Source organism: Limanda limanda, chromosome 10 (genome assembly GCF_963576545.1).
Source record: "Limanda limanda chromosome 10, fLimLim1.1, whole genome shotgun sequence".
Classification (NCBI taxonomy): Eukaryota; Metazoa; Chordata; class Actinopteri; order Pleuronectiformes; family Pleuronectidae; genus Limanda; species Limanda limanda.
The window spans coordinates 106191-178279 of record NC_083645.1 but is presented as its reverse complement, the minus strand read 5'-3'; the positions used below and the strand labels follow the sequence as shown (position 1 = coordinate 178279).

The following is a 72089-nucleotide window of genomic DNA, read 5'->3' as shown; positions in this document are numbered from 1 at the left end:
TAGGCCACTTTAACCCCGGGTATAGTCCGGCCGGGGGGTATACTATGGCCTGTTACACCGGCAGACGCCACTCTGGTTCCGGCGTCGGAGGTCCTCGCGGTGCCTGCTCCTGTCCTCGCTCCTGTCCCAGTCCCACGCCGGAGGGTCCCAGCAGACGCCACTCTGGTTCCGGCGTCGGAGGTCCTCGCGGTGCCTGCTCCTGTACTCGCTCCTGTCCCAGTCCCACGCCGGAGGGTCCCAGCAGACGCCACTCTGGTTCCGGCGTCTGAGGTCCTCACGGTGCCAGCTCCTATCCTCGCTCCTGTCCCAGTCCCACGCCAGAGGGTCCCGGCAGACGCCACTCTGGTTCCGGCGTCGGAGGTCCTCGCGGTGCCTGCTTCTGTCCTCGCTCCTGTCCCTGTCCCACGCCGGAGGGTCCCGGCAGACGCCACCCTGGTTCCGGCGTCGGAGGTCCTCGCGGTGCCTACTCCCGTCCTCGCTCCTGTCCCAGCTCCAGTCCCTATCCCGCGCTGGAGGGTCCCGGCAGACGCCACTCTGGTTCCGGCATCGGAGCTCTACGCGGTGCCAGCTCCAGTCCCTGCTCCTGTCCCCGCTCCAGTCCCTGCCCCACGCCGGAGGGTCTCGACGGACGTCACTCTGGTTCCGGCGTCGGAGGTCCTTGCGGTGCCAGCTCCAGTCCCTGCTCCTGTCCCCGCTCCAGTCCCTGCCCCACGCCGGAAGGTCCCGGCGGACATCACTCTGGTTCCGGCGGCAGAGGTCCTCGCGGTGCCAGCACCGGTTCCTGCTCCTTGTCCAGGGCGGAGGTCGGAGCCCTTGCCCTTTGCCCCTGACCGGTCTTCGGGCCGCCTTCTTGTGGAGCCCCAGAACTCTGTCCCTGTGCGGCCACGGTGCTGCCCCCCCGTGCCTCATAACTCTGTCCCTGAGCGGCCACTGGTCCGCCCTCCCGAGCATCAGAACTCTGTCCCTGAGCGGCCACGGCGCCGCCCTCCAGAGCCTCAGAACTCTGCCCTTAAGCGGCCACGGCGCCGCCCTCCGGAGCCTCAGAACTCTGCCTTTGAAGTTTGAAAGTGTTTTCTGTTTTAGTATATCTCTGTTGTGTTTGTTCTAGTTGGTTTCATGTTTGCACACTGTTTCTGTTTCCTGTTTTATTTTGTAGTCTCTATTCCTTGTGTGTTTCCGTCTTCACTTCCTGTCTGTGATTGTCAGCCCTGCCCTCATGTGTTTCACCTGTGTTCAATTGCCGCTGTCTTCCCTTTGTCCTCTGTCGGATTGTCTGTGTTTCCTGCGGTGTTTGTTGGTGCTGTTTTTTCTTCCTGCGTTCCTGATCTCCTGAGCCTCGTAAGCTTCCTTTTGTTTTGTTTGTTACCTGTTAGTGTTAATGTTTTGTTAGTTAAAGGAGCTTCTTTAATTAAAATACCTTTTTATTTTATAATCTCTGCATTTGGGTCCATCTCTTCATCTAAACCATAACAATGCATGCCAAATCTTCCAAGGACTTTATATAAGAAAGGATAGAACAGGCAGATTGAGTGAACTGAGGAATTTGCCAAATTGTTGCTCGCTCTCTAGATGTGGTTGCATTATGCGTACACAGAGATTTATAGTACTTTTTAAACGCTCTTTGTATTTCATCTGTTTTATACTGTATAGATTTAGAAACCAGGTCCAATATGTGTATATAGGTCTGTCCGCTTTCTGTTTTTGCAGTTTTCTCGCCAGAAGTTTTGCTGATTTTGGGCCTGACTCATATTTTTTTTTAATTTCCTTTGAGTGTAATATTTATTTTGTTTTTTTCTTTTTATCAGCACATTAGTTTTTTGTTCTCTTATGCTGTGTCTCAAGTTCTTTTAATTCTTTATTAAGGTTCATTAGTCTGTTTATTTTCATGGGCACAGTAAGATATAATTCTCCCCCTGATGACTGCTTTTAAGGCATCCCATACTATAGCTGAATCAACTTCCCCGTTATCATTTTCTTCAAGGTACGTTTTAAATTCCTCTCATTTGGATCCTAAATTGTGGGTTGTTTAGAGTACTTGTATTTAACCTCTGCAATGTTTTTCCAACTTTGTAGCTTATAAGTGCAGTGCAGGACAGAGGTGCATGATGAGATACATTTACTTCCAATAACACAGCTATATATTCTATGGCAATCTCTCTTCAACACAAAAAGTGTCTATCCTTGAGTACGTATCATGTGGGCATGAGAAGTAAGTGTAATCACGGCCAGATGGGTAAAAGTCCCTTCATAGATCTAATATACCCAAATCTGCCATTAGAGCGTTAACTCTCCTATGCAATTGAGTAGTCGGTAATTTTTTTGATGAATCTAGTTTTGGGTTGAGACGGATGTTCCAATCTCCACCACCTATGACAATTCCCGGTGCCCCCTTTCATTAAATCAAAAATATTTCTGTAGAAAACAAAATCACTTCCAGGGGGGGCATAAATGTTACATAATGTCAATGAAACGCCATCTATTTTTCCAGAGACTATTATATATCTCCCTTTGTCTGTTACCTTTGACAGATGTTCAAAGGATACTTTTTGGGATATTAAAATTACTACCCCTCTTCTTCTGCCTTATTTATAGGATGAATAATATAACCTTGAAAACCCCATTCTCATCAATTTTGTATGTTCTGATGGGCTTAGGTGTGTCTCTTGTAAGAACACAGCATGTGCCTTTTCCCTTTTCATTTTTGATAGTATTTGACTTCTCTTTGCTGGGTTTAAAATCCCTTTCACATTAAAAGAGATAACTTTTAGAACGTTCTCATTCATAGTTACCAGCTTCGATTTGGACAAAAAGACCTCCCTGATGCCACAAAAGTTGTACACTAAAGATATATCTCCCAAGGAACAAACACAATACAAACAGAAAGGGGAAACTTTTTTTAACGGAACATCACCGAAACGGTTTGTAACAGCTGTTTCCAGTATAGAGGCTGGGTTCAAATGAGCCTTAAAAGACTTTTTAAAGTCCAAGTCCCCATAAGGGAAAGATCCACTTCGTGTCAGTGGCTGGGCCCTAAATTGTGGGTTGATGGTAGCGACTCCTTTAATTTGACAGAAAATAAAACTGTAGGAGTAATTGCCTGTTGTAAGTGCCATGGCACTCTTCCGGGCAAGTAACCAGAATGAGTAACGCTCGAATCAGTTACTACTTATCTGAATTTCTATGAAAAATCCATCTGAATTCTTGTAGTTTATCCTTGCATTGAGAGCACTAGGTGTTTTGGGATTGTGTGGAGGCGTCTGCTGCGCCGTGTTCCTGCTCTCCACCCGGGTCACGCCGTCTTCCCGCCACCTGCCATTCAGACAGGAGCTGGGTCTCCTCTTGGTCCGGAGCAGCAGAGGACCTCAGCACCGTGACTGGAAACCTTTGTGAGGCCATGTCCCTCGTCGCTTCTGCAGCATCCTGGAATAGCCGGGTGCCATTCTCGTAGAAGACCCGCATCCTTGCGGGGTACGATGTCTGGAACTGTATTTGTTTTTCTTTCAGGACTTTTTGGGGCTTCGGCGTATTCACTCCGTTTCTTAAGCACCTTGGGGGGGAAGTCATGATCAACGTAGAAGCGATCATTGTGGAAAAGCTCTTCGGAGCACCTCTTCCTACTTCTGGTAGCTCCTGAACTTGACCACTATCGATCTGGGTTTTGGCTGCGGGCCGCTGGCCTTCGGAGCCAGACCTCGGTGAGCCCATTCTATCCTGAGGTCTCTGTCACGGGGCAGGTCAAGCGTGTCTTTCAGCAGGTTGTCCAGAAAACCAGCCATTTCGGTGCCCTCTCTGTCTTTGGGTATACCGTAAATCCTTAAGTTATCCCTGTGTGACCGCCCCTCCTGGTTTATCACCTGCGCTTCCATGTTAGCTTGATGCTGCATTAGCTTGAAGCACGGTCTCAGTTTCTTCAATTCTCCCCTTTGCCTCGTCCAGTCTGTCGTTTGCTCTCTTTACTTCGTGTTTGATGTCAGCGAGTTGTACCCTGTTATCTCTTCCTGGACTTCGTTGAGAATGCTTTGCAGGCTAGCTTTGGAGCTTTCCTCGTCACGTAAGGACGGGCCTGGGGAGCTGCTTCGGCTGTCTTGTCTAACTTCAGGATCATATTCCATCACATTTGTGGTCGTCCTACTTCTAGTATTAACCCCTTTCTCCGTTATCAAAGAAAAATTGCACTGGGATTGATAAAACTATAGATTTTTGGGGTTATTTAACAAAACCGTCGGGGAACTAAAAAATTAAGCTGTCATCCTCTCATTGGCTGAACCGGAAGCCCCTGCAGCGTATATTTTTGACAATAGAGACAACGTCGGACGTCACACTCTTAAGCCAGATTGATTTGGCACACTGATGTAAAATACAATGGTATTTTGCGCTGGGATGTCTTGCACCATATCCTCTATTCAACGGGTGTTCCGTGAAAAGCTGATTTGGGGGAAAGCCTGTCCCCACATGAAAAAGCTAGTCCACCTTTTGCAATCAGCACGGATATCTGATAACTTGCACAGGTTGCATTCTTTTGTGCTAATATTGGCAGCAACAAAGCGCCTTGGTGAGAGTTAAGTTTAGCTAGTGTAACCGGTCTCTCCTTTGTGTGGTAAGCTGTGCGTTGTGTCCTAATTTATGAAGATGACCGGGACTTGCTTTCTGACACAGGACTTTTATAACTCTGTTCAGAATTACAGCAGAAGAACAGAAAACGTTGTTAGTACTTTTGGTCACATGCCGCTCTCAGCGAGCTCCAGAACATTCTGACGAGAGCCGGGAAAATTAAAACAATGTCCAACCGCGACCAACAGAGGGCGCCAAACACATATAAATTACCCAATAAAATAAATCAATAATAAACAAAAGCAGAGGGAATTTTTGGTGTAATGCACTATATCTAATACCTGCTACATTCACCCCACCTGAATTACACCAAAATCCTAATTGCATACCTAACAGGATAATGCATGTACAACAGAGACAACTGAACGGGTCCACCTAAAGATTACAATCATTATTTTTCAGCTGTATCAGCTACCTGGTAACCAGGTTCAGAGAAATAAAAAGGGTGATCAAGCCTCATATCTCCAATAGAACAGTATGGTGCCTTGCACAACAAACCACCCGATCTACTGAGTCCCAAAGCATACATGTTAGAAAAAAAATTAACACATTAATTACAGTATCTCAAACCAATAAGATATACTGAAATTAAATTAAATAAACAAAACAACCCATCTAAAACAGGGTAAGAAGAGTCTGTGATCTCTTACTGATGGAATTTGCCAACCCCCTAAAAGTGAACACCCTCTTAAAAACCCTACCAGCACTTGTCCTAACTACATCTTGGGTGTATGCTTGTTCGATGTCAATTGTCGGTACTGTAAGAAAACTGTCACTATCTATAGCAACATCAACATCAGTTTGTAGTCTGAGAGAGTTGTGAGTGTCGCCGTCTTCGTGACTTATTTCTCCACACCAACTTCAGCACCTTCCTGACATGGTTGATTGATGTCTGTTTCATCACTAACCCAGCATTTGCGACTGATGGCATCCCCTGTTCCACTCAGCACCCAAGCACTTGTCCTACCCTCTGAATCCTCCTCCCCCAAAGAGTTGACAAGATCCACTGAATTAGACTGCTCTTCAGAATCATCAAATGAGCTCTGAGCTTCAGTTGTGTCTCCCTCAGCAGATTCAATGGGCAGGATCTGATATCAAGGATAAGATTGCGATGTACTGCTTTTGTGTTCCCCTCATCATCTTCCAGCTTATATATTGGTGTCTGTGGGTTTTTTTCTATGACGGTATATACTGTCGCTACCCATTTATCTGCAAGCTTCTTCTTTCCTCTCTCACCTTTGCTGGCAAGGAGTACTCTAAAACCCCATGTTCAGATAAGTTCCTTTAACTTTTTGATTATAACCCCTGGCCGGTTTTCCCTGCTCTTTGATGGAATGTCTTTGCGCAATAGTTACTGCCTCTTGGAGTTGGGACATGAGTGTATTCACTTAGCTGCTATAGTCAACAACCACAGGGTCCTGTAACACCTGTTTGAACGAGAGAGAGTAGTCTCGGAACACGGCCGAACATGAGATGGAAGGGAGCATATCCAGTCGTCTCATGCAACGTTGCATTATATGCAAAAGTTAGAGTCTGTATTTGTTGGGGACACTTGGCCTTCTCTCTCAATGGCAACGAACAAAGCATATTACCCAGAGTCCTATTGAATCTTTCAGTTCCTCCATTCCCCATTTGGTGGTATGCCGTAGTGTGCGACTTGGAGACTCCTGTTAACCTGAGTAGTTTTCCTATAAGCTCACTTTCAAAATTGGCCCCTTGATCTGTGTGGATGCACTCTGGAAACCCATAGACACAAACGACGTTATCCCATAACTCTTTAGCAACCTGCTTTGCTGTCTGATTTGCGCATGGAAATGCGTGGTCCAACTTTGTGAAGTGATCTGTCAAAATGAGAGCATCCACTAGACACTGTTTGCTGTCTTCCGCCCTCCAAATATCCAAACATACTAACTCCATAGGAGCTGAGATCCTGATACTTACGAGAGGAGCTCTGGCGGATGGATCAGGTGTCTTAGCCAGCATGCACCTCTGACAACAATAATAGTACTTCCTGGTGACATAGGTGTATCCATGAGATCCATGAGAACTGCTCACTCTCAGGAGATGATGCAAGACTGTTATAGGCGTTGAGTGACTGTTTTTTCAACTGGGGCATCAGTAACTTCATCACATTTGTCAATCAATCAATCAATCAATCAAATTTTATTTGTATAGCCCATATTCACAAATCACAATTCGTCTCATAGGGCTTTAACATGGTGTGACATCCTCTGTCCTTAACCCTCAGCAAGAGTAAGGAAAAACTACTAAAAACCCTTTTAACAGGTAAAAATACGTAGAAACCTCAGCGAGAGCCACATGTGAGGGATCCCTCTCCCAGGATGGACAGAAGTGCAATAGATGTCAAGTGTAGGAAAACATCATCGGGATTAAAGTTTTTAGCAGCATCGATGAGGGTAAACATTTTTCAATACTATATGTCAAGCAGTCCTGCTGCAATCATAGTCTCTGGTCAGCAGCCAGCAAGATCACGATCAAGATGGGATCCATTATAGTCCACAGTCATTGTCCACTGGCGCCAATTAGGCTCCATCATCAGCCGCCGCCTCGGCCGTGGTCCACCACCATCTGATGCCAACGCGACAAAGGATCCATCATTACCACTGCGACCAGCCGGCACGATACAGAATCCACCAAACTGGATCCACCATTGCGACCTCTGATGCGCGATCCACAAATCGTAATCCATGGTGCGGCCACAGCTGTGGCCCTGCATCTGCGGGCGATAAGGCACAGAAACTCCGGGAAAGGGGTCAAGTTAGTAACATGTACTGATCAGATAAGAATTACTTTGATGTGATAGGGATGGAGAAAAGGAAGGAAAAGCTGGAAAGAGAGGCTCCGTGTTTCATGTGTCATAAATTCCCTTTGCGTCTTAGCGTCATCAGGGGTTTTTGCCATGTAATGAATGATACAGGCCCAACTTGAGGGTACACTGAGGCTAAAGGTAAATCTGACTGGCTACTGGTTTGTATGGTAGTACGATGAAAACCATGTGGCCCACTCAGTAGATCAGACATCAATACCTCTATGCCTTTTTAAACTAAACGCTTCCTATTTTGGAACATAGGTCAAGTTACTTTCTGCCGCACTAATTAGCTTTAACTATAAGCTTTATCAAAAAGAAAGGTTTTGAGTCTACTCCTAAACAAACAGATCGTGTCTGCTTCCCGAACTGAAAGTGAGAGATTATTCCACAGGAGTGGGGCTTGATGGCTGAAAGCTCTGGCTCCTACTCTACTTTTAGAGACTTTAGGGACGACAAGTAAACCTGAATTCTGGGATCGGAGTGCTCTAGCTGGTTGATAAGGTACTAACATCTCTTTAAGGTAAAAAGGCGCCATATTATTAAGGGCCTTGAAGGTGAGGAGGAGAATTTTAAATTCTATTCTTGATTTAACAGGAAGCCAGTGTAGCGATGCAAATACTGGAGAAATGTGCTCTCTTTTCTTGGTTCTCGTCAGGACACGTGCTGTGGCATTTTGAACAAGCTGCAGAGTCTTTAACGCCTTACTGCTGTAGCCTGATAATAATGAATTACAATAGTCCAGTCTCGATGTAACAAAGGCGTGGACTAGTTTTTCTGCATCTTTTTGTGAAAGGACATGTCTGATTTTTGAGATATTACGCAAGTGGAAAAAGGCGGCCCTAGAAATTTGTTTTAAGTGACTATTAAAGGACAAATCAGGATCGAAGATCACTCCCAAGTTCCTGACTGTTTCATTGGAAGCAAGGGCAATGTCTTCTAGCGCAGCTATATCATTAGATAATGTCTCTCTAAGGTGTTTAGGGCCAAGTATTATAACCTCCGTTTTATCTGAGTTTAATAAGAGAAAATTGCGGGACATCCAGGTTTTTATGTCCTTGAGACATACTCGAAGTTTAGTTAATTGATTACTTTGTTTAGGGTTTATTGACAAATATAACTGGGTGTCATCCCCATAGCAGTGAAAATTTACAGAGTGTGTCCTGATAATGTTTCCTATTGGAAGTATATATAATGAGAATAAAATTGGGCCAAGCACAGAGCCCTGTGGAACACCATGGTTAACTTTGGTGCGCACAGATGACTCATCATTAATTTGTACGAATTAGGAGCGATCAGAAAAATAAGATTTAAACCAGTTTAGGGCGGTTCCATTAATGTTAATTAACTGTTTTAGTCTTTGTAATAAAATTTGATGGTCAATTGTGTCGAATGCTGCACTGAGATCTAACAGAACGAGGACAGACACAAGTCCCTGATCTGAAGCTATTAGAAGGTCATTAGTGACTTTTGCCAGGGCTGTCTCTGTGCTGTGATTGGTTCTAAACCCAGACTGAAAGTCTTCATATATATTATTTTCCTGGAGAAACTCACACAGCTGATTGGCTACAACTTTTTCTAAGATTTTAGACAGGAAGGGGAGATTAGATATTGGCCTGTAATTTGCTAAAACCTCTGGGTCTATGGTGGTTTTTTTGAGTAGGGGTTTGATTACAGCTATTTTAAAAGACTGTCGTTCATAACCTGATGATAATGACAGATTGATTGTGTTAAGTAACAAACTATCTATTAGGGGCAGAATTTCTTTAAGCAATTTTGTAGGAATAGGATCTAAGATACAGGTTGTTGGTTTAGAACCTGAGATTATTTTGGCAAACTGATCACAGGTGATCAGAGAGAAGCTGTCTAAATAATGGGAAGGATTCTCAGCCGTTTCTGAGATCTCTGTTGTTGGGTGGGTATTAGTGCCAATTGAGGGCAGGAGATGGTTGATTTTATTTATAATAGTTAGAATTTTATCATTAAAAAAGGTCATAAAGATATTGCTATTTAGGGATCAAGGAATACTGGGTTCGGTGACTCTCTGTCAGCCTGGCTACAATGCTGAAGAGAAACCTTGGGTTGTTTTTATTCTCTTCTATTAGTTTTGAAGAATAGGCAGTTCTTGCCTTGTGGAGAGCCTTTTTATATTCTTTAACACTACTCTTCCAGTCTAGGAGATTTTCAACACTGTTGCTGGAGCGCCACTTCCTTTCTAGTTAGATATTTGTTTCAACTCATGTGTCTTGGAATTATACCACGGAGCTAATTTACTATGTTTTACACATTTCTTTTTTAGAGGCGCTATTGAGTCTAATGTTAATCGTAATGAGTCTGCAGAGCTATCTATGAGGTGGTCAATCTCAATAGAGCTCGGGTTTTTAAAGAATTTGATGTTTATGTCGACGGATAATACGGGTTTAAATGTAATCGGAATTATTTCCTTAAATTTAGCTACAGCACTATCAGGTAGACATCTAGAAAATTAGTTTTTTATTAGGGGCATATATTCAGATAATGAAAAATCGAAGGTTATTAAATTATGGTCTGATAGTATCGGATTGTGCGGAAGTAGTGTTAAATGTTCAATTCCGACACCGTATGATAATACAAGGTCAAGTGTGTTATTACAACAATGATTAGGTTGATGTACACACTGAATGAAACCAATTGAGTCTAGTAACGAAATAAATGCTACGCTAAGGCTATCTTTATTATTGTCAACAACAATAATACATTTATCGGTCTTTAGGACTAGTTTGATAAAAACTCAGGGAATTCTGTTAGAAATTCAGTATAAGCCCCAGGAGCAAGATAAACTACAGCAAATATGATTGGCTGTGGGTGTTTCCTGGATTGGCGTGGAAGACTAAAGGCCGATTTATAGTCGGCTTTTTACGGACGCACGCACGCACGCGAGAGACGCAACACGCCCCTCTTGTACTTGCGGGGGGCGTGTTGCAGCTTGCGTGCGTCAGCCAATTTTTCTGACTATACGACAAAGCGTCGCGAGCCTCACGCAGCCAGCAAGGCTTGTGATTGGTCTGCTTACTACATCCCGTCCGGAGTCGCATTTCCGGTTTCAATCCCGGAAACTGCGGAAGCCACGGAAGATTTAGAGGAACGAATATGGACCAAAATAGAAGAGCACTTGGCAGAGAAGATCCGAAACTATGACCACTAGTATAACCCATCACTGACCGGCGGATTTGTCCGCCAGAAAAAGGCTCTGAGGAGCCGCCGTGGCGATGTCAATAAACGTGGAAGAGCCAACTTCAACAAAAATCATTACTCCGCCTAGTGGTCTGGCGCTGAATTGCGTCGCAACACGCGCAACTGTGGGGGAACTATAAACCAAAACGAGTCCGTAGAAGCTGCGTGCGTGCGTGCGTAAAAAACGACTATAATTCGGCCTTAAGAACAAGACATTCAAATGAGTTGTAGCTGAGTTTAGGTTTAGGATTAATCGATAGACTGGAGTTAAAAATAGCAGTAACTCCACCTCCTTGTCCGATTTCTCTGGGAACGTGTGAATTTACACCGCGTTCCACATTATTATGCAAATCGGATTTAAGGGTCATAAACATTCATTTTTTAGTTTTTGAATTAAACTCATGGATGGTATTGTGTCTCAGGGCTATTTGGATGATTGAAATCAATCTCAGACACCTGTGATAATTAGTTTGCCAGGTGAGCCCAATCAAAGGAAAACTACTTAAGAAGGATGTTCCACATTATTAAGCAAGCTACATGTTTCAGGCAAAATGGGGAAGAAAAAGGATCTCTCTGCTGCTGAAAAGCAGCAAATAGTGCAATACCTTGGTCAAGGTATCACAACATTGGATATTTCCAGAAGAATTGCTCGTGATCATCGGACGGTGAAGAAATTTGTCACTGATTCACAGGACAAGCGGGTTCGTTCAGACAAAGGCAAAATCAGGAAGATTTCTGCCAAACAAATGCGTAGGGTTAAGAGAGCAGCCACTAAAATGCCATTGAACAGCAGCAAACAGGTGTTTGAAGCCGCTGGTGCCTCTGGAGTCCCGCTAACTTCAAGATGTAGGATGCTCAAGAGGTTTGCAAGTGTTCGTAAACCTGTTATCCGGCCACCCCTAAACCAAGCTCACAAGCAAAAAAGGTTGCAGTGGGCTCAGGACTACATGAAGACTAATTTCCAAACTGTGCTGTTTACGGATGAGTGCCGTGCAACCCTTGATGGTCCTGATGGATGGAGTAGAGGATGGTTGGTGAATGGCGACCATGTCCCAACAAGGCTGAGACGTCAACAAGGAGGTGGCGGAGTCATGTTTTGGGCCGGAATCATGGGGAGAGAGCTGGTCGGCCCCTTCAGGGTCCCTGACGGTGTGAAAATGACCTCGGCAAAGTACGTAGAGTTTCTGACTGACCACTTTCTTCCGTGGTACAAAAAGAAGAACCGTGCCTTCCGAAGCAAAATCGTATTCATGCATGACAATGCACCATCTCATGCTGCAAAGAATACCTCTGGGGCATTGGCTGCTATGGGCATAAAAGGAGAGAAACTCATGGTGTGGCCCCCATCTTCCCCTGACCTTAACCCTATTGAGAACCTTTGGAGCATCGTCAAGCAAAATATCTATGTGGGTGGAAGGCAGTTCCCATCCAAGCAGGTGCTCTGGGAGGCTATTATGGCATCCTGCAAAGACATTAAATCAGAAACTATCAAAAAACTCACAAGTTCAATGGATGCAAGAATTGTGAAGGTGATATCAAAGAAGGGGTCCTATGTTAACATGTAACTTGACCTGTTAAGATGTTTTTGATTAAAACTTTTTTTGATTTCAGTAAATATGACCTCTTAATGCTGCAAATTCAACAAATGACAATTTTTAGTTATTTACAACCTATAAAATAGCTTGAAACTCTGAAACTCAGAAACTCTCCATAATAATTTGGAACACTGCATTTTGAGTTTTTTATTTAAAAAAAAAATACTGTTATCATTTGGAGGTTTGTTCAATAAAATTTGAATTATACTCTTAACAGTTGATGACTTGAAAATTATACTGACTGGCTGTGCATTACTATTTAGGAAAATCTGAGAAAAGTGTAATTTGCATAATAATGTGGAACGCGGTGTATATGACTGGGGGGAGTAGATTCATTTAGACTGACATATTCATCAGGATGCAGCCACGTCTCAGGAAGGGACAATAAATCTATGTTGTAGTCTGAGATTAGTTCATTAACTAAAATAGCTTTTGAGGACAGTGATATAATGTTTAAAAGACCACATTTGAAAGTCTTAGTTTCCTGTGTTGTTTCAGAGGTTGTGTTAATTTGTATAAGATTATTGTGTGGAGTTCTCGCTCTGTTATTGTTTAATTTAAATAATTTAATCGGACGGTAGACAGAGACAGTCTCTATGCGGTTGTGTGACTGATCCAGAGGGAGCGCAGAGTAGTGTTTAGCACTGCAGCTCTGCTTCCTGGTCCCAACTCTGGGTTGTCATGTGATAGACTGGGTAATATTCCTAGATAAGAGAGCTGCTCCATCCCAAGTGGGATGAACGCCGTCTCTCCTAACAAGACCAGGTTAACTCCAAAAAGTTTGCCAATTATCTACAAAGCCCACACCATTTACAGGACACCACCTCGACAGCCAGTATTCGTTGTATTAGGGAGAGGGCCAGAGAAAATTACTGTGTTGTTTTTGCAAAAGCAATTTGTACCAATGATAAGGTTGTCTCGCTGACCTAGTACCTCAAGAGCTAAAACAATGCAACTCTCCCCATACACTTTCAGTTCAACCTCGTACATACATTTCGGTTTTGTGAGTTTTCCTCCACAACCTACTAAAACCACTTCTTCGTCCATTTGTTTAGGTTCTGATGATATATTTTCTATGAGCATCTTTTTCTCTGCTTTCTCAATGAATGTACAGGCCATGGAACCCGAGTCTTGCAATCCTCTCATCTTGAATTTATTATTTAAACTGACTAGAGCGTAGAACATTTCATTGTATGGTTCAACTATTTGTGTGTTCTGAGCTATCACTTTCACACCAACTGGTGCTGTACTGCACGCCTTCACAAAATACTGTTCAAGTCCATTGTCACTTTTGAGGGTTTGTTTACTGTCACCCACACATCAGAATCAGAATCAGAATTCTTTTTACTTTCATGTATATTTGCATATATTGGAAATTGCCATGGTGTGGTTGGTGCACTGTACATAAAACAAAACAACAATATATACAGTAAGACAATATATACATTAAGAAACAATAAGTTATGGAGATTATTTATGTGTGAGGGAGGGACAGAGTCAGTGTGATGCGGGGGGGGGGGGGCAGAGTCAGTGTGATGCAGGGGGCTTGTTTATGAGCCCCACTGCCATGGGGAAAAAACTGTTCTGGTGGCGCAAGATTTTAGTCCTTATAGGCCGGAACCTTTTTCCAGATTGAAGTCTCTGAAAAAGGTGGTGACCGGGATGGGAAGGATCAGCAATGATCTTGCCTGCTTTCTTACTGGTCCTTGAGTGGAACAGGTCTAGGAGAGCCGGCAGGTCACAGTCGATGACCTTCTCAGCTGACCGTATGATCCGCTGCAGTCTGCCCTTGTCCTTGGCAGTTGAGGCAGCAAACCAGATGGTAATTAATGCGGTGAGGATGGACTCAATGATGGCTGTGTAGAACTCAACCATCACTTTCCGCGGCATGTTGAATTTCTTCAGTCTTCCCAAAGATGAGAAGAGTCTGGTCTAATTAAAGTATTTATTAAGAAGCAATGAAAAGTTGAACAAACATAGCTATGGACCATTATCGCAGCCTAGGCTAAATCAGTTAGCAATAGGTAGTCAATAATGGCCCGAACAGAAGGGGTTTGATATAATTATAACAGTAGATTGAATGTGATTAGTTATAAAATATTGAAGGGGCATCACCGCAAATCACTGTGGTTTGGCCCTTGAAGGTGGTCCCACGCCTCTTGGCACTGGATGCAGGAAGTGACGAAGGAGCCGCTCTCAGTGACGCTCCTATTACTCTGATAGTTGCAAGACAACTCTATCCTGACAGTCTGATGTTGTCTCATAACCTAGCCTTGAGTAGAAAATGTCATGTTCCTGCACCCTCGGCTGCACCAAAGAACCATTACAAACTCCATCGGCTCTCTTATCAAGACAGGTGTGAGACTGACCATAGTTGTGATGCACATACAGACTAATACCAAGATTAAACACTAGGAAGGAAAAAGTTATTCTTAAATCATTTGTGTGAAGGCATAATATCTAGCTAAAACTACTCATGCTTTCCCCCCATCCTTTATTGCAAATAGTTTCAGTCAGACCCACACATCAGCTTAAATATTCATTTCTAACAGTTGCCGCAGGAAGAACATCCTCTGCTGGGCCTTCTTGGTGGTGGAGGTGATGTTCTCCGCCCATCTCAGGTCCTGTGCGATGATCCTCCCCAGGAATCTGAAAGACTCCACTGTTTTTCACATGGTGAGGGGGCGGTTTGGGCTGGGCTCCTCCTGAAGTCTGCTTCCAGCACTACAGTTTTTAAAGCGTTCAGCTCCAGGTAGTTCTGGCTGCACCAGGAATCCAGGGTGTTAACTTCCTCTCTGTAGGCGGCCTCGTCCCCATTGGAAATTAATCCAATTAGGGTTGTGTCATCGGCAAAATTCAGGAGTTTGACTGAGGGGTGGCTGGAGGTGCACTTGTTGGTCTAGAGGGAGAAGAGTAGAGGGGAGAGCACACAACCTTGTGGGGCTCCAGTGCTGATGGTCCGGGGCTCAGAGACAAGCTTGCCCAGCCTCTGGCGCTGCTTCCTGTCAGTCAGGAAGTCAGTGATCCACATGCAGGTGGGCTCAGGCACGCTCAACTGTGTCAACTTGTCGCGGAGAAGAGCTGGGGCGATGGTGTTGAATGCGGAGCTGAAGTCCACAAACAGGATCCTGGCATTGGTGCCGGGGGAATTGAGGTGCTGGAGGATGAAGTGGAATCCAATGTTGACTGTGTCGTCTACGAACCTGTTGGCTCTGTAGGCAAACTGCAGTGGGTCGAGGAGGTGGTTTGTTATGGCCTTGAGGGGGGTCAGCACGAGGCGCTCAAAGGTCTTCATTACTACAGAGGTCAGGGCAACTGGTCTGTAGTCATTAAGGCCTGTGGTCCTCTTCTTTTTGGGAACTGTCATGCGTGTTGGTTTATCCTTTATGTGAGAAGATGAGCCAAACTCTGTTTCATTCAAACAAGTATTTATTTAGGAGACAATGAACAGGTTATAAATCAGCAAAGCAATGGGCTTCCAACACACTAGTTGAATCAGAGCGCCCCAAACATCCGGTGCCTGTCCATTTTATAACAGTAAATCTTCGTTCCTCCCTCCTCTGAAGTGCGCAGGCGTAGGCCATCCTCCTGGCATTTGGAATACGGAAGTAGTAAGGAGCCACTCCCAATGACGCTCCTACTTTGATAGCTCGACAACCTGTTCACTTCTTGAAAGGCCTTGACCCAGCAGATGCCATGAGGGGCAATGGTGTTTACAATTGGAAAAAAGATTATTATGTTAATGTGTAAACATTAGGAACACTGAACCCAAACAATGTCAGTCTGACTTTGCCCCAGAAGGGAAAGTTCCGTGAACTTTATCTGATGTTGAGTGCAGCAAAGGGAATAAGCCTTTAATATCAGAAGTAAGAATTTAGAACAATTAAAAGATTCATTATTAACACTAAGCAGCAACAGTTTTAAAATATTTGTATAAAGGCATAATATCTAGCTTAAACTGCTTCTATCTTTATTGTTAAGAGTACAGCCAGACACCGACTATAGTTAAAATATTGAAATCCTTACAAACCCTCTTTTCACACCATTTAATGGTGTGAACCACTAACTGGGGATTTCGTGTACCCCCCAACCTTCATCCCATCCAGTGCAAACCCGTCCTCATCCTCCTCATCATAATCAGCATCTCCTTCCTCAGCATCAGCTTTGTACGCATCACCAGCATCAGATCAGCTGGGGGGATGAGGCATGTTTCCTCCCTCAGAGCCGTGGTGAAGATTTTATTTAGTAATTTCAGAGTCTACTGTCATGTCATGGTGCGTAGAGGTGGAGAGGCTCTGGTCACCCAGCAACCAGGGGCGGTTTGGTTTGGAAAAAATGTCTTTCAAGAACTTCCTATCATAGTGCACACATTACCCTTTTCTGCCAGTAGCAGATCGAGGGCCATTTTGGTTCAGTGTAACCATACATCGTCGTACATACCCCCTCTTTTTGTGGTCGACAATTTCAATAAAACTTTTGAGGAGTGGTCGGCCAATAAGTGGACATTAAATAATAAAAGATTAAACAAGTGGCAAAAGAGTGACAGAAATCTTTGGCATTTCATGAAATATTAAATGAGCAAGCTGAATTTCAATAAGCAGCAGATATGACAGCGTTTGAGTATTTGTGTTCAAACCCTTTTCCAAAATGTATTGACTGCTCCATTACACGATAATTCAGAAGCTTTGAGGTCAAACTGTCCTGTGTCCCAAAACAATTTAAAAGTCATTCTGCCACAATTTCCTTCATGATGAAATAAAAAACTAAAAATAGAGCTTAACAACACCTTTCAAATTAAGAGCATAAGATGTTAAGATAACGTATAAAACAAAACAAAAATAAAAACCCGTCTTCCCTGAATTTAAAAGTTAAAGGGTCCAAAATAAATTTAAATATAATAATGGAAATGACATTCAATAAAGTGTGTAAACAGAGGGGCTTGTATTATGGTTCGTGCTTTTTATTTAAAATGAAACAGGCTATGAGTTAAAGTGTATTTGACCGCTGACCTTTAATTGAATTTATTCTTCTTTAAAAAGGTGAAACATATTTATTTTAGGTCTGCAAAGTCTAACAAGAGTTTACATGGGGGGTGAATCAAACTCCTAGTTTAAATTCCAACTGTAAATAGATTTAACATGTCTTGACTATTGAATTTTAAATGGATGCTTTGAATGTGGAATAAAAGCAACTGCAGGTGAAACTGAAAAAATATCTAATTCTAGGCAGCACAGAATTTAGTTAAAAGTTAAGTTAGAATTTCTTTTCCTAATATGATTGATTCGGCTCATATAGAAAGCACATAAATGATTTTCAGCTCTAAGAAAATAAAAGTCAACAAAACAGCATTTCAACAAACAAAGAGAAGAGATAGATTTCTCATCAAACCTGAGCAGAGCAAAGCAGATCAGCTCTTAACTAACTTTCACTGGGCTCATTGCATCGGAGCAGCAACTTCTCCATACTAAAAAACAAAACATTGTTATCACAGTCATTGTCACAAAACCAGTTACGGATGAAACTTATGTAAAATGGAATTGTGAAAATAATGAAAACAGAGAAAGAAAAGAAAAAAACATTGCACATTAATTGTACTTAGAGATGGGCTTTAAAAAGGACACCTTTATGTGATTTGGTTAATCCCTCATCCTTGAAGTTTATTTTATGAATCAAATTAGTAACTTGTGAAGTATTAAAATGGTCTTTACTATTGTCCCTGCTGTGTCAGGTAGAAAATAAAATAAGATATTAAATGATTGGATTCTTTACTTCTGAATGTGAACTTGTGAATAGCCAACCCACTGTGGCACTGTGCAATAACCCTGGATCTTTATAATAACCACTGTACAGTTACTCCCGAAATTATATTATATTATATATAATGTATATTATAATTATATTTAATTATGTTTATTTTATTTCACCCTCACTGTATAATCGTAATACACATACTGTTTAATATTTATCCCTGCACTTCTTTTCTTACACCGTCGCACTGTTTGTATTCTGTATTGTTTTTGTGACTGTTTGTATTGTATTGTTTTGTTTTTGTGATGTGTATTCTGTGTAAGCACACTGAGAGCCACTTTACCGAGTCAAATTCCCTGTTTGTCCAAACTTACTTGGCCAATAAATCTGATTCTGATGAAACAATATTAAAAAACAAACAAACCAACATAGAAACAAACAAACAACATAGAAACAAACAACCTAGCCTTGAGTAGAAAATGTCATGCTCCTGCCATCTTGGCTGCACCAAATGAGCCATAATAAACTCTCTCTAGACTCTCCTATCAAGACAGCTGTGAGACTGACCATTGTTGTGACGCACACACATTTCTAAATTGTAGATTAAATATGAGGAAGGAAAAGGTTATTATTAAATCATTTGTACAAAGCATAATATCTAGCTAAAACTACTCATATCTTTATTGTTAAGAGTTCTTTCAGCACAGACTATAGTTCAAAATTTGAAATCCTAACAGCGGACATTGGAGAGGAGTATACTCGGGAGAGGTGAGCGTAATCCTCTCTCCCTGAAGCGCACCGGGGCCCCAGCGTGTTTTCCTCTCCATCTCAGTCTCGCTGCGTGACCGAGGACCACGGCACCTTTGATGAGTATGTCCACTAAATCCACGGAAGAGGCGAGAAAGTTGGGACATAAATCAGATGGTGTTGTGTCCCTGATGTTAAGAAGCTCGACCATGGTGAAATTTATCCGAGTTGGGTCGCAATTAACATAATTAATTCGTGTCTACAGTGAGCAAGAATGGAGTGCTCAACAGATTTGCAAACCCTGCAGAATTCCTTTTGTAACTGGTCAGGTGAGTGCTGTCTATCTTCTGCCTGATTGTTTTGAGCAAGTGTATGGTAGAGGAGGCCAATGAGAGTCTTAATGCACTTGTCATCAATCTAAGAGATATGTGTGGCACTCACTTCCAAATGTACAGGAGGCGACACTGCGCAGCTGGCTGAAGCTGACACATCAACTGCAGTTGTTTGAACATGAGCTGTCACATTTCTAGCTGACATAGGGCAACTTGGCTCAGTAAATAACTTTTTCTTCAGTTCAATTTGATATCGATCAACCTGCTCCTATATCTCACTAGCAGTCCACTTGTCTGGTGCTTTGACCTTTAACACTGCAGCAAAAGAGGGATCTGGACAATACTTTACGAACATCATGGTTACCTCTCGACTAGGATCATCAATGTGTCGCCCTTGTCTTCTCAAGTCTTCCGCAGCTGCGTCGACAGCCTTGTTAAGGCAAATCCAATATGCAACTGGGTTCTATCCTGCTACAGGCAGTGTGCTATAGAAGTCAGCAAGAGGCATACTTGAACATGTTGCATCACCAAAATGTTGTTTCAGTATATTCATTATCGCTTTTGGGTTCTCATGGGGTTTCAGTGATGGGTTGCTACGTAAGGTTATCTTCACTACGTCTTTAGCTTTACCCATTAGCTTGGATAAAATCTCTTCGTACTGTGCCTCAAGTCGTACACCCCTCTTTCTCAAATATGTGTCCAAAAGCTCCTCCTACTAATTTGCAGAATGCTTGTCTGAACCATCTCCTCTAAAAACAGGAGGCTCTCTCACATCTGACTGCATGACTAGCTTTACTCCAGTCAGGTTAAGAACTGAGTCAGTGAGTGTCTGGACTAATGTGTGAAATTGTTGAAAGCATCTCAGCAGGTCTATTGGTAGGGAATAGACTATTAGATAATCTGCTGGCGCTAAAGGCTGGTGAGCCCACATTGCCTGGAACTCTAACTGGAGTATTAAACAGCTCATTTAAAAGTCTTCCCCTCCCAGAAGTAAGACCAGAATAACCAGTAGGAACATATTCTCCCCTTCCCACATTGTACATCATTTTTTTCTGATAATCTCTTAAGCGAGTGCAAAAGAAAATAAGAACTGAGAATGTTCTTCCACATTACGCAATTGGAAAAAAAATACAATGGGCAACAAATGAAAACAAAATAAAACACCCAATAAAATAAATCAATAATAAACAAAAGCAGAGGGATTTTTGGTGGAATGCACTATATCTAATACCTGCTACACTAGCAGGCTACATGCCTTCTCCTTTTGCTCCTCGTTGCTGTACTTTGAAGAAACAAGGGAATGTTTTGTTTCATAGTGGCTACGGATGTAATATTCGTTCAAAACAGGCACTTGCTGGCTACAAATAAGACAAACTGCTGTTGAATTTATTTTCGTAAATTTTCGTGTCTTCTTGACATTTTTTCCTGGATTTTTGTATATCTGTGTGCCATTTTCTTTAAACATGTACTTGAAAAATAAGATATAATATATAAGATGTTATATTTAACTTAACTACAAATAAGAGGGGAATAATCACAAGCTATTAAAATGCCATGGCGGGCCAAAACAAAGGGAAAGTAAACTCAGGGGCTGCGTTCTCGGTGGCGCTGCGCAGCAATGTTGCCACGCCCATTTCAAATTACTCTAGAATACGTACATATTCACCACTTTGGAGTTTTCTAAACTATGGTGAGTTTTTGAGCATGTCTATATCTTGAAAAACGTGATTAATTTGCCTGAAAAATAATAATCATATCAATATCAATAGGGCCTTTGCACTGTTGGTGCTCGGGCAATGGGGAAATAATCTGGTCATTTGCCCAACAGATAGTATCAGATGTGATGACAAAACCTGCCACAAAGTTCAAGTTGGTAAAGTTTACAGTATTTGTGTTTGGAGAGTAGTTAATGCAAGTTGAAAGGCCTCATGTATATTTCTGTGTTATTTAAGGAATACAAAATGTTAGAGGAAGTGGGGGTGTTTACATGTATGAAAGATGTGCTCTCAATTCTAATTATAAGACTTAAGTTTTTGTTCTACTTCTGGGTATCAACGGCAGTAACACTTCGATTCCTAAATCTATTAACCCAGACTGAACCGTATCTATCTGTGCAGCTTCACATTCAGTTTTATTTAACAATACATTTTTGGCAGAAAAATGCAGAAGAGGCCTAATGTTCTAGACAATATATACAAAGTGGATGCAGGCTGCTTGTCAGTTGTTAAATTGATATATTACGGGCATCATTGAGAAGACATTTTATTTTCATGTCACTGTATTTGATACGGCGTTTGTGCGTCGAATGGTATTTTTCTCCGACAGAACCTGAAGGGGTCTTGGAATACCTAATCACCTCCAACGGAAACCAGCTGAGAGAAAGGGTAGAGAAGATAAGATGGCGGAGTGATCGAGTTGTACTTTGAACGGACGGTTGTGACCCTTGAAGTTTGTCAATAACAACAGCGGGGGACTAAAAAGATCGAGGACATTACGTTAACGTCACCGAAAAGGCAGATTTGATCCTCAGCGCGGAGGAGGTCGAGAGTCTTTCTTTTTGCGGTGGTCCTTGCGACAGCGTTAGCTTGATGCTAACGTTAGCCAGCGTTAGAGTCGAATCGACTGCTACATCGAGGTAGCTGGGAGGTTGTTGGAGGCCGTAGCCTTTGTCAGAGTTTATAGTGGGTGTTTATACTTTTATACTCCCATTGCATTCTGTGGTTCCTGGAGGGGTTGTGTTTTAACGCAGATAACTTGTAACAGAATAAAGGGAAACATCAGGAGATATATATATATATATATATATATATATATATATATAGTTGCTTGCGTTTGTTGTTATTATCGTTAGTGAGGTAAGTCCGTAATTGCCCTTTACACCAAGTGGACATTTAGGACTCTATGTTCTGCTGACAATCGGACCAGACCACCAGAATTTCCTAAAGTGAATCGGGTGGAAATCGTCATTTGGTGGAAAGTATGGCGAGCAGCGGTGGCTCAAAAGCCGAGTTCATTGTCGGCGGAAAATACAAGCTTGTTAGAAAAATTGGATCGGGATCTTTCGGCGACATATATCTGGCCATCAACATCACAAATGGAGAGGTAACCTATTGCATCGACATCTACATCTGTCACTGTTCTCATAGCGATTTTTCTGGCAGTTTTCCCGACTGAATTTAAAATATCGGAGACACATTGCAACATCGCCTTGTATGTTAGTATTTGACTAGCGAAGTAGCTGTTAAATTAGCTTGACTGATATTTTGCTTTGACTGCTATCTTGACCACCGAGTCCTATAAGGCTAAATACATATGCATGTTTTTTATACCGTTTTTAGGAGGTAGCTGTAAAACTGGAGTCACAGAAAGCGAGGCACCCACAGTTGTTATACGAAAGCAAACTGTACAAGATTCTACAAGGTGGTGTCGGGATCCCACATATCAGGTAATGACAAACTTTTCACGTCTTGCTTTCCTTATAGACAATGACATGATACTCGATGAAATTATTAGTCTAAAATTCCGTGATGTTGTTAGATTTGGGAAAGCAACCATTGTAAAAGTGAAAACAGCCTTAAGGTATAGGCCTGCAAGTCGGCCTGAAATTACTCTGTTGATTCTAGTAACGATGTCTTTTCCACGCACTTTAAAATATTATCGTGGTTTGACTTGGCATATAAACTCGTTTTGTCATCATTATGTTGACATTATTTTGTGCACATGTATTGTGAATATCAGTTGGTAGGGTAGAGGAAAAGCTACTACTTGGCTGGAAATGGCCGCTCCTCTTTTGTTGCGTTAGTTCCCAACATGTCTTCCTGAACCCTTTTAGAAAATGGCGGCGGAGCACAGACGTGTAGAAAAACAAAACAATTCATACCCTCGGTAAAAATGCGTTTTTATCCGGTGATATAAGCCCCGTATGGCTTTACTTTACTCTCTTGAGGCCTCTAATGATTCGAACAATGTTTGTTGTGTTCAAGTATGTGTTGAGTAAGCTAATCAATGCGGAAATACTACAGTCACTCCACAACTACATAATGTACTAATATTGACAGCATGATGCCCTACCTTTTGTTATTTTAATGAAACGGGAACATTTGACTTATTCTGAGTAGTAGTTGCGTCTCTTTTGAAGCCAGTGTTATTTGTTTGTCAATCGCATAACTGCAAACGGTAGTGTTTGTTAGTACTGTAAACACATTGAAAAGGTTCTGTGCATGCTGTACCCAAAAATGGAATACAATAGTTCAATCAATAATGAGACCCTGCATTTAATAAATTCAAGGTCATGTAGCAGAGAAGGAAATCATATTGATTATTTAGTGAATGGTTTAAACTGAAGTTTGGTATACCAATGTGTTGTGTAATAGAGGCGGCTACATCAAGAGCTTAAGTTGCTTTGTTTTTATGTCTCGACACTTACAAATTAAAACAAAGCTATAGGGAAGTCTTATCCTATTTCTTACAGGTTTTTTCTGTCTAGTTTATGTTGTACCAGTTGAACAGAAAATCTATATTATTCTGCCGTCACTCAGGAAGATTTATATGTTGAAATTCTACCAATAGAGCAGGTTTTACTTGCATCATCAGATTATTCGTGATTTACCTGACAGATTAATATAACTAGTTGTTGAGAACATCTATACTTTAAATCTTTAATGTCGTTTCAGGAAAAGTTAAGCACTTCTGGACATTAACCAATTTATAGGTTTTCAAGGTTTTGGTTTTCAGTTTTTTCCCACATCTATTAAAGAGCACATTACATTACTGTAAAACTGTTATAGTGATAAGTTTACAAGTATAAGTCTGCACACTGCCTTGCAGTGGCAGAGTGAGAGCTTCCACCGTTTCTGCGGATTTCTCTATCTGTCCCCCTAAGCATAAAGTCAGAGCGAGGGGGGGATTGACTAACACACGACGGACATAAAAATTAAAATCAAAAAAACAATGAATACCTCCTCGTAAAAAGGTTTGAAGACACTGATCTCAAGAGATTTGATTTGACAACGTTGTCAGGGTGCTCTAAACATGATCATGTGATCTCTGCAGCGGAATTCCAAAGCTGAGGGGTCCGAGCACCTTTTCAGTTTTCAGCCTTAACTTTTGAACAGCCAGCTGGGCTCCAACTGAGAATCTAAGGCTATGAACAGGCACAGACCTTTACTGTTATGTATATTGGGACAAGGTATCCTTTAAAGATAATCAGTAAAATCTTAAAATCAGTTCTAAAATGAACAGAGCCAATAGAGGGAAGCAAGTATGTGGGTGATGTCTATTAAAACCAGTAAGAAGCTTAGCTTCTGCATTCTGATCTATTTGGAGGTGGGAGAGTGAGTTATGGCTTATGCAAGAGAGGAAGGAGTAACAGTAGTCCAGTATAGAGTAAGAAGTATGTGGATTACTTTTCCAAACGTCTGGGTGTGAAAATATGGGTCTGATTTTGGAGAGGATTCTGATTTGCAGGAAGCAGTTACAACTGTTACACAAGCTGGGGACTGTTAATTGCATCTTTGTTCTGGTGCCTTTTTAACAACGCCTTGTTACAGCCTGTCCAACCTGTTGGTCTTGCTGCCCCTCCTATACTCTTAGTTTAACCTGACTTCCTTTCATACAGCCAAGCGTGTCTTAGTTTCTGTTTTTTACTCTCTCGTAAGGATGTCACCATACCGAAATTGAAGATGTCGATACCGATGTGATGAAATTCCACATTCTCGATAATCCTATACCAAGATAGAAAACAAAACAAGAAAACCCATATACTTAAACATGCACTCCTGAAAAAAAAACATTGGCCATGTAGCCTTCAAGTAATAAATAAAAAAAATATTAACATTACAAGAACAGTGGCATGTAAGAAAATAATAAATTCAGTTATCAAATATAGCTCAATGACAAAAAAAAAAAACGGCAGTGGCTGCCCAGACCTTTTTATATACTCAATGCTGTAAGCAGTAGGTTAATTCAGTAGTAGTGACATACCTTTAAAACATAAAATATGTATTTAGAATGCGAACATCATTGGTGGTTCATCAAGGACAGGGGTCAGCAACCCGCGGATCTTCATCCCTCTGCAGTGGCTCCCTGTACAGTGTTGTGCATAAACAATTATATTTTTTTGTGAATGAGGAACTGAACGAATCAGTTTTCATATGATGAAATGACTTCAATTTAAAACATCATCGTATCAGGCCATCATGTGAAATACCAGGAGTGATAGAAAATGTGCATGTGTGTGCTCCCAGACAGCGCACGCACAGAGGCCGGGGGCTCCACCCCCACTCAGTCGCTCAGAGCGACACGCGCAGTGACATCAGAGCTTGTTCACATGAAGCAGCTGGTAAATTACTTTGTTGAAAAACAGTGAAAACACTGACTTTCTCTGGTCACAGCTGCTCAATGATCAGGGGAGAAGCTGCAGTTGGTTTGTACCGAGCTGGAGTTTGTTTCCTCCGCCACTCTAACTGCACCCATTTATTTATTGAAAGATTTTTTAACCCCCTTTCGCTGCTATTACAGCTGCAAGTCTTTTGGGGTATGTCTCTACCAGCTTTGCACATCTAGAGATGGAAATGTTTCTCCATTCTTCTTGGCAAAAAAGCTGAAGCTCAGTCAGATTGGATGGAGACTGTCTGTGAACAGAAGCTTTCTAGTCTTGCCATAGAGCCTCAAATGGATTTAGGTCTGGGCTTTGACTGGGCCATTTTAAGACATTAACATGCTATGATCTAAACCATTCCATTGTAACTTTGGCTGTATGGTAAGGGTCATTGTCTTGCTGGAAGATTAACCTGCGCCCCAGTCTCAAGTCTTTTGCAGACGGCATCAGGTTTTCTTCATGGATTGCCCTGTTTTTAGCTTCATCCACCTTTCCCTCAATTCTGACCAGTTTCCCTGTACCTGCTGAAGAGAAGCATCCCCACTAGGGGTGCAACAATTTATCGGCGTGGTCGTCCAAAATCGTTGACAAAAATAGTCACCAACGAATTTAATCGACAATGATTTGTTGGTTACATAATAGCGTGTGTTTTTTGTGCCGTGTAGCTGAACTTAACGTCGATTTACCGGAGGTGCTGATGGAAGTAGCTGAGGAGTGAGCCATCTCGCTCTATTCCTATCTCTGAAAGTCGCGCATGTGCAATAGCGACAAAACAAGGACCAATTGCGGTGTCTGTTGCAACACCATCGCATACCAGAAAGTCAAAAGTATGTGAGAACTTCACCCTTAACATAGCCCAAAAAAACCGACCTGCAATATTTGTAAGGCAGTCCTTGCTTTCCATTGAAGCAGTACACGAGCATTTGAGGAAGGGCAAGTTTGACATCGTTATGTAGACAATGCAGACTCGCCTCGGTAAGATAGCCTGTTATCTAGCTTGCTATATAAACATATATATATATACCTGTGCGTAGGATTCTAGAATCCACCACAAAATATGGTTTAAACTTTTTTTTTTACGAGTTTAAAAATGTAATCCTATCCTATTGCCTGACAAACGTCTTTTTTAATCATAATTATGCCGTTCGAAGGCTGTAATTTCAATTTTATTGCTGATTTTTTCCCCCTGTCCTTTCGTTTACAGAAAAAAAGGATACTTGATTTTTTATTTATTTTTTAGTATCTGCACTTGGCCTGTTCTTGGTTCACAGGAAAAATCGAAATTTGAATTTAAATGATTTTTTTTTATATTAGCACTTTGCCTGTCCCTGGTTTTCAATGGACAAAAACTTTAATTTTTCTTTGTTTTGTATCAATAGTAGCCTAAAATGCAGCAATGTTTATTAAAAGAAATTTTTTAATGAAGTATTGATCTTTATTTTCATTCATCACATGCCGCAAACTAACTCAAGCTAAATTTAAAGGCTGTTGGCTAAATAAGAGCAATTGAGAATTTGTGTCATTCATAATCCGGTAAATCGATTAATCGATAGATTAATCAACTACGAAAATAGTTGTTATTTGCAGCCCTAATCCCAACAGCATGATGCTGGGTGATGGAAAGTGTTGGGTTTCCGCCAAACATAACGTTTTGCATTGAGGCCAAAAAGTTCAACTTTCGTCTCATCTGACCAGACCACTTTCTTCCAAATGTTTGCTGTGTCTCCCACATGGCTTGTGGCAAACTCAATGGGGGCTTTCTTATGGTTCACTTTCAACAGCTGCTTTCTTCTTGCCACTCTTCCATAAAGGCCAGATTTGTAGAGGACATGACTAATAGTTGTCCTGTGGACAGATTCTCTCACCTCAGCTGTGGATCTTTGTAGCTTCTCCAGAGTTACAATGGGCCTCTTGGTTGCTCCTCTGATACATTTTTGTCTGTGACTGGCTTGGCAGTTTGGGTTGACGGTCTTGTCGTGGTAGGTTTGTGGTTGTGCCATATTCTTTCCATTTTCTGATGATGGATTTTATGGTGCTCCGTGAGATGTTCAAAGCTTGGGATATTTTTTTAGAACCTAACCCTGCTTCATACTTTTCCACAACTTGCTCCCTGACCTGTTTGGTGAGCTTCTTGGTCTTCATAATGCTGTTTGCTCAGTAATGATCTCTAACAAACTCTGAGGCCTTAACAGAACAGGTGTATTTATACTGAGATTTTTTGCAGAGAGGTGGACCCTATTTACTAATTATGTGACTTGCAAATGTGACCTGGAGGCAATTGTTCGCACCGGATCTTTGTTTGGAGTTTCACATTAAGGGGGTGAATACATATGCACTCAACACTAGGCCTGTCACGATAACACATTTTTCTGTGCGATTAATTGCCCCAGAAATTATTGCGATAAGCGATAATATTGCCGTTTTGACACCATTTTCAACTTATATAATGATAATGGCATAATAATGCAAGTACACCCTTTCGAAGATCAATAAACTTTTATTTTTAAAGAACACTGGAACTGGACATCTGGAAGACATTTAAGAAAGACTTTTTTATTGCCAAATATATGAACTGTTTAAAGTAGATTATAAATATAAATAAATACAAAAACTTTTTAACTTAAAACTATGAATAATATATGAACTGTTAACAAAAGTTTACACTATACTTAAATAAATAAAAATAAATACAAAACAGACACACTCTGACTCGTGACTCTGACTTCGGTGCCTGAGCCAATTGAGACCCCGTGTCTCCGCGGAGACCCCTGTGTCAGACCGCTCGGAGACCCCCGTGTCTCCGCGGCTGGGGCTGTCGCAGGCAGGCTTCTGCCCGCCTTCGTCCCCCCGAACGCTTTTGTGAAACCTTTCTCGCCGTGGTCTCCGTTTCTCCCGCCCCGAGCCTTTCCAAGCCGACCCGGAGCCGTCGCGGCGCACCACGGAGGAAATGCGCCCGGCGGGGGCCAGTCAGCGCTTGGGAGAGGGCTCGCGAGGAGATCCTGCCACACCTGCACGGGAGCCCTGACGCACGCGGGGCGCGGGCAGCGCGGAGACAAGAGTCTGTCCACCGGCAGCCGCGGCCGACTGCCGGATGGGATCTGCATCGATCTCATTTTTAGCCTTATGCGAGCGGAGTTGACGGAAATCCGTCATAGCGACGGAAAACTTTAATCCCTGAATTTATTGCAGCCGGCAAAAAATTATCGCTCATTTTAATTTATCGCGCAATTAATTGATTTATTGCATATCGCGACAGGCCTACTCAACACTACTCACTAATTATTTGTAAATTACTTTGAAAACCATATGATATTTCCCCCCACTTCCAAATGATGTACAATTTGTGTTGGTCCATTACATAAAATCTCAATGAAAATTTTTTTATTCTGTTATACCATGACAAAATGTCAGTCCAAGGGGGTGAATATTCATTCAAGGCACTGTACTTGCTTGAAATACAGTTCTTGGAGATATTCTACAGCATAGAGGTTCATCTGTGTACTGTACCAAATAATGCATTTGACGTTTTTATAAAAATCCATACTATGAAAATTGTTTGGCGGCAATAAGGTTCGAGCTGAACAGCGGACATCTATTCTATATTTATTAATTTTTTTTAAAGTCAAAAACACCCTTTTTTTCTTACACAGTTTCAAACATGAACAAAAGTTGCATATGTCCCTAATATTACCTAACATATTTTTTTGGTAGGTGTCATTTAATTGATGTGCAGACTGTTGTAATGGGCTCTGTTTCTTATTTGTAATGTTACTTAAGGTTCAGTGGCACTGTGTAGAGTGGAGAACATCCTTACCATGAAAAGATTCCTCAAGGTTAAGAAGCTGTGCCATCCCCATGAACATCCTCGCTGTTCATATATTTCTGTTGAGATATCTTGTTTTGCTTTAGTTTTCTTCCATTGTGTGGTGAATTGGTTATGTGGAATCATGAAAATGTAATGGTATCTATATTGAGTACTCAATTTGTTATCTAGACATCCCAATTAGAGATGCACATATAAACTTGCAATCTAATATATTTATATAGGTCTGTATTTTTTTGAAAAAAATGTATCGCATATCTAAATATTAGGATAATACTTAAATGATCTCAGATTGGGAAAATACACTTGTTACAGCAGCAGATAGTAAGACTGAGGGACACAAAAGACTAAAAAAGGTGATTGAATAAAAATACAGAGACTATGTATATAATATAAACCTTAAATTACATAAATATTGTTTGTAGAGAAATGTACTTGAATAAAGTGCAGAGGCATGAGGATCAACACTATTTATTCATTAGTGTCGGGGGATATTGAAAAAGATGTATACATAATACATGCATATTAGATAGTTATAAATATAAGCAGGTATGGTATACAAAATGAGTATAAAAGGCTATGTGCTGTGTGTGTATGTGTATATATAATATAAATATATATGCGCCCATCCGGCCCCCGCTGCTAAAATTATCCTGGGGATACTTATATTGTTACCTCCCAAAATCCATGTCTTGATTAAACAATACCTTTTGTTAACACACTTTTCCTCAGAGACCTTTTCAAAAGAAAGGCAAACAGTGTGGGATCTGAGTTCAACCCGAGGAACTTGTTCAAACATTTTTATTATTTCATCAGGTGGTATGGGCAAGAGAAGGACTACAATGTCCTAGTCATGGATCTTCTTGGACCGAGTCTGGAGGATCTGTTCAACTTCTGCTCTCGCCGCTTCACCATGAAGACTGTCCTTATGCTGGCAGACCAGGTACCTAAAGCATACACACAATCCACCATTATGTAATTGCATGTCATTTGGCAGAAGCTTTTTTCAAAAGCTACTTACAATTAGTGCATTCAACATTCATGAAGTGCCATTTGAGGGGTTCAGTAGCTTGCCAAAGGACACTTTGGCATGCAGATGGGGAAGGCTGAGGATTGAACCGTCAACCTTCTGCTTGGATGACTATCACTTTAACCCTCAGCCACAGCTGCCCCACTTTGGTCACATGCACAACAGCTTTCGTTTGACCCCCCCCCCCCCCCCCCGGAAGAAGCATTTTGCCTGCACTTGGTTTCATTTGGGTACTCTCGCATCCCTTCTATAGTCCAGACAACCAAGTCTGGTGTTCTGCAAAGCAGTGAAGCGCAAGTTTGACTTAGTAAAAATCATAATCCTATGTTGGCCATTACATTTCATTTATCTGATGCTGTTATCAGGAGCGACTTACAATAAGTGCATTGAATCATGAGGGTGCAAACTCGAACAACAAGAATCAAGCAGGTACAATTTTCTTCAAGAAAGCCAAACTACAAAGTGCTATATGTAAGTGCCATACAAGGGCTACTAAATGCAGTGTATTTTAAAAAAAATTTTTTATCCAAGGTATAGTTGGAAGAAATGTGTCTTTAGTCTGGGGTGGAAGATGTTTAGACATTCTGCTGTATTGATTTCATTGCAGTGCACGTTCCACCATTTAGGAGCCAGGACAGCAAAGAGTTGTGATTGTTGAGTGATTAGCTCGCACTGTACGCAAGTACTAGTGTTTTGAAACGGATGCAGGCAGCCACTGGTAACCACTGAAGGGAGCAGAGTAGTGGGAGTGAATTTAGGTAGGTTAAAGACCAGTCAAGCTGCTGCATTGTGGATGATCTGCAGAGGTCAGAAGGCGCTAGCAGGTAGACCAGCCAGGAGGTGCTTTATTATCTTGGCTATCTGCAGTGTTTACATACATATATTAAAACAATTGTGTTCATTTCATCCTGCATTAAAATATTAATTTAAATCACCAGTCTTTGTAAATTATATGTATATATTTTAAATGGCAGTCTGAAAGCATCCATTAAACCCCTGTACATCCCCAGACGGGATAAGCTGTTTGTTTACAATTTTGCGTTTATGGAATTACTTTCAATATTTTAACCCTTAGGGCTTTGTTAAAACGACGTCCTTTCAGCACCTTCTATGGACAGGCATGTCCACTCCCTTAAACTGCTATAAAACACATTATATAATTTGTTTCCTCTTTAAATAATTTTCCTTTTTTATTAGCATCAGTATATTATTTTAACTCTTTAAAATTAGTTTTTTAAATAATACCCCTTGCAGGGGTCCAGACTAACTTTTCCAATAGCAGCACTGTTGCTTTTTTTTTTTTTACTTTAAGCAAATGCTGATGAGAGGGCTATTTCAGTCTACAGTCTCAAAGAAATTCTCAGAATGAAAGCTGTAAACTGAGAAAGGAAACCTAAGTTGGTGCATTATTACAAATACTAAGGTAGGCCTGTCATGATAACAAATTGTTGGATTTTATATTGTCCCAGAAATTATTGAAATAAATATTGTCCTAATTTTGAAACTATTTCATCCAACTGAAAAAAATATAATATTGGAGCATAATCTTGCTATTACACCCTTTCAAAGAGCAATGCACTTAAATTCTAAAGAATATTCAGTCTGACATTTTAATAAAATTTCCTCAAATAAAACATGAATAAAATGGACCACACACGCAACCATGAAAAATAAATAAATATTAAACATCTTGCGTATGTGTAGGTATGTGTAAACAGCTCGGTGGATGGGATGTTTATGATAAAGACCACAAAGCTGTGATCATTTAATTAAGGGCTGTCAAAATTAACGCATTAAAGCGGGATGATTAATTTGTCGAATTAACACGTTCATTTTTTTCAACGCATGCGCAGACTCAACACTAGTTTAGTACATAATCTCACACATTTTTTTGGGGAATGCAGTAGAGAAACCAGCTGCTCCGCCGGCAGTAGCAGGTACACTGCAGATCTGTGGCCCAACCTCAGCCAGTGAGTCCAGAGAGTTACAGTGATCGACAGGGAAGAGTGAAGTGGCGATCGTCTTTTTGGCAACCACTATCATAGAGATACAGTGGATATAAAAAGTCTACACACCCCTGTTAAAATGCAAGGTTTTTGTGATAAGAGATAAATCATGTCAGAACTTTTTCCACTTTTAATGTGACCTATAACGTGAACAATTTAAAACAAACTGAAATCCTTTAGTGGGAAAAATAAAAACTTACAATTACCTGGCTTCATAAATATGCACACCCCTAATCTAATACTTTGTTGAAGGACCTTTTGAGTTTATTACAGCACTCAGTCTTTGTGGGTAGGACTCTATTAGCATGGCACATCTTGACATGGCAATATTTGCCCACTCTTCTTTTGCAAAAGCACTCCAAATATGTCAGATGCGAGGTCATCTCCTGTGCACAGCCCTCTTCAGATCACCCCACAGATGTTCAATTGGATTCAGGTCTGGGCTCTGGCTGGGCCATTCCAAAACTTTAATCTTCTTCTGGTGAAGCCATGCTTTTGTTGATTTGGATGTATACTTTGGGTCGTTGTCGTGCTGAAAGGTGAAATTCCTCTTCATCTTTCTAACGGAAGCCTGAAGGTTTTGTGCCAAAATTGAATGGTATTTTTACCTGTTCATAATTCCCTCCAACTTGACTAAAGCCCCGGTTCAAGCTGAAGTAAAACAGCCCCAAAGCAGGATGCTGCTACCACCATGCTTCACTGTGGGTGTTCCTTGGGTGAAGTGCAGTGTTTTTGTGTCAAACGTACCTTTTGGAATGATGGCCAAAATGTTCAACCTTTGATCCATCAGACCATAACATATTTTCCCACATGCTTTTTGGAGACTTCATATGTGTTTTTTGCAAAATTAAGCCGGGCATGGATGTTTGTCTTTGTAAGAAAAGAACACCCTTCCCCATAGCCCAAACATACGAATAATACGGGAGATTGTTGTCACATGTAGTACACAGCCAGTGCTTGCCAGAAATTCCTGCAGCTCTTTAAATGTAGCTGTCTGCCTCTTGGAAGCCTCCCTGACCAGTTTTCTTCTCTTCTTTTCATCAATTTTGGAGGGACGTCCAGTTCTTGGTCATGTCACTGTTGTGCCATATTTTCTCCACTTGATGATGGCTATCTTCACTGTGTTTCATGGTATATCTTATGCCTTGGAAATTCTTTTGTACCCTTCTCCTGACCGATACCTGTCAATAATGAGATACCTCTGATGCTTAAGAAGCCCTCTGGGACCATGGCTCTTGCTGGAAGATGCTACTACTGTCAAGAAAATCCTACTAGAACAGCTGGACTATATTTGGGATTAATCAGTCACTGTAAATGATGGCAGGAGTTTACTGACTACTATTTAACATGAGTTTGAATGTGATTTTTTTTAATTCTGAACACAGCCTGTCCCGAGTTATAAGAGGGTTTACACACTTATGCAACCACATTATTTAAATTTTTTATTTTGAATTTTCCCCCCTAAAAGATTTCAGTTTGTTTTTTCAATTGAATTGTAAATATAGGTCACATTAATGGTGGGAAAAGTTCGGACATTGCTTATATTGGTCCTATTTTCTTTTCATCACAAAAACCTGGCATTTTAACAATGGTGTGTAGACTTTTTATATCCACTGTATATACCTAAAGATTTCGATTGGTTTACTTTATGTAAAGGCCCTCATATGCATGTGCACATCATGTTTGTGTGATTGGTTTAATTTGTGAAAGTGTGTGAGAGAGACCGACTGAGAGACAGAGCCTGGAGGTTTAACAATCTTTTTTCTGATTTTTCTAACCTCACATTTTGGGGTGGTCTTTTGGGTTCTCATGGGTACGTTTTTGCCGAAAGGTGGTATTTTCATTACATAGTGAGTGACAACAAGACATATCATAGGAAAAGAGGTTGAAATTTCAAAATTCCATAAAAATATACATGCCATATGCATTAACACAGTAGAAATTAACAAAAATTCTAAACAGGTAATGACAAACATGTCCCAAAGGTGCCCTAAGAGTTAATTGGGAGAACAGTGAGTTATTTAACTATGATCTTTTCTCCATCTGCAGATGATCAGCAGAATTGAGTATGTACACACAAAGAACTTCATCCATAGGGACATCAAACCAGACAACTTTCTCATGGGCATTGGTCGTCATTGTAATAAGGTAAGACCTCTCTGCATCCTATACATAGTAGTGTGGATTTTTGATGGCCTATATAGAGCCATTGGAATATCAGGCTAGCCATGACCTAGTACCACGATAACATACAGGTTTATCTTCATAAATGTTGATCTCTTCATGTTAATGTTAATCTATTCTATCAGCCATGGCTGACTCACCATTACTGCTGTTTCATAAAACCTTGGTATTGGTTACTTGGTCCATGGCATGTTTTGTAAAAATTATTAAAACTCTCATTACTCATTACTAGGGTTGCAAAATTCCGGGAATATTCAAAGTTGGAAACTTTCCATGGGAATTAACGGGAATCAACGGGAATAAACTGGAAATGTTGTGGGTAGTTTATACTAACTGTATTTACCTTGTCATATACAGACATAAATATAAACATTTTGTTTTGTCATAGGCTGATTTGAGCCCTGAGGAAACTTTGGGCACTTGACTTAAAGCTTCTGCATTGTTGTGTCATTCTTAATATAGGTCTTTGCACAGCATTTGCAAATGTACACAGCCTCTCCTTCTACATTGGATGGGGTGAAATGCCTCCACACATGAGATCTTCTGTAGAATAAGATGAGAAAAAAGTTTGTAAAAAAACACTAATGCAATGCCAGAGATATAAATAGTTAGCCAAACAATTGGAATCTTCTGTAAACATATTTTACAATTGATGGATAAATGAATGGAAATAGGATAGATGAACAGATGAACAATCCTCAATCAGCATGCTAATATATTTTCCTCAGTAATATCATCAAATCTTACCTGACTAGTCCTGTACACTACAGCAGGCCTCAATAGCCCTGCTGTAGTGTGCAGGATGCTGGGAATTATCTGTGCATGTGATGTAAGAATGCACAGTGGAGGGTTGAAATTCAACGTGCATTGTGTGCTGCATTCCATCTCTAAAATAGAGTTTTGAAAGATGTTTTTATTGCACGGCGTTTAATTTGCGTAGTTGTTTTCTTTTTTCAAAATTCCCGAGCTTAACTTCCCATGGAAACCTTCCGGAAACTTTCCGGAAATTTACCGGAAACTTTCCGCCCCTTTGCAACCCTACTCATTACTTGAGTGATAGCAACATTGCTGAGAATTATCAATGTCGTATTATAGGCAAGATATCATGTATGTTTGATGTATATTTTCACGACTTGTATTGTTTGAGGTTTTATAATATCTAAAATCTTATCACATCAAAATGTAAATGCAGACCTGCTTTTAAATCTTTACCAGATGTGAACTTAACATAAAATTACTCTGATTAGACAGTTTTTTGTACAAACAAAGTTTTAAGTTTTATTACAAGTTTTTGTCTCTTTTTGTACTGTTGACCTTCAAAGGTTGCACCTCATACATGCTGAGACTGACATGCGATTGATCATTTGAAAACATAAAATGGTCCCTATTATTGAAGACTGGGTGGGTTATATAGTAATTGTAGTAATAAAAAGAAAACATAATGGGAAGTAATTGGTTGCTCTTTCACAAATGCAGACAAAGCTATTAATTAGTTGGTAACGTGTAATGGGACGCAAGATTTGGCGTGAAATGAGCCCTACGGTTGCTTTTTGTCCAAATACCAGCAGCAGTGTTTTGAACAAGCTGCAAAGGAGTTACTATGTTTGGTTGAGTCATATTTACAGGGCGTTGCAATAATCAAGAGAACAAAGGCAGGTATGGGTCTTTCTAAGCCAGGAAGAGATAGAACCGTATTGATTTTAAAAATGTTTCGTAGATGAAAGTAGCAGGATTTAGTGATTTGATTAAAATGTGTTTTGAAGTACAGATGAGAATCAAATGTTTACGCTGCCAGGGGTCCAGGAAGTTATAGGAGTCTGCCTGCTAGCTGGTCTGGACTGAAGATGATTATTAAAGTTTAATTAAAATTTAACTGAAGAAAGTTAAGTGACATCCATTCCTTAATGGTGGATAGACACTCTGATGTCTGGCTTGAAGGACAAGTCTATTTGGGTGTCATCGTCATAGGAAAGATATATCGTATAGAGAGAAAATTGCTGCTCCAAAATATTATTTGGAGCAGGAAAAAGCTGATAGCCCCCTAAGTCAGTCAAATCGAAGCAATGCATAATTGACTAAATTAATCTGGATCAGTTCATATAAGACTCTACTTTTAATCATATTGACATTTTTACAATTGATAAAATTCGATTAAGATATCGGATGATTTCAGTAGTCCATATCTATAAAAACCTGCATAAATGATTTAAGTTGCGTATAAATATGTTGGTAAATTGCTGAACTGAGAAATTTAGACAAATGTATTCGTAACAAAGGCAGGTAATTACACATTTTTAAAAAGCGAATATAAATTTAAAAAAGCATGTTTGTCTTATACTTGAAATACATTACTTCTGCAATAGCTTATCTGGTTGTTTTACGCCAATTTGGATAAACTCGGTATGACACTTTCAATTAAGAAATTGGAGAGAACCTCTTGAAGGGTGATTTCATCGATTTACAATGATTGCATTTTTTATTTTCTTTACATCGGCTATGGGCTGCGGAGTGCTTTCCAGGATTTCTTTTGGTCGGTGTCCTGTTACATTCTTAAATGCCCTTGTGTTGTTAAATCAAAGGGGAAGGAGGAGCCTTAATTGTTAGATATAATTTGCTGACTATGTAGTTAGCTGGCTGGATTGTGTGAAGACAAAACACTGCATTGGTAATAGGGCTACATGATATTAGGAAAACATATGATAACGTTATTTAATATCGTGATGACGAAATGACTTGTGATGAATATACAAACAGTCCTTGGCTACGAACGTAGACAGCTCCATGGCTGGGAGAAGGTGCTCAGCCTGGCCGCAGTGCCACAGAATCGGGCAGACACTCGGAAGCCATGCACAGCTCCATTCTGTCCACTTACAGTGTAAATTGAGTGTTCTCATACATGTTTGGGCTTTGGAAATGTATAAAGTGTTGTGTGTGTGTGTGTGTGAAGATTAAAAAGTAATGATTATTATGTTATGAACAGTGTTGATATTTTGGCGACAAACAACAACTTTAGTTTAGAGAAACCCACAGCAAGGGGATCTGTTTGTTTCTCTATGTGTGCGCTGTTAATTTTCCCTCAGGTTCTGAGATCATCAATAAGCTTCACACTTGTTTTACATAATCAACCGCTCATAATGATGAATTTAACTCGGGACAAACGTGATCACTATAAGTTTCCACAGTAGAGTTTAGTTGCAGAAGCTGCATTGCTTTGCCAAATCTCTGGTTTCAAATTCTCAGTTTTCTCTATTCTCTTCTTATTCTCTAGTTCTGACAATGATTCACTAATGGAAAAACCCGTCTATGATCAGAATGTCTTGTTTATCATCGAGGGCAGCAGTGATCCATTTGATTGTCAGTTCTTACTGACATTCAAATTACTTGTAGGCCTCACTGTAAAAATAATTGTTTTTACCCAGAATTTCTAGCCCTTACATTTAGCTCTATTCATGTCCAGTGCTGCAGAGAGGATGCAAGTTGGCATATTCCTTCAATGCTTGTTTTATCTTCAATGTACATCATTTGACATGTTCTGACTTGCCATATTTGTTAGCTTGTTAACTTACTGTTGACCTGTGTACCATTTAAGGTAAGGCACTTAAGTTGGCCTACTTATATCGAAAAAATGGAACCGAATACTTTTAAGGTTATTTTCCAAAATGAAGTCATCTTGGTGAATGATAAATGTGACAGATCAGTCAATTAACAGTTATATACACTGCAAAAAAAAAAAAGAATAGATCACCCGAAATCATACATCTGATCTTGATGAACAAATAATTCAAGTTGTAAATCTTAACTGATGTACATTGTATAATTTGTTGAACAAAATTACGTGAAAAGGGTCAATGGAAATCTGTTTCAGATGGTTTGGCCAGCAGCCGGCTAGAAGTCATTTTTTTAGGGCTCTGGAATTGCTCCTCCTGTTCCTACTTTCACAAAGAAACGGATACCAGCTCTGCTCCTGGGTCGATGCCCTTCTACAACCCTGTTCAGCTTTCCTTGTGTAACAGCCAGTCTAACGGTGTCTCCTCCGTGTTCAAGAGACTGCTTGGAGACGCAGCAAACCTTTATGTAGCTGCACATAAGAATGTACCGTCCTTGAGGACCTGGATTACCTGTGCAACCTGATTGGGCTGCAGGTACCGCCTCATGCTACCATTAGTGACAAGGACACTAGCAGAACATCAAACTAGAAAAGACTCAGTTGGGAGAGACAAGGGATTAAGTTTAACCGACTTGGTGGTATACTCTGACGATTAAGTGTTCCCTTTATTGTAGCACAGCCTGATGTTCTGTATTTGATGTTTCGTTCATATTTGTACTCTCAAATTAAAGCATCACACCAGAAGGTGGAGCAATATAAACCGCTGACAGAGTAAAATAAGCAATTGTCACCCCCAAGTGTGAAGATATCTTCCTCTACTTTTATCACCCCTTCAACAGCACATTCATGAATGGCTAGTATTGCTGTCACACTGTTACCTGTAGGTGTTCGCATCCTGTCGGACAGTCAAGTCTAAATATGCATTCATAAATGGCATTGTGTCGTTAAGTCTTGCCACTGGTGTAATTTAGAAAAGAGTTGTACTTGGTTCCTGTCTGGCCACATTTGATTCAGATATGAAAGATAGTACAGACAGAAGTTATATACATTATTGTGGTATATACAGTTTGTGTGAGGATAGTCAAAAATTCCTCAGCAGTTCCCATTTTGATCATGAAATCAACACAAACCCATCACAATAAAGAGTGGGACATCTCTTCAGCAGAGGAATGACAAAGCTGTACAATACATTGGATAAAAATTGTGGTAATTTAACATGAATGTCTCACACCAGGCATTCATTTGAACCCGCCCTCTTACGCACAAATGGTCATCCAACTAGCATGTCCAGGGGGCTGTAGCAGGCAAACATCTCTCGGCCATTTTGAGTAAAAGCTCTGCGGCAACCATTTAGTCCTACAGCTTGTTTTTTGATGTTATTCAAAGAATACATGAAACATAACAATGATGAGGTAAAATAAGACATTTATTGAATGTAATAAAACAATTCCTGAGTTCAAACACTCCAATTTGATAACTTAAATTATAATTAGGAAAATTGTAATCACACCAGGATTATTATTTAATTTTTCTTCTCAGCTCCAGGATGATATCATCAATGATATGTATGATGTATTAAGGACCAGCAATAAATAAAAAAACGCACAATATAAATCAACATAATTTAAAATTCAAAATTACATTCAAACCATTATTATTCAATTAAGTATAGTGCCAAATCTTTCCTGTAATTCAGTGTGAGGACACTTTTCTCATACCTATGTTGTCTCGGGAGTGAAGCCTCTGACCTTTGCCATGCTCTCGCACTTCATCGAATACGACAGACAGCTGCACTATTTATGTTTCGAGGAGAGGACACAGTTTCTTCGAAAATGTCCTTAACAATTAGATTTACAACTTGAATCAAAATCTTAACCATATGGATTCCATCCTAGCAGTCATCATTTCGCATAATTATCAACTACAACTATTTTATTCATGATACATGTCTATGAAGATTCTAATAGATTTTTTATTATTTAGGTCAATTTGATTCAATATCTATTCGGTTAAGGATGTCATCGTACATACAACTTTTGCTTGGATATGTGTAACTGTGCAAGGAAACCTCTAACTTGGTGCATCATGAAAAATATTATGGTATGCCTTTCTCAATAGCAAATTCAGTCGGACGATAAATCCCAGAAACCACTGCGATACATTGCATTTGTCACAACTCTTACTGTAAAACTTTAAACCACCTATATAATTATTATAATAATATTCGAATAAATAAAGAAAACACATCTTAGTTGTGTGAGTCGTCCTCTCTTTTGACTGTAACAAATTAATATACAACATGATGTTGCTGACATTTTTACATCCACCTTTTATATTTTCTTGAAAAGAACATGGCACTGCTCCACATTTCACCTAACACATTCAGTGGAATTCAATACCACTCAATATACAATTATTGCAAAACAACTTAGTTTATAGTCCTGTCTTTGAGGACTAGGCCTTTTTCTGAAACAAACCTGGTTTTCCTGAACAAACATGGCACTGCCACACATTTCACACATAAATGTACTGTGGTTTTCATTCAGTGGTTTTCAGTACAACACAAAATACAACTCCTGACTGTAGCAGAACAACTGAAATGATAGGGCTGTCTGTGAGGACTGAGGCGTTTTCAGAAATGTGAAGGGCAGATTATTTTTGATGAAAATAAGCTTCTCTGTCTCTAACAGAATAGCAGCACCTACTTGTGCATTGCTCAGTGATGTTGATGCTTGCTCATCTGTATCTCTTCAAACACTGTCTAGACTGCTGCTGGCCTATGCCTTGCTTAGCTTTCTGGCAGATGCTTCCCCCGATGCTTCCCTGCTTGTGTTCCAGGCACCTTCTGCAACTCAAGCATCACCATCTCTATGGCCTCTGTAGCAGAGTTAATTTTGGAGAAAAACTCTTTAGAAAATAATATTTAAGCTGGTAACGGACAAGGTCGCCTTCTAGTTACAGTATGAAGTTTATTGTTAATGTAAAAGTTAAATGGTAAAAAGTTGTAAATTGGTCCTAATAAAGATTTGTTTTCGTCATTCTCTCTTTCTAACATGATCAGCAAAAACGCATGTACACAAACACTACCTTGGAACTAGCACAGTTGCAGGGCAGTAGAGTGAGTTTTTCTCCATGTCAGTGAAGCGTCTCTTGACAACTGTAGCTAAGGTTCCTTTCATTGTTTATGCCATAGTCCTCATCTGTTTCTTTGGTCAAAAGTATCTGAAGCAAGGTCACAAAAGGAATCACATCTGATGCCAGAGCATCAAAGGTGCATGCGTTAGTAGGCTAAGGCATAATGTTTAAAATATCCCAACTATTTTTTTGTCCGACTGCCACCATCAGCTTCACTTCTCTGAGCCAAAAGACCCTTGTTAACAGCCAGCTGAAGGGTGACACACAGCAGGCTAGGGAATCCAGCATCACTCATGGCCTTGATCGTGTTTGTGCCCATGTGAACAGAACTTTTTGGAATTCCCCACGTCTCTAGCATGTACTCAAACGCACCTGCTATGGCATGATTAGTTTGCAAACCCCAAAACTGCTTTGCGTCTACAAAGACTCTCTAGAGAATACAATCCTCATCATCCACTGCGCAGTGAAAAGGATGAGGGATAGAGTTGGCTTAGACTGCTAGTCCAAAGAACAGTGGTGAAGCTGAAGTCTGAAATGTCCTGCTTTTTCACGAAGGCATGCAGCTTTGGTTATTTGATTTCTGTGATGCTATGACAGCTGAGAATCTCATATTCGGCTCCAGTATACTGAGAAGACGGCGAAATCCTGTATTATCGACAACTGACGACGGCTGGTCATCAAGAGCAATGCACTGGGTAAGAGCTTCTGTTATTTTTACTGCTCGTGGATTGTGTCTGGCCATTTTCTCTCGCTTCTCCAGCATTTGCTGCAAGGATGGTTGTTGCTGTTTGCTGCTGTTGGCATTAGCAAACCCCCTCGAACTCTGCCTTGTGTTGGTTCTTGAGATGCTTTATCAAATTTCTAGTGTTAAAGGTGCTACTTTTCACGCCTCTGGACAATTTTGCAGAGCATAGTTTGCAGTCTGCTCTACCTTTGTCATCGCTTATCTTAAAATATATCCAAACTGCTGACCCTGCACCTCCCTGCACTCCTATGGCTACCTACTCAATCGATGAGAGGTTGATGTCAAGTTGCTGTGAAGCGGTATTGGGTGCCGTTGTAGTAGTTTTGATTACGAGTATATGTATATGAGCATTGTTTCCACCGATACTGGTATTGTTGCATCCCCAACTAAAGCATAAGCATGCAAGGTCACTTTTTCAAAGATGAATGAACTTAATTGTAAAGAACTTTCAATTCGACATTTGAATTTGAATTAGAAATATTAAAATATCCATGGTGAAAAAAGCATAAATTGATTAAACCACTCACAACCAAAACAGATAAAATGGACTCTTTAGGCCGTTCACAAAATTGCTCTTGATAGATATTAAAGATTTGGCAGAGCATATGTTATTATACGGCAATGGGACCGGCAGGGCAATTCATAAACACAAACTGTCTTGCCAGACGTTCCCCACCCCTGCTCTAATTGAATCTTTAAAATCCAAACACTTGTATAGTAAAATATCTAAATTATTGGGTCGATTACCAGCTGATCCAGAGCTTAAGACCCTCACACTGGGTGTAGTGGAATTAAGATAAATCTGTGCTCAAATCGGCAACTGTACAATACTTTGAATCCAGCAGCAATGAAGCCAACATCAAATTGATATCTGAATAATGGATATCATTACTTACCTGCAAATCATTAGCAAATCATAATGATACATTTTTTCCTCTATGTTAACAGTTTCAGCGGGTTTCCACTGCTGAAAAATTATAACACTGCTGCTTCAGAACCAGGACAGATACTCATTAAAGGTTTTGCCGTCCTGTGTCAATGTCTGTGTCTGATGTTGATTTAGTATCTTTTTTTTGTAAAAAGCAAAGTGAAACTACAAGTTTAAAAGGATTATATATAATTTGTCTTATTTTAAGTGCAAATCATTCTTTAGGATTAGTTGTTGATAACTTGATTGAGTTTATATATGTATATATATATTTATATATATAAACTTGATTGAGTTTATATATGTATATATATATATATTTATATATATATACATATATATATTTCACAGATGCAAATCTTAAACAGACTTTTATTCTTTAGAAAATGCAGTTTGTGGCAGGAAAATTGTCTTTTTCTTTCTTTTTGTTCCATCTCATTGACAACATTCCTCTAGTTTCATTCTGAAAAGTCAGCTTTAAAAAATGAACACGACTCAGTTAAAAAATGGCATTCAATAACGTCTCCTGTCATCCCTGACATGTTTTCAACCTATGATGGGGTCTCATTTATATAACAGTGCGTGGGATTCATATTAAATGTCTTCACACCTGAACGCAATGTACAATTTATAAATCGCAGGCAACCTGGAAACATTCGGATTTGGATCTGCCTCATACTACGCTCTCTACAAACCCACTTCAACCATAAATCGCCAATGCAAAGCACGTCATGAATATTAAATTATCCTGCTGACCATTTGGTTTCCACCATGAATCATGACAGTCACGGCATCAAACGATGAGAAGAGGAGGCAAAACTTTCTTACACTGACATCGAGGTCTTTGTTAGTGAGGTGAAGAGCGATTTTTATGGGACAGCAGTGATGTGTTTATTTAGAAACATCCAATTCAAAGGTGGAGGCAAAAAAACAACCTGAGAACTTGTTAAACGATCCTTTTTGTATTTTTAATCTTTCAAAGCTTCAGGATTATTAAATTAAGAGCAGTTGTCATGTCCCCAATCTATAGAATTTACTGGGATGGTTCCATTGGCTGATTCCCGTGCATCCATCACGCAGCATTACGCTGCGTGATGGAGCTATCGGAATCTGAACATAATTTGCTGTAAATTGTTTTATATATTTTATAATAAAACGGTTTGTTTTTGACATCTATTGCACTTCTGTTCGTCCTGGGAGAGGGATCCCTCACATATGGCTCTCTGAGGTTTCTACGTATTTTTACCTGTTAAATGGGTTTTTAGTAGTTTTTCCTTACTCTTGCTGACGGTTAAGGACAGAGGATGTCACACCATGTTAAAGCCCTATGAGACGAATTGTGATTTGTGAATATGGGCTATACAAATAAAATTTGTCAGTGGTGAAAGGATCAATAATCTGGCTTCAGTTCAACACCTCACGTCTGCATCGCCACTTTCCCAGCTCCAAAAAATTTGTACATATGGATCAGAGTTTGCGTCGAAATGCGCACATTTCCCCGTAAAGTTTGTTTTTATAAGTGGCGTACGTCTCGGGGCCCCATTTTGTGCATGCGCTACGGTTATAAATGAGGGCCCTGATGATTATTATTTTAACCATAATGTCAGTGCATTTGCGAGAAGAAATCAGTTATCAGTTTCATAGTGAGTTACTTATTAGTTATGGCTTTAAACCTTGTTCATCTCCGTTACTTTGATTTATTTTATTTGTAAAAATATTGATTTATCTCTTCATCATATGTCCCAATATAGTGTTTTGATACAATAAAACATAACTATCTGAGTGCTAAAGAAGTTGAGAACAGTCTTTCTACAGTATGGAAATTATCATTATTTGATTTTCATACTAGTATGGGTTATCTAGCCCCTGGAAACAAAGTCACAAGGGTTAGTGGTTCAATTTTATTTTACGGCTGCTGGAAAAAAGTGACCAAGATGCATTGAAATTATATTCCAATCATTAGTGTAATTTTTATGGAGAAAAGACTACATTTGTGGGTCTCTCTTGCAGCTTGCTGGTGATTCGCAAGGCATTCTAGGTACCCCTCCGTTTGAAGTAAGGGTATGAAAAATCGCCGTTTGGAGGGGTATTCTGACATCCTACCCCCACACTAATTAGCACATAAATCTTGTAGGCATTTGTAAAAAGCAATGCTCGTGTTGTGTTTCCCTTTTTAAACTTTTAGATCAGCATCTATCCGGAACATTTTATCACTGGTATTTGCTGTTCTGGGAGCATAAGGCCTCATCTGCTCCAGCTTCTTTGATCTCCTCAGATTTTAATCATTCATAAGCATTTTTTACTTTCAGGGGCAAATGACCTAGCAACTGGCCATTCACTGTTAGTCCACTTACGTGAGCGCAGTTAAAGTAACAGCATTCTGTAAGTCTATTTTTGTATCTGTATTACTCAAGCTGGCTTTCTGGAGCAAAACATTGCTACGACCCTGGCACCTTGTTTTGCCTGTTTATCACTGGTGGACTGATTTACTTGACACTTTTGCTTTGCCTTATTTTTTTAAAACAAATTGTTTACAGTTTAGTTTTAACCTTAGCTGTGGACTGATTATTTCCATTGTAATTTTTATTAAAATTAAACCCTGCTCCAGCATCAGATCCTCCAGTTACATTTTGCTTTTCTACAAAAGTTGTTGCAAACCTTAAAAGTATTTTGAACTAAACTCTGAAAGTATTTTGCATGTGTACACACTCTTAAAACTATCGGCGCTTTGACTCCGGGATCAGAAATCCGAAAGCAGCGACCACTTTTCTCAACGAAACAGTCGGTTATCCCCATTACTGATTCAAACAAAATAGGCCTCTTCCCACTAGTTCAAAAATTCCTTTTCTATAGTTTAAACCTCAGGTGGGTCCGTATGTGTCGAGTGCAGCCCGAAGCCCACACGGAAAACATCCCCTCCCTTTGGGGGCTGTGGGGTTTAATTAAAAGACCAGTCTTTTTCTAATCTTTCCCGACAGACACGGGCTCCATGCCAAACTACAGATTACACTAACGTCGGGTTGTAACTAAGTGGGGGGTTTTGCCTATGTCCAACAGTTAAACTGTTTTTTTCTTTCTGAAATTCCGCCACAATATCAACACTGATCATCACATAATGATCGTTACTTTTCCTTATCTTGCTCCAGAGCAGTGCGCATATTTATCAGCCACACGCACGCACACAGTGATTAGACACGTGCTAACTCAGTCTGCCTTAAAAACTAAAGAATTTGTAAACTTAATGTATGGAGCTCGGTTTGGTATGAATGATGGAGACAGAGGGGAGAACTTAATTACTGACAGCTGCTAAAATCTGTAAAACAAATAACCTTTCACATCCCAGACATGTATGGAAATACCCCAAATGGACACTCAAAGTTGACTTAGTGGAGCTGTGTATGCCTCCCTGGGTGTCTGTCCCGGACTTGGTGGCGCTGTGGCCAGGCTGTGCGCCCCCTTCAGTCTCTGCATTGACCGTTTACTGTATGTCTCTTGGTAGCGAAACCTAAGCAAGAAGACCTTAACGCCATATAATTCAGTATGTTTATTTATCGCAAGTCATATCGTCATCGCAATTTTCAACGTTATCGCTAGAGATGCGTATCTTCACTAGGGATGGGGGAAAAAAATCGATTCAGTTACGAATCGCGATTTGTCAATCGCCACACTGCCTCCCAAATCAATTTTTAAAAAAACATATTTATTGGTTTTATATGGGGAGATATATGGGGGGAGGAGCAACCTCATCCCAAAGCATGTTGACCAGCTCTTGTTTTTGCACAAGAATCTAAACGTACCCAAGCACAAGCTTTGCATAGCCTTTTTGTTTATTTTATATGTGGCATACATTTCTTAATCTGTCAGTTTGTGTGCAGTTGACAGGGGCTATACAATAATGGGGCACATTTTTATTTAATTTCTCTATTGGCTGCCTGGCAGTCATTAAGTTAATGTTAATATTTGAAATAAAACTTGTAAAGCAGAATTTGACTGTGGTATATAAAGGTATGATTCAACTGTTTTCCATGGTCCAGTATTTTAAAAAAAAATAATCAAAAGAAATCGTAATATCGAATCGCAATACTTACAGAATCACAATACCCAAAGAATCGCAATATATATCGTATCACCACCTAAGTATAGCGATCGTATCGGGAGGTCTCTGCCGATTCCCGTCCCTCATTTCGATTACAACATTTCGATTACAACTCAGCAGTCAATGTTTTGATTCACAACGATGCATTGCAAGTATCACATCCAATAACTGCACATAGCTGTTTTTTTTAATAAATGCAACCAATCTACATGAACTCCGTTTTTATTTTACTACTTTAAAAAGTATTAGGCTGTTAGTGTTACAAGTGTGCACTTTTTTTCAATGCAAAAATCAGACTACAAGCATAAGTAAATGAGTAAGTGCTCTCCACACAGATTTGACATTCATTTAGTTTAGACTTGGGTGCTGCACCTAAGATTTAAAAGGACAAACTCTAATCTGCAGGAAAACCTCTTTTGTCTGCAGGTGAATGGGGGGTGCGTGAGTGAGTGTCTGCTCGTCTCACACACGTAATGATAATCACATGTATTTAGTCATTAATCGATGTGTCTGCTCATGATTCCTGATTCTTCCGGTCACTTTAACCCTGATGTCCAGGTTGTGCGTGTCACGTTATGTCTTGTGTTGTGTAGCAGCTTTAAAAATGTTTCATAAACTCTAGAGCAGATCAAACTAAAATTAAGTAAACCTCATTACTTTACGTGTCCTAACAACTTGTGATCAGTGATGGTGTTATTGGTAAAGTATAAAATGAGCACAAGTCAGCGGGCAAGTGAGGAGGAAGCAGACATATCGTCATTGCAATTTTCAACAACGTTATCGCATGTTTTCCTAAAATCCTGCAGCCCTAAGAGATTTCCATAATTCAGTTGAATTATAACTGTCTTTAATTCCAGTTCCAGATATGTACAATGTTCATGATATCTACAGCACCATTCTGACTAGCTCAAACTTAATTTAAGGTATCTTGAATTGAGGTGAATTTCCTATATATTGAACTTGAATTATGACCAGTCTAAATTAAATTGTAGACATCTGAAACTGGTATTGTCATAAAGTTGCAACTACTGGAAAGGATACAAATTTAAGGTTTTCAGATAAATAATTGATAAATCGATATGAAAATAGTTCTAGCAGCTCTTGTCAGTTTTTATTATTGAAGCATTGGCCACAATCTAATTTATTTTAATCTTTTACTTTAATCAGCTTTTTAAGCCATCCTAGATAGCTAATATTTCATGTACCATCCTTGTTTTTTGCTTTTGGAGACATGACATGGGCTCGTTACCATCCCCTTGTTCCCATGGTCTTTTCTGAGCTATGGTGTTGCCTTTTTGCACTGGCCTTTAGTGTCTTAATCAGACATAATATTGTAGTTTCCCTATCTGCAGAAGCGCTTCAGTTTTTGTACATCGTTGTCCTGACAGAAAGAAATTAGTCATGTGGTTTCTTCTAGATTGATGAAGTATCAAATCTGTACCACACGATTTTTGCCTGTCCAGTCTTGGATGCACAGAAGGAGGTGCCTATATTAGCTCAACAGGACACTGTCAGCTGTATTTTTAAGGGAGCAAATCATGTAGGTGCAACCAGAAGTGCCTGCTGTACTCATGCTAACTGTGACTAAAGGTGGATAGAGGCTGTGTGATTTTGACCCCTGCCCCTCTACTGTCTGCCCTAGTGTTTAGACTCGTCAGTGGGGAAGAGGAAAAGAAGCTTGGCTGTTAGCTCTTCTCAGGACCCATCTTTCTCAGGATTAAACCAGGTGTGACCTTTTACCACAACACCAGCTGCCTCACATCAGCAGTTGTCTTTTTGCAATCATACCCAACTACACTGGTTTAAAGTTAATTAGATAACCAGCACCCAACTTGCACTCATAATACCCAGAGTATGCATTCCTCCACCTAGATTGAACTTCAATATAGTGGGAGAGGAAAGGAAACTTTGCCGAAGGAGTAGCTATCGTTCTTATTTATTGTAAAAAGGCGCCCCAGTCCCTGTAACCAAATGTCTTGTTCTCATTTTGAAAAGCCACTTCCTGTCTCATAAAGTGATGTTTGCAATGAGAGTAGTAAAAGCATTTATGGTAAATGGCCTGTATTAATAGTACAATAAAATAATTAATTATTCATATATATTTTCCTTGTTCTATTAGATAGCAGTGTAACTGAGACTTACATGTGCCACACAGAACTGATATTTAATTAGAAACCAAATGGATGAATCACTAAGCATTTCATTGAAAACCTCAAAGTGTGGATGTTTATTCACAAATGTACACACACAGACAAGTCTAGCTACTTTGAAACTGCTCCAATAATATTCAGAGGAATCTGTCACTTTAACACATGTAACACAAAGAACATTTTATGTAGTTTTTCTAATCTACTGCCAAGTCACCAAAACAAAATTTTAGTTGCAACAGTCAGAATAGCCTTTTTATTTCTGAAGCTGCTCTCAGACATGCACTGAACTCCGGCAATCCTCCACACCTTCTCAAGAAGAGGTGCATGCGTGAACCCAAATGTCCAAGTGAAGGCCTCCAGGTTATCTGCAGACTTTTTCAGCCTGGTCCCTTAGTTTAATGTCTGCAGAAAGCCAGGAGAATCTGATGTGAGAACACAGCAGGGATACCCCGCTGGATTCATAGCCAGTTAGCGGGAGGGTTATATTACGCTTCTAGAATATGACCTTTTTGTCAAGAAAATCATTTGATCTCCTCAGCGGAATTAATTCGTTACTCCCTGCCTCTGTCTGCTGCACCTGGTAATACTGTCCTTGGCAGATGGAACAATAGAATGGTCAGTTAACTGACATATTTCAGGTGTACTGAATATTAGGCTTAACATAAATCTTGGAAACTCAACCTGTAACATCAAACATAGTTTTTCTGACTTTACCTAAAAATATCTTATGGTCACATTTGCTCAGAGCACGTCTTACTCTTATTGACATGGGATGTGGTATCTGTACTCATGTTTAGAGATTGGGGAGAGGGAACTCTCTAACTTGTGTTCTACTTCTGGTTGTGCTCCCTGGAGTTGAACATCACTTGGTTAGAAGCTGGATGTACAGCGTTCTGTTTCAGTGTAGGGTGTTGATTTAGTGTTATTCTCATTTAAGACAATGGTAGCCCTGACATCATGGTTTGTATGGAGACAAGTAAAATTACATGACACGCGCTATTACAAGTTAAATTGATTTTACAGTAACAAAAACCAGCATCAAACTGTGAAAAGTGGTTTCTTGATTCACACCAGTAGCATTGCCTTTTACAGTGACATCTATTGCAAACATTAATAAGCTTTGGGTAAAGTACTAATAAGAGGGGCTTGTATGAAGCTGGATAAGCTGATGTAGCACAACACAAAGGCAGAGCCCTCAGCTTGTCAATTTGGGTCTTATTTATCTGAACCGATACTCTTGGTATTGTTCTAAGAATCCATTTTTTTCCCTTTTCAACGAGAAACTGCGACAGGGGATTGAAACCGGACAGCATGATGAGTGTGATACTGAGACAACTCAGTGAATTATGTAATGGATTTACATAGTGCTTACTGTAATTCAGAATCTCTTACATGCAGAAACTCTATCAATAACCATATTTTTTGTCTCTCTATTCTGGCTGTCACAATAAACAGATATTGTAATATTTAGAAAATTGAATTACCAATGTGTTCATTTTATGCATATGATAATTGTGTGTAAATCAGTCCACCATTACGTAAATAATTTCAATCTCTCCCCGCCCTTCTGCAGTATCTATCTCGTTCATACATCATAAGTTTTAGTTATTATAGTGTAATTAATAATTGGTCTTTCAAGGATCTCTCTGACTATCAATGAGAATCATCTATTTGCACAATCCTAGGAGTATGATATTCTTAAAATAACATGCATACATAAACAATGTTACAGATAAAACTGATATCTGGCAACATGCCAAAAGTTGATGTTTAGTTTTTACAATTGATCACCTTTTGGGGGGACCTATACATGTTCGGAAATTAATGAAACTCATCACACACACCGGAAATAACAAACATTTTCTTCAACTTTCCATGCATTGTACTTTAACATACTTCTAGAGGCTTAGCGGATCGCCTTCGTATTGGGTCAGAATAATCTAAAAACCTTCACAATGAGAGGTTTTGCTCTATGTGAAGCTTCATTTAAAGCTGGATCAGTGGCGTGATATTTGCCTTGAAAGAGGAAGTCCTTCCAACTTGACTAAATATTGTCCATTCTGCACTCAAGTTCATAAGACCAGATTCAGAGACCCTTCACATCTTGTGAATGTTATCCATTTTTTTTTTTTAACTTCTTGCGTTTTTGTAAGGTTAAACATGCATGGAAACTCTCCCCAACTAAATTTCAACAAATTAGCCCCAGCAGTACATGTATCATGGCCAGATAAAAAAAAAGCGGCTTGGACCACTACATTACATTGAACAGGAAGTTGGAGATGTTGATTGTGATATACATTTTTTGCCTGGATTTTGGTGATTTAATAACTTAACGACTAAAACTGGACCATTTAGAGTTTTTCTTGACAACAGCTAGATAAAAAGTATGAACTTCTACTTGAAACAGGAAGCTCTTACAACTTGACTTTATATTGTCGTGATCATATTTACAGATTCAACATATTCATAGCACCACCTACTAGCAACAGGATGCATCTACGATAGAATGTGACATCTAACACGTTCATGCACTGTGCAAACGCATAATGCATTTACCAATCTCCAGCAACTACACCACAGCCGCAGCACACCCAGACAAACGCAGAATGTGTCTGCCCACACTACATGCAAATAAAATTATTTGCAGTTCTTGTCAGTTAAACAAATACAGTTGAGTTTAGCCTGTGTGAATATATCTATGTTCATAGAGGAAATAAACTCATCACTTTGAAATAATTCTTGGATCTCCTAACGACATTAATGGAGAAACGAACCAGAGAGCATCTGTCAGACAAAAACTGTCAGAAAATGAGCTCTGAAACACTGAAGAATGGAAAATGTCTGATCATAAGAGTGAGCACTATGTCTAGGGCTGTGATATCTGCAGAATGAGCTTTGAGGGATGAGTGGGGTTCATAGTTTATGAACTTGTGCGATGCTGGACATCCACCCCAGCACACAAACACATTTTTAAATTGTATACGATTTTTGTGGTTTGGTAATTGCACAGGCTAATGTGTCGACATGTCTGAGTAGAGAACCTCCTAAGTTTTGCTTGTGTCCACCAACCTCCGCAGCAAGTCCAGAACCAATATATGTATTTAAAACATGACTCGATTTCAGGTCGTGGTATCTTTAATTTAATCATGACTAGGCATAATTGAATAAATCTTTGATTCGCCTCAATTTAAGATACTTTTTAAAATTTGTTTGAAATTGTCCGAATAGTGTTGTAGATATCTGAAGATGAATTATAGCTAGTCAGAAGGAAAATGTAGATAACTGCAACTAAAATTAAAGATGGTTATATTTCAACAATGACAGATATATGAGAAACCTAGGAATAGCAAAAAATAATTGCAGATGTTTTGCCAGTCATGTGTGTCTCATAGTTATAGTCAGAATTAGTTACATTCAATGACAGTCGGGTCTAGTTGAAATGAAAAATGAGTGTAGACTCAGACTGAGTAAAAAACATAATTTGTAAACTTCAACAATGTATTGAGAGAGCACGAATGATAGAGACAGGAAATTGAATTATTGACGGACCCGGAAAAACTGTAAAAAAATAACTTCAGGGTCCAAACATGTATGAAAAGACCACAAACCACACTGTAAGCGGACGAAGTGGAGCTGTGCATGGCTTTCTGGGTGTCTGCCCCAGGATAGGGTTAGGCAGAAGGGTATGACTGCTCAGCACCACCTGCAGTGAGGACTGCAATGTGCCCAATCATGGTAGGCATCACATGGCTGCGGTGTTGCGGTAATGTGGTTACTTTCATGGCCCCAGTTCAATCTTACTTCAAGGTATCTTCAATTTTGGCGAATTTATGATATATTACATTTGAGATATGTATACATTTGAGATATGTATATGTGGGATGTTATGTTATATATATATAACATCTCACTGGAGTTTTCACATCATTTAAGACTGAAATAAGGCTGTTACAAACAGCTTGACGATATGTTCATGCTAATTCCTGTTAAAGTGTGAATTTGGGATTTTCTCTGTTCTTTACCGCCATCTCTGACTGAAATCCTCCATCTGTTCTCTCCCCATGTCAGTTGTTCCTTATTGACTTTGGCTTGGCGAAGAAGTACCGAGACAACCGAACAAGACAGCACATCCCCTACAGAGAAGACAAGAATCTGACTGGCACAGCCCGCTATGCCTCCATCAATGCTCATCTGGGCATTGAACAGAGGTCTGTTCATACATTTAATACTCAAAGATGACTTTCAAGGAAAATTGTTTCCCTCTTCTAAAAATGTTTATGGAAATCAAGCCTATAAGTTGAATGTTTGCTTTTAGCATTTAAAACCTCAAGGACTTGATTTGCAGTTTATCTAGGTCTAACACTAATGCAACTAACCCATCACTTCATGTTTCAAATTCCATGACAGTAATAAAAGAAACTTCTATTCTGCATCGTTTTTTTTATAGAGCATATTTTGACTCAACAAATAACATTACTTTGTCTGCAGTCGCCGTGATGACATGGAGTCACTAGGCTATGTGCTGATGTACTTCAACAGAACCAGTCTGCCATGGCAGGGGTTAAAGGTATGAGAATATACCTGACTTTGCAATGAATGATCATAATCCATCTCTTTTCTCAAAACTACTTTTTTGATCATTTTTATGTGTTTTAAAGTTTGTTGGTAATACTAAGTCTACCAATAACGTTATGTTTTATAACCAGTGTTTACACAAATTTTGATGCATGCACATATTTGTTCCAACTTCCTCTGTGAACATGTACTATATATTATAATTCTGTGTCAGGTGTGTTTTCGTTGATCATTGTTATTTCAGCAGCCACTGCCTAAGGGTTCCCATAGGTGTCTGTGTTGTTAATAAACTGCGTACAGCTACTTAATCAGCTATTACTAGCTCATATACTGCTAATAAAGGGTTACTAATGTCATTTTTGTTAATTTTATTTAAAGTAATTATGTTACCATTTTGTCAGTATTTGTTTGGTTAACCACTAAATATTACAATGACAGGTGGTGCTCTCTGGTCCCAGCTATGGTTGTTGTGCTATAAAAAAAAAAGCTACTGAAATACTTTTGTGGCCGTTGTTGCCAACACTGATGTTTCAGCGTTTGCATTTTCCTAGAAATATTATTGTTGGTTTTGTGTTTCTGTTAGGCCGCCACAAAGAAGCAGAAGTATGAAAAGATCTCGGAGAAGAAGATGTCCACCCCTGTTGAGGTCCTCTGTAAGGTAAGACACATTAAACAGGGCCGTTGCTGCAGAATACATTGTCCACAGCCACATGACATACTTTTATGAATGCGTGTTTCCAGGGTTTCCCAGCAGAATTCGCCATGTATCTGAACTACTGTCGTGGCTTGCGCTTTGAGGAGGCTCCAGATTACATGTACCTGCGCCAACTGTTCCGCATCCTCTTTAGGTAAACACGCATGCAGTGGCCCAATCATTAGCCCCTGTCGTCACCTGTGGTGGCTTGCATGACAACTGTCACTATTAATATTTGAAATGTGAAGATCATACTGGAGACTGCTTCTGCGTAAGCAGCTTATATTGCATGCTTTCAATAGATTCTGATGTTACTTGCTGATTCTCTTTAGCTTTTGTTTAAATTATTCTCAGCACTAGAGTAGAGTTATAGAAAAAAATGTCTTCTTACTACTGTTTTCCACCTGACTTTGCTCTTCCTACATGTCTTACTTATTTCCCTCTTAACATTTTCATAGCTTCATTATTTGGTTATTATTCATCTTTGTCCACCCTTTCCTTCCTTCCTGTTTCAAATTGCTGAAAAAAAAAAATAAATAATGTTCTATGTTTTGCAGGACTCTGAACCACCAGTATGACTACACATTTGACTGGACCATGTTGAAACAGAAAGCTGCTCAGCAGGGGGCCTCATCTGGTGGCCAGGGCCAGCAGGCACAAACCCCCACAGGCAAGCAAACTGACAAATCCAAGCCTAACATGAAAGGTTAGTAGCAAACAGCCAAGCGACGTTTTTTTACAGACACCAATTGCTCATACATTCTTACAGTATTGTATTTAGATATTGTTCTATTCCCTTTCCAACACCCCAGTGCCCGTTTTTGAAAATAATAAAAAACATTAAATTGGAAAAGTAAAAAAATGAAATTATTCTTGTTGGAATGATGAAGCTTAACAGCTTTATTAGTCTGAGAGGGCACCCTAAAAGAACAGAACATTCAAAATCAAAAACCTTGATACAATTGGTATGTCTTGCTTAAGCAAAGACGTCCTTGGGGAATTTGACTACTAACTTTGCTGCCATGCTATTCTGTTCCTTTGTTGGGGCTCAACGGACTTTCTCTGCTTTAACTCTGTAATAATGCTGACCGATGTGCTCACATTACATGCCTCTGACTTTCTTCAAACTGGATTATGATTGTTTTTCCCTCCTTATTTAAAACTTGTTTTTTGCTGCTGTGACATTATGATCTACATCTGGCCAAATGACAATATAGGCCAGTTGTGGTTCCTAATGTGCAACAACCTGAGGACTATTGGTCCCTCAGGACTGAAAAAAAGGGTACGCATGTGACGTTACTTGTTGCCATGGTTGTTCTAACTGGTAAACTTATTGGAAAACAAAAGATGGATAATTAGGGCTGCACAATAATTTTTTTTACTAAAATGTGATCTGATTTCTAATTTGACGATTCTGCCGCATTTTAATTTAGGACACAGGCTGCATGAAAACAGGCGTTGCTATGTTTCCCTTAACAAATGACAATGTGGCATTACCTTACGTGATGCAGAGTAGCAGAAAACCATAGAGAAGTTTGCATCAAGCACCAATAAAACGTTGTAAATTCAGTTTAAAACGCAACTGAAGACGGTGAGAATCTGAACATTTTAGAGCCATATAATTCTACATTCTAAAGGCATTATACTTTCATATACATTCAATTGTTGCATATTTTAGCAAAATCATTCAGTGACTAGATAAATCATAGCTTCATTACCCCCACAACATTCAAACAGTAATGCAAACCTTTGCAAAAATTTGGTAGATAACATTTGGCTTAAAGATTTATTCCAGGTGTTGTATTTCTTTGAGCACATTATTCAGTTGCCTGGGATCCACAACAGAGAAGTGCATTAGTATTTTGCATGTGCCTGCCCAGGCACTGATTACAAACTGCTGTTCAACAACATTGTTAAATAATTAGTAATGCAACGCCACTTCAGATATGTAAAGATATATATATATATATATATATATATATATATATATATATATATATATATATATATATATATATATATATATATATATATATATATATATATATATATGTGTATATATATGTGTATATATATGTATATATATATGTATATATATATATATGTATATATATGTGTATATATATGTATATATATATGTATATATATATATATGTATATATATGTGTATATATATGTATATATATATGTATATATATATATATGTATATATATGTGTATATATGTATATATATATGTATATATATATGTATATATATATATGTATATATATATGTATATATATATATGTATATATATATATGTATATATACGTATATATATATATGTATATATATGTATATATGTATATATGTATATATGTATATATGTATATATATGTATATATATATATATATGTATATATATATATATATATATATATATGTTAAGGACAGATCCTCTGTCCTTAACCCTCAACCAGAGTAATAGGCTTGGTTTGATGACAATATAAGCAACTTCATAATCTCTATTTTTATGCCTTTTGCGTGTTCATAGCCAGTGGCTGTAGGTATTATGTCGGGTAGTCATACGCCCGCCCCATTCTTGTGAACGCAATATCTCAAGAACTCCTCAAGGGAATTTCTTCAAATTTGCTACAAATATTCCCTTGGACTCATGGATGAACTTGTTAGATTTTTGGTGGTGAAAGGGCAAGGTCAGTGTGACCGCATGAGGCACATTTTTGCCTTGTGATTGTTATATCTCCAGTATGCTTTGAAGAAATCATTTCACATTGAGCAGTAACATTCACTCTGATTTAAGAGAATAAGTTGTATAATTTTGGTAGCTAAAGGTCTGGTTCACAGTGGCCTCACAAAACATGTTTTTGGCCTCTTGAATGCAATATATAAAGACTACCTTGAGGGAATTACTTCAACTTTTGACCAGTTGTTACCTGGACTCAAAGATTAACTGAATTCAGTGCTCAAAGGCAAAAAGATCAAGGCGACCTCAGAAGAATCTAGAAAAAATGATGTAGACGGAAACTGCAGTGGTCGGCGGTGGCATACAGCCCCTGTAGTAATTCTACATGGTCATTCAACTTAAACTGATATAAACACTCACCTTAATCATCACTACAAAGTGCGATATGACACAGCTGTAAAGGCTGAGAAAAAAACAGGTTCAAATCCCTGTGGCCAAGCAACCCTGACCTCAATAATAGATCTTACAGAAACACAATTTTTCCTATTTTCAGCCTCCCCTTTACCACTTCTACAAAAGCTCCAACCCCCAAATACATGGACATTTATTGGCAAGGTACGCCACTGATCTTAAAAGTTGCAATTAGCCATCACAAACGTAAGCATTATCTGTAAAATAAATATACCTTTTGTATTTACACAAGTTCAACCTCCAGAATCAGCCGCGACAAAAAGTGAATGTCTGCCATTGAAGAATCAGACAATCACACACTGGTGTACCATTATCTCTCTCCGGAGATAGTGACTTGCTACTTCTCGCTCGGAGGACATGTGTGTTGCAACAGCACACAACACAGTCTGGCCCTTTATTTCATTTTCTTGTTTGGCTTAGTTGTAACCTGTGGTGCTTCAGCACTTAGCATATGCAGCACTACTGTGAAAACGACTGTAGCTATAAATGAATTAATTATTTAATTAAAGATGTAACTGATGTTTCAACATCAGTGTACCATTAGCATATACTGTTTATGACCATTCAGAGATCATCCTATGCATGAGCCCCAATTACACTGTTGGTGACTGGCTGGACCAGTGTTTTGCTGTTCAAGTAGTCCAGTTTTCTTTTATTTACCAAATACCAAATACAAATGCTGTGTATTTAAACCATGTTTTTTTGTTTTTTTCAGCGCGCACACAGAAAGTACAGCTAGTGGACCAGGAGATATGAGCATACTATGTACTCAGTGGTCATTGGATCAGAAATTGTTTAACGTAAGATCTCTTACTCAGTGTTTGTTACCATTGTTTCATATGTTCAGCAGCGCCACTCTCGCTCTCTCTCTTCTGACTCTTTGACGGGTCTTTGTCGTGTTTTTTGTCTTATTTGACTAGTTTAAAATCCAGAAAATTTTTGAAAATCTTTTGACACCAAATCCTCAGCCTAGTCAGACAACTGTCGATACGAGATAATGATCTTCTACTCTTCTGTGTATATTAATATATATATATACATTGCTCAAACAATTTAAGGGAACACTTTAATAACACATCGGGTCTTGATGAACGAATTCTTCAAATTGAAAGTCTTCCCTGAGATCAAAGGCCGTTCAAACGTGCGAGAATTTCATCACAGCAACTAATAATGTGACTCAGTAGTATGTCTTACGCATGTCTTTATGCACTCCCAAGAATGTCTAGACATGCTCACGATGAGTCGGCGGAAGGTGTCATGGGGGATCTCTTCCCAGACCTCGATTAGGGCATCAGTAATATGATATATCAGTGGTTAAAAGTCGTAAAAAACTGCTGCAATGTGTATTTCCATGTCCTCTCTTCTGCCTCTCTCTGGAGCTACTGACAGAACAGGCAGTTTTAGCCAGCCTCTTGAGCCCCTCCTGTGATCTGCTGACGGTACTTTGAGTGAAAAGAGACCTGGCCGATCACCGGTCTAATTCAGGCGCATTGACGATTTCGCTGGTAAACACAGCTGAAACGGTGCTAGACAGTGAGCACAGGTCCCACTAGAGGCTGTCGAGCCCTCATGCCACCAAACATGCACACTAGTAGCCTGCTGGAGGTAATTTTGTAGGGCTCGGACAGTGCGTCGCCATACACAAAGTAGCAGATACCAGTCCTGCTGCTTGGTTGATGTCCTACTACGGCCCTGTCCAGCTCTCCTCCAGCAAGGTTGGTCTCTTCCTATCTCTGGGCTCCTGAGACTGCGTGGAGAAATCCTTCTTTTGACCTCGCGTATGGATGTGCCTTCCTGGAGGAGCTGGACTAGCTGTGCAACCTTATTTGACGGTACTGCCTCGTGCTATCCAGTTGTGACTAGAACACTAGCAGAATACAAAGCTAAAGAAGACTCAGTCAGGAAGGATAAGGCGAGAGCAATTGTGTGGCCACTCGATGCAAACAGTCCCTTTTTGGGAGTTGTCTTGGATTCATTTGCACCAACACAGGTGAAATTGATTCACAATCACTTGTCCTTCCTCAATGGACATATTGATATCCCTGAAGTTTAACTGACGTGGCGTTTTATTGTCATGATAATGTGTTCCCATTTTGAGCAGTGTATATAAAACACCATTCCTCTGATTTGTTCATTGCCACATTTTGAACAAGTTCTATAGAATTACAGAAATATCAATTATAGAAATCAAAACTGTTCACATTCATTACAATCATAAAAAAATATTTGGTAGCATTTCGCAGTGTTAGTGTTGTACAAAAGTGAGAGGTGCGATATTTGATAGATTCCCCCCGCTCCCCCTTTCTCAGCCCTACCCCCTCACCCCGCTCCTTCGGTGTGTGTTAGACCTCAGCTTCCCTGGAAATAGGATGCGTACTCTTGAAAGAGTGTCAGTTACACTATGTTTTCAGCCTAAATGTCGGCTGTGATCCACAGGCGAACGCATCTCCTGAGGAGGATATCATATATTCTTAGTTTATAAAGACAAGTGCATGTGCCCGCTGTTCAACCTCAAATTATTCCTTGGCATAACTGAGCACACCTCAATTTCACAATATACTTCTGTTGTCTGAGTGCAGAACTGTTAATACACTGTCTATGGAGCGAAGTGAAGTTTGAAAAACTATGCGTTTATCATACCTCCCTACCTATTTGCTGAATTACTGTTCATTTGTGTCTTATATGAATGTATGAATTACTGACCTTTTCATACATTGCTGGTCTGTTAAGCAATCGACAATCTCCCAACCCAATTGCAAAACTTTTTAAAACAATACCTCTGTAATTTTGGTGGATATAAAGCATTGCAGCGATAAAAGAACATTGTACTTTTTTCCTCGACTAATTGCTTAAATGGAATTGATTTTAGGAATGTTGTAACGTAAATTACCTCCATGTGCTCCTTTCTATTTCTGTCTTTGGTGAAATAAAAACGCTGATCTCCTGTCTATGCCATTTTTATTAATGACGATTGAGCTCATGTGTGGTTAAGTTTTAGGTTTAAATCCTACAAATACCAATAAATGAAGGTCTCACTGTTCGTGCAGGTCTAAGGCAATTTGCGTAGTGCATGCACGCCCCTGAGCGCTGTTACCTTGGCCTCAAGTTCCTGAACTGTCATACAGAAGCTTCACCATTCGTTTATAGTAATCAGTCGCTTATAGTGGTCAATTACATTACATTACATTACATGTCATTTAGCTGACTTACATTTTTAGTACACTCAACATTTATTAGGGGCCATTTAGGGGTTCAGTATCTTGCCAAAGACACTTCGGCATGCAGATAGGGAAGAGTGGAGATTGAGCCCACTCTACCCCCTAGGCCACACCGCCCCCCAATTAGTGTTCAATTTCGCCTGGACAAATGTGATAGTGAGCAGTTTCCACAGAATTTTGTAGGGAGACAAGAGACAGCCTGCTCGCAATTCTATATGCAGGAAAAAACCCTGCGTATGGACAGGCCCCAAAATTTCCCTAGTGGGAGATGACGGTAAACAGCCAAACAGCGGTAATATATTGATTTATCACCGAGGTGAGTAATAATTCATACCGTCACAGCTATAATAAATAGTGTTGTATATAGATTTTGACAATGATGTAAAAGTGCTAGATGTTAACCATACCATGACTTCAAGGCTTCCATGTCTGTTGTCCATGGGTATAGTGCTGCTGTGCATACACAGGCAACACTGATCTGCTGTCATCAGACGTGTGATGTGTGCACACATCCTGACCACATACCTTCATCTAACCACTAGATCCTTTCTTTAATCTAAATTACTGAACATCACTGTTAGACAACATGATAAGGGTGTCCAATGTGCTTAAGTAATCACTTATCAGTTTTGTTGGATGTTGCTCACAGTTTAAATACTGAATTGATCGGAGTTGCACAGACCGTCTGAAAAGCAGTGTTTATTTGGCCTTCACGCTGCCATTGTCTGTGTATAGTTGCTCACACTGTTTGCCTGTTAAAGTCTATGTTCCGTCACACTTGTGGCAGTTATAGCTTAAAACGAAATGGTTGAAAGAAGCACAAACAAAAATACTAGGTTGTATAGAAAATATAGAAATATCTGTGCATAGGATTTTTCCTGATTGCATTTAAAACTGCTTTCAGATAAAACTCTGGCGATAGTCCAGATCAGATGCACGTGTAAACGCAAATGTCAGAGTGACAGACTCCGGATTATCTGCAGACTTTCACTGCATGGCCCCCAAGTATAAAGTCAGCAGAAAGTCAAGAGAATCCAATTTAAGAACACGGGGGGGATCTCCTGCTGGAGTCACAGAGAGCGAGCGAGTGGGTGCGTTGACCTGTGACAGACTGGAGGCGCTTTCTGATCTTTGGTGTCATGTCTTATTCCCTGTTTTTGCTGATCTTCAGTGCTGACCTCCTGCTCGCTGACACTAAGCTGGTCCAGTTGGTCCTTGGCCAGCATTTATATCAGTCTGTATTGATCTGTGTGAACAGTGTGCTAATGATGCTGCCTGTGTGTCTGTGTCTCTAGGTTTCTGAGAGCTTTTTGCTCAGAGTAGAGCTGCAGAAGCGTTGGTGACCAGGGCCAACAAATGATTCTTCCTGGACAAACGACAAAGAGTCTGTCTCTCCTTTCACAATAAGTATCTATGTAATGGCAATGTATAGACTAACACATGCCTTTGTCTGCTGTGTTATCTATATATTAATGTATATATATAATAAAACTCTCCACTCCGAAAGAAAAAGCAGGTTTATTTTGGATGTGGTTGCTGTAGCCCCCCTAGACACATACGCCTATCCCCCACCCATCCCTCTGTCTGTTCTCTGTGTTGACTTTTTGTAAGGTTTCTTTGGAATCTCAAGTTAATCAGCTGACCCCTTTTTATCTCCCAGTGGATACACCACAGCATTTCTCCCCCTCCCTAATTTTTTCACTCCCGCATTTTACCAAGCAAATGTTAAAACATGTAAACCTGAAAACTGTTTTTTTTCTCTTTCTCAAATAATTGAATGACTCAACCCTGGATGTTATTTACTAAAAGATAATGTTTTTTTTGTTCCTTTGGTGATTAGCAGTTTGCCTGTTGACAATATAAGAAGCTGATGGCAACAGTCAGTGGTAGAATGATACTCTGGCTCTCTCCCTCTTTCTTTAGAGCTCTGAATGATTATTAAATCTGTTGTACTACCTTTGGTCTTCTCCAAAAATACCAATAAAAACATAACATAACACAGGCTTCCAGGCACATGTCATTATCAATCACCTATTTAACAAGAACTGTAACAAGAAAATGTGAAGCACCAGTTGTATGTGATTTCCATCATTAGCCGATTGAGCTGTTCATGTTATGCAAATAGGATTATTAAATCTCCCGTACATGAGTATTTTTTATGATTACATTGTTTATAAGTAAAATCACTACATAAATAGAAACAATCGATGAAAAAGACATTTGTCACAGTAATTTTATTTGTATTTATTGTAACAGGTAATAGTGAAAGTCTTTCTTCCAGCTATCCAGAGTTTCACTTTCTTTGTAGTCAGACTCTTCAGTCATGCCATTATCTCCATTACATTGTAAACCTTAATAGGCCTCTCTGCATCTTTCCTCACTGGCTACTTCTAACCTTATTTTCTTCATCCTGCATTTGTGAAGCACTTTGTAACCTTATTCAGAGGTAGACAGTGTTACAGCCGAATGAATACAATTGAAGTAAATAGTGACTTATGTTTCAGACTTAATAAAACATAATATGCCTCCAGACTGCTTGTGTGGGGTCATCCAAGGGGCCGTCAGCCCCGACATTCATATTTTACTCGAAACTGCATCCTTTACGATGTATTTTAAGCCTAAATGACCTAAAATCGTCCTCCGAGGCACATTCACACACACACTCTTAGAAACGCTACAACCTTGAAACACTGCGGAAATTGAGCTGTTTCGAGACGAATTTGATTTTACGGGGGAGACCATGAGGCTACAGCACAAATGTCTCCCACTGTCATTCATCAGTGCAGAGCCATGGAGGAGGAGATTCCGCTGGTTGAATGCACTCTTATGGTCCCCAGAGGAAGAAGACGCCAGTGAAATTGCCTCAAACCAATTGCGCACCGATCACATTGGCTGTAGATCACAACATCTATGGCTTGTATCTATGTCTTTTTATTATCATAAAAGTGGTTAATCTAAGACAAAAAATTTTTATTTTTAGTTCATCAATGTCCATCGTTACAAAACTAGATAGCAAAGCTTACAATATTCAGTCATACAATTATCAATCTAAATTGTATGAACAACATCTTTAGAATATTTCATTCAAACAGTATGGACAGTTACATTTATCAATTTAATGTAGCCTACTTGAAAGAGTATCCAATTAACATGTTATTTCCACAACTTCTTTTCTAAATGTGACTTATACATAGTGGGAAAATAAGAGACAAATATTTAAGATTACAGAAAATATACTACCTAAATGGCTTAAAATTTATAATTAAAAAATAATGAGTTAATATGCTATCATTCTATTAAAGGATTTGTTGTATTTGTAACTGGTGTGTGGCTAAGGGCATGGAAGACCACGACTCACAAATTGCAAGGCTGTGATTGGTCTGCTAACTACATCCTTTCCGGAGTCGCATTTCCGGTTTCATGACCCATAATACCGGCAGAAACCACAGAAGATTTAGAAGAACGAATATGGACCAAATAGAAGAGCGTTTGGCAGAAGATATCCGAAACTATGACCACTAGTATAACCCGTCACTGACTGGCGGATTTTTCTGCCAGAAAAAGGCTATGAGGAGCCGCAGTGGCGATGTAAATAAACAGTCGACGACGACTGCCACACACGAAGAAGAGCCGACTTCGACAGTAAACATTACTCCGCCTAGTGGTCTGGCGGTGAATTGCTTTGCATCAAGCACAACCCTTGGGGAACCATAAATTAAAACAAGTCCGTCGACACAGCTGCTTGAAAAACCGCAGACGCAGTTACAGAAGCAATGTGGATCGCATTGTGAGAAGAAAGGCCGATTTATAGTGCTGCGACTGCAACTGTGTCTGGCCACGCAGTTGCATTGACAGACTCGTTTTGGTTTATGGTTCCCCAAGGGTTGCGCGTGTTAAATTCCCCGCCACAACACTAGGCGGAGTAAAGTGTTTTATCGAAGACAAAACACACAAAGAAGAGACATATTCTTTGTGTGTGGCCGTCGTCGACTGTTTATTTACATCACCACTGCGGCTCCTCATAGCCTTTTTCTGGCGGACAAATCCGCCAGTCAGTGACGGGTTATACAAGTGGTCATACTTTCGGATCTCTTTTGCCAAGTGCTCTTCTATTTGGTCTATATTCTTTCTTCTAAATCTTCCGTGATTTCTGCCGGTATTATGGGGCATGAAACCGGAAACTAGACTCCGGACTGGAAGTACTAAGCAGACCATCACAGCCTTGCGGGCTGCGTGAGGCTTGCGTAGCTTTGTCGTATAGTTGGACAAATTGGCGGACGCATGCAAGCCGCAAGAGGGGGTACACAAGCACGCATGGGGCACGTTGCGTGCTTGCGTGCCTGCGTAAAATCCAACTATAAATCGGCCTGAAGGCAGAAGTTACAAACATAAAGGAAGTACACTGGGGGATGCGCGAGTTAATGTTCCCACGGGAAAAATGAATAAAGATAGCATTAAATCAAAATAGCAGAGATAAAATTCACAAATACTTAACAGAGTCGTGAAATGGTAAATATAATTCACAAACGTAAATTGAAAATAATTTTTAAAGGGCATTTTAAATTCCGTTACATACAAATATGGGCGACGGACGCAAGCACGTAAGAAGGGATACGCAAGCATGTAAGGGGCATGCAAGGGGCTCTTGCCGTTGCGTTTCCTTGCGTGTCTCTGAAGACGCAGAAGCATGCGTCTTTTGGTGGCCCCCTCCCTTTGGTGGACTTCTAAGACGAGTCATATTTTGAAATGGTCCAAAGGAACGTTCCCGGATTCCCTGAGCCTGGTAGGTTGCCAGGAGGCCCCTGTTGAGAAGGGGGTCGTGTCACAACTCCGCCTGGAACACCAGTTTTGTCCTGGTCTTCCACTGTCCTCCCTTGTGTCACTATTTTGTATGTGTTTGTGTACGTGGGTATCTGTCTATGTTTCGTCGGCGCTACTGATTCTGCTTACTCCTCTCCACGCCGGATTTTAATCATCCTATCTACTATGCCTTCAGACTGTCCGTGTCTGCATCCTGGGTCCAGACCAAACAAGTTTTACAGATGGATCAGTAAAATCAAGAAAGGAAATTTGGTTAGTCAGAAAACAGGCCATGACTGCAGTCAAATTCTACAGTTTCTGCAGCATCTCATACAATGATTAAACTTATTCTGAAACCCCTGTCTAAGGAAAAAAGAAATTGGAAATTTAACTCAAACCTATCAAAGAGTGAACCATTCTGTTCAGAAGATTTTACAATTCATAGAGAAAAATGGAAATATTAAAAATATAAAATACGTCTTCAAGCCTTAAATTAGATTAGACAATATTTATATCACAAAAAGAGCGTATGTAAGATCAAGAGCGAGACGGATATAGGAGGGTGAAAGGAGCTCAGCATATTTCTCTAGTCAAGAGCGAAACACTGTAAAAGCTCTGCTAATTGATAATCATAAATGTACAAACCCTAAGAAGCAATTTTCCAATTTTTCAGTAATCTTTACTTCTCCTCATACTCAATGAATCGATCCCTAAGGTAGAGAAGAATTACAAAGGCAAATGTGATGATAACATTTGTGTGGATGAAGTGGAGAAGGCAATGACATGTTTGTCTTTGGGCTTAGATGGTCTAACAAGTAATATCTATAGGCATTTTGCGGACTATCTGAAATACCTTATGTTTCACATAATGCTAAAAGAAGTCTCTGAAACCATAAAGCAGAGGATCATTACATTGATTAAACTGGGTAAAGATCCCACATTAATTGACAACAGGAGATCTATAACCCTGCTTAATAACGTTTATAACATTTTAACGGATATTTATGCAAACATTTTTTTATTTAAACTTTTGATTCAAAATAAATTTATGTTCTGCACTTTATAAATTATTGGTCTTTAAGATTAAGATTAATAAGTCTCTTATTAGTCCCGTAATGGAGAAATTTGCAATGTTACAGCAGCAGAAGACATCACATAATTATAATACAGTACTTGGGTGAAAGAGTATAAAGAAATAGAGGTATACAACAAATAAATAGAAAAAATATAAATGTTATTGAACTGGTATATATGTGTATAGAAATATATTACGTGTCAGAATATGTTCAGTCAATTGATTGCACATAACAGTTTGTATTGCACAGATTTTTACAAATGAATATAGTACATTGAATATTTCCCAGTTGAGAAGTGTTAAAGTTACTGTCCATAGTAGTGTTGCATGTAGTTTTACTTGGAGCAGAGCTAATTGTACAGTCTTACTGCTGCAGGAACGAACGACCTGCGATACCTCTCCTTCAGACACAAAGGGTGGATCAGTCTTGTGCTGAAGGAGCTGCCCAATGCTGTCTTTACTGATGTACTTAAACCACTCTACAAGGATATTAATAGCACAGTCATATTGCCACCAGGAGCATCTCCAAGATATTCAGTCAAAAAGAATCAAAAAGGTTGTCCCATCCCCCATAAACATTTGAATGTTTTTTTAGATTTATTAATCCAGCTCAGTCAATGTCACTTTCCAAAATGCAATAAAAGCTATAAACCAAAGAAATTTCAAACACCTGGAAAAGAAAACCAACTTTATTAGGAAAGGTACCATGGTTAAGGAGTATGAGGAAGGAGGACTTAAAGCCGTTGATATTGAATGCATTGGTTAAGATATAAAAAAACAAAACATCAGCTTATGGTTTCATATACCAAACTAAAATTTTCTGAATGTAGAAGTGGACTTAACAGTGCAACGGATGATGGCCGTGGACGATCCCCAGTCCTTCATTGACATGTTTGAGACAGCGGCAGTGGATAGCGACGGAGTGGGCTGTGCGTCTGCTTCCCTTGTTGTCGGGGGGAATCGACATTCTCTCACTAATCTAAATCTGCCCAGTGTCGCAATTCTATAAACTGTTGTTTAGGATTGATACCCATTCCTATTATAGAGAAATTCAATACCTCAGTATTTTTTAAAAGGTAAATAAAAGAAAAGAAGTAAGAATAACTTAAAATGTTCTATTTCTCCAAAAGCGAATGAAAATTTTAGCATTTAGCATTTTAAGAATTCTGTAATGATCAGATTGAGACAATTGATAATGTATTCTATAAATGAAAATTGTCCAGTGCCTTTTGAGAAGATCTGCTTTGGCTGATAGAAGATCTTAAACTGTCAGCCCCGCCTTTTAATTATTAATTAATTATTATTATTTTAACTCTTTTTTTGTATGTCTTTTCTATATTTGGTTGTCTGGAAAAGTATAGTCTGTCTGTCCACTTACCATACTCTTGTAAAAACCTAAACTTTTTTCAATAAAGTTTGTTACAAAAAACTTCTCAATGTAACATTGTGTCCATCAGCATGTCAGGAATTTCCAGTCTTAAATCAATCAAATCACTATGCATGCAAGATATTGCCTATGAAAGTTTTCATGTGGTCCTCAAACTACATCAGACATGGTTGAATATCTTTTTGAAGGCAGACATATAAGCATTAAACGAACAAATAATCGACATACAGGTACAGCAAAGCAGAAATAAAAACTAATATTAAGGAATACAAAACATGGCAAGAATATTGGGATTTAAATGACACAGGAAAACATTTGTACAAAATTCTAAAAACATTAGCACTGGTGAGAGGAGCAGAGGAGAGAAAATCATAACCCGACTGAGAATTGTCATACAGGATTACATTATACACCTAATAAAATACGCAAGCACCCGACTGGACTCTGCCAACACTGCAAACAACCGGAAACTGTCTCTCGTGCATTGATAAAATGTAACAAATTTAATGCACAAAGATGGGAATTAAAAACAGGATTAAAAGATGAAAAGCAAAATATAACATTAAAAAATGTTAGGAAATACATAAAAAACAGTACTTCCAAAACAGGAAAATAATTTAAGTTTTGCTTTGTTGGCTGCCAATCTTCCGCTTCACACTCCAGTCCAGAAGGTGGCGGTAATGCACCTATAAACTGGTTTGCCAACCAATATACAATCGAGGAAGAAGAAGAAGAAGTTGGCGCATCTTAATGACGCATCTCAATGCGACGGGGAATACTTGAAGGACCCTGCCTTGGTAATCCGCATACGCTCAACTTCGAGTAAAATCACAGACAGAAGGGAAGTTTTGCAAAACTGCTCATCATTTGTTGTTTTACGATTATTACATATTAAGTATGTGAATAATAATTCTTGTCTGTCGATATTGTCGCACTAAATATAACGGTAGCCAACAGTGGTAGATTTGTTCAAGTTATCACGTGCTCAAGTGATATACTACTTTAAACTGTGTGCTGGTGTGCCAATAACACGTCACCATTAGTTATTACCGTAGTTAGTGTTATTTTGTATTTATTTAGATAAATACTACAGCATGACAGCCATACAGAATGTTAGTGTTTAACGTTTTGTTAATTAATAATATTGACCGCTTCAGGATTCACCACTTTGTTTTATCACCAAAGCGCAGTACTGATGCTCTTTTTTTTCTTCATAAAGAGATGTCGTGTTTAGGTGGTGATCCCAACTTCTGCCCAGAATGTGGGAATGTTCTTCCTCTTCCCGGAATACAGGACACGGTCTATTGCCCTCAATGTTCCTTCTTCATCCCTGTAGCAGGTACCAACTGTCTGTCTCTTCCGCTCTTGTTCTCACAACACCCTCAGAGGTAGGAAAGGCTTCAATTGTAAGCATGCTGAAAGGCTGTAGAATAGTACAGAACCATTAATCAATCAATGAATTACATTTTATTTGTATAGACTTATTTGTATATATTTATTTGATGCGACTCAAGATGCGTCTTGAGTCGCATCAAAACGCATCAAACAGCCGGTGTATGTAATCTTCTAAGTCTTCCTTTGTTCTTCCTTGATAGTGCGCAGGCGTAGTCCACCCTTTTGACATTGGAATAAGGAAGTGAACAGGAGCCACTCCCAATCTCACGCCTCCTCTGATAGTTGCTAGTCAAAATGTTCATTTCTTGACCAGCCTTGACAGAGCTGACACATTGTAGGTCGACGTGTTGTTGTTGGAGTAAAGGATATTGTGTTCCTGCAAAGAATATTGTTCCTGCTGTATCGGCTGTATGTTCTTTTAGTGTAAACATTAGGATCCTCAAAACCAAAACGACAAAACAAAACAATGTCACTCTGTCACCCTGGGACATCTGCTGGAAATCTATGTGATGTCAAATTAATCCAAGGGAGTTATGCTTTTAATATAAAAAGTTAGAAATGAGAACAAGTAAAAGATTCATTATTAACACCGAGCAGCAACGGTTAATAAAAGTCATTTGTGTACCTCTATCTTTTATTGTTAAGATTACAGCAAAAATTTTAAATCCCAACAGTATCGTCCAGGACGAGTGTGTGGAAAATCGCTGCAGTGAACATAAATGTGCCATCAGACGCACAGAGTACACAGAAAAACAATTCACTTTCAAACTTATATTTCCAAATAATATCCCAGAGTGGAGGTTATGATCACACTGATGTTTGAAGTAGTAGGTCCGCTGGCTCTAAATATGTAAATACTGCGGTGAGAGAGTAATGCGTGCATGATGGATGTATTGACACTGATAGAGGAGTATGTGAATGAAAGGATGAAGAGGAAACAAGAGTTCAGCGATGACTGATCAGCTGATATAAATTTTATAGATCTGTGATAATGGATCTAATCGCTCTTCAGCTCAACTTCCCTAACAAACACTTTGTGTGTCAGAAAGTTTTGCTTCTCCTCATTGCTGGATACAGTGACTCACCGTGGAAACCTATTGGTCAGCAGGATGATCTAATATTCAAGAGGTGCTTTGCATTGACCATTTATGGTAGAATGTGGCCGTGTAGAGGGCGCAATACAAACAAACGTATCCAGGTGGACTGTGAGTTTTGAAGTGAACATTGCGTTCAGGTGTGCGTGCGTCAATACCAGTAACCTTTGTCTCACAAAGAGATAGGTGCTGGCTTCCTTGTTAAGGCTGTCTGACCATTATAAGTAGGAAAATGTGTCTGACACTGTAAAGTGTCTATCCAGAAAAAAGTCCTATTGCACTAAATAATCCATACACCTTATTTTCTACTTTGATCTGGGGAAAATGTCCATATGCAAACACGCATTATATCTTGTATCATATTATACATGAGTTTTGATAACGACACAGATTGCCATGGATTATTCCTTACATACTTGAGTTTTGTCCAGAGTTTTCAGGTCAAGAGATCCAATCTACGGTTATCTTCAACCTTGTGGAGCAGTCATCAGTCGCTCTGGATGAAGATGAGGACACTGAACTAAAGGGACCTGTGGTAAGAACGGACTGACTGCTGTTCACTGACTGTTGTGTGTGGTGATCTCAACTGTACACGGTATCAACAAGGGCTTTTTCTTCTTGTAGATTGACAGACGGTGCTCTCATTGCAATAAAGAAGGAATGGTTTACCACACCAGGCAGATGAGATCAGCAGATGAAGGACAAACTGTCTTCTTTTCCTGTATACACTGCAGGTAAGCATTCTGTGTATTTAGTAGGCAGGTTACAGTCAGCTCCAGTGCTTTATATGAACCTCATAAGTGTTACCTTTGGAATATATCAGGGTGGCAGATCTCGTCTTATGTTTGGAATTAAAAGTGATATTGGGCCACTGGTTTAAACCTGTTTTTTATTCTTCTCAGTGTCCATTTGATTTGTTAGTAGCAATTACCACAATATCCACCTGACAACATAATAATTTATATTTTTCTGAAGGTTGTAAAGTCTTTCTTCATTATAAACTATGCTTGGCACCAAATCCAAAAAGATGGAAGCGTAATAATAATCCATGTATTTCAGGTCCAATATATAATTCCAAAAAATGCTATATTTACGATTTTTTTTTAATCCTAAAATTGTGACGATTTAATTTAGACTTTTGTCTACTTTTTTTAGAACCTGTTGAAATTTTGCTAGAGCCCAAACTTGATAATGCAAATGAGAAGCAAGCCGTACTGCGGCGCAACCGCAGCCAGTGTGGCTGTAGCCATCTTTCAGTCACCTCCTATGTTTCGGATTCCATTGTCTGGTCTTGATTCGGGAAATAGGCTTACCCTCACTTTTATAGACAAATGGTGTTGCGGCCAGTTGTGTGATGGGGAAAGAAGAGCATTCAGATCCATTCACTGTAGAGATGTGCGGATTGGCTCTAACATCATCCTATTAAGCACATATGCTTTACTCAACCCACAATGCAAAAACAATGAATGTGAACACACTGTGTTGTGAAACTTTTTTCTCTGTTGTGATTTTTATTAATTTTAAATTTTTTGGGGTGAT

At 39.6% G+C, this 72089-nt stretch overlaps 2 protein-coding genes across 9 annotated transcripts in view; both read left to right on the top strand.

Annotated features, from left to right (window-relative positions):
- The first annotated feature begins 21428 nt into the window (after positions 1-21428).
- On the top strand, positions 21429-62796 carry csnk1a1 (casein kinase 1, alpha 1). Of its 6 annotated transcripts, none has more exons than XM_061079978.1 (12): positions 21429-22175; positions 22412-22518; positions 30092-30218; positions 34361-34459; positions 48649-48732; positions 53225-53364; positions 53645-53723; positions 54315-54389; positions 54473-54579; positions 54983-55095; positions 58297-58381; positions 62095-62796. In XM_061079978.1, exons 1-11 carry the CDS (start codon positions 22053-22055, stop codon positions 58335-58337), a joined length of 1095 nt encoding a protein of 364 aa, XP_060935961.1. In that variant the 5' UTR covers positions 21429-22052; the 3' UTR covers positions 58338-58381; positions 62095-62796. The 6 variants fall into 6 exon arrangements, with proteins under 6 accessions (XP_060935961.1, XP_060935959.1, XP_060935963.1 ...); XM_061079976.1 differs by having other exon boundaries at positions 54983-55131; XM_061079980.1 differs by lacking the exon at positions 58297-58381.
- Positions 62797-68727: 5931 nt separating this feature from the next.
- Positions 68728-72089, top strand: part of polr1h (RNA polymerase I subunit H) — a 3880-nt gene continuing 518 nt past the window's right edge. Inside the window, exons 1-4 of one of the 3 annotated variants that reach the window (XM_061079950.1) lie at positions 68728-68858; positions 69281-69400; positions 70982-71085; positions 71175-71284. In XM_061079950.1, coding sequence (XP_060935933.1) covers positions 68825-68858; positions 69281-69400; positions 70982-71085; positions 71175-71284 — 368 coding nt within the window. In that variant the 5' untranslated portion in view covers positions 68728-68824. The other 2 variants (XM_061079951.1, XM_061079949.1) reach the window with 2 other exon arrangements.

Excerpts from the sequence above, each read along its gene's own strand:
- csnk1a1 (XM_061079976.1), top strand. The coding sequence starts at position 22,053 with ATGGCGAGCAGCGGTGGCTCAAAAGCCGAGTTCATTGTCGGCGGAAAA. Across the intron at positions 30,219-34,360 it reads TCCTTATGCTGGCAGACCAG|ATGATCAGCAGAATTGAGTA; the intron begins GTACCTAAAGCA and ends CTCCATCTGCAG. Across the intron at positions 48,733-53,224 it reads CTTTCTCAGGATTAAACCAG|TTGTTCCTTATTGACTTTGG; the intron begins GTGTGACCTTTT and ends TCCCCATGTCAG.